Below are 72,089 nucleotides of genomic sequence, written 5' to 3'. Positions count from 1 at the left end.
TTCACCTTTCATCTGTTTAAGCCATAGGAGGGGCTTGTGGTCAGTCTGAACTATGAAGTGAGTGCCAAACAAGTATGGCCTCAGCTTCTTCAGGGCCCACACCACAGCAAAGGCCTCCCTCTCTATAGCTGACCAACGTTTCTCTCTAGGGGTCAGCCTTCTGCTTATAAAAGCTACTGGCTGGTCTTGACCTTCATCATTCAGTTGAGACAGTACAGCTCCCACACCCAGCTCAGAAGCATCTGTTTGGACAATGAACTTTTTTGTGTAGTCTGGAATCTGTAAGATGGGGCAGTGCACATGGCCTGCTTTAGGTCATCAAATGCCTTTTGACAGCTAGCTGTCCACTGAACCTTCTTTGGCATTTTCTTTGAGGTAAGATCATTTAAGGGGGTCACTATAGATCCATATCCCTTAACAAACCTCCTATAGTACCCAGTCAGGCCTAAAAAGGCTCTCACCTGTGTCTGGGTGGTTGGAGCTACCCATTCCATTATGGTCTGGATTTTGCTCTGCAATGGTTGAACCAGGCCTCCACCTACAAGGTGGCCCAGTTACACAACCTGACTCTGCCCTATCTGGCACTTAGTGGCCTTGAAAGTGAGGCCTGCTTTTTGCAGGGCCTCCAAAACATTTCTGAGGTGGACCAGGTGATCCTGCCAGGTGGAACTAAAGACAGCAATATCATCTAAATAAGCTGAGCAATAAGTCTCCATACCTGTCAGAACTTTGTTCACCAACCTCTGAAAAGTGGCAGGTGCATTTTTCAAACCAAAGGGCATCACCACAAAGTGGAAATGCCCACCAGGGGTTGAAAGTGCTGTTTTGGACTTGGCATCATCAGCTAACTTGATTTGCCAGTAGCCAGCTGTTAGGTCAAATGTACTCAGATATTTGGCTGAAGCCAAAGTGTCAATGAGCTCATCTGCTCTGGGAATTGGATAGGCATCAGTCCTGGTGACTGCATTGAGGCCTCTGTAGTCTACACAAAACCTAATTTCTTTCTTACCACCCTGGGTATGAGGTTTAGGGACAAGGACTACTGGACTAGCCCAAGGGATATCTGAAGGCTCAATTACACCTAGTTCCAACATTTTCTGAACTTCAGTCCTGATACAGTCCCTGGCATGGCCAGGTTGCCTGTACATTTTACTCTTGACAGGCAGACTGTCTCCAGTGTCCACCTCATGGGTGCACCAGGAAGTCTGACTAGGGGTCAGGCTAAATATATGTCTGAACTTCTGCAGAACTTGTCTGCATTCAGTTTGCTGATGGTCAGTGAGGCTGCTTGCCAAAGCAACACCAGCTACTGACCCATCATCAGGGTTCTGTGAGAGCAGGTCAGGGAGAGGGTCACTCTCCTCCTCCTGTTCCCCATCAGTTGCCATGAGCAAGCCCATGTCAGCCCTGTCAACATATGGTTTCAATCTGTTGACATGGAGCACCCTAAGTGGGCTCCTGGGAGTTCCAAGATTCACCAAGTAGGTGACTTCTCCCTTTTTCTCAACAATTGTATGGGGGCCACTCCACTTGTCTTGGAGATCTGCTGGGGCCACAGGCTCCAACACCCATACTTTCTGCCCTGGCTGGTATACAGTCAGCACAGCCTTTTGGTCATGCCAAGTTTTTTGTAGTTCTTGGCTTGCCTCCAGGTTTTTGGTTACCTTCTTCATGTATTCAGCCATCCGGGAGCGGAGACCAAGTACATAGTCTATCACATCCTGTTTGGGAGGTTTGAGAGGTAACTCCCAGCCCTCCTTCACCAAACATAATGGACCTCTTACAGGATACCCAAACAGAAGTTCAAAAGGGCTGTAACCAACCCCCTTCTGTGGAACCTCCCTGTATGCAAACAGAAGGCAGGGAAGTAAAAGGTCCCATTTTTGCCTAAGCTTTTCTGGGAGGCCTTTAATCACTCCCTTTAGGGTTTTGTTGAACCTTTCAACTAACCCATTGGAACTAACCCATTGCATTGTGGGTGATAGGGAGTAGTGAACTTGTACTTTACACCACACTCCTTCCACATTGCTTTTAGATACCCTGACTTGAAGTTGGTACCTCTGTCAGATACAATCTCCTTAGGGAAACCCACTCTGGAGAAAACTCCAATGAGGGCTCTTGCCACCACAGGGGCTGTGGTGGTCCTGAGGGAAATTGCTTCTGGGTACCTGGTGGCATGATCCACTACCACCAGGATAAACCTGTGCCCAGATGCTGTTGGAGGTTCAAGGGGACCAACAATGTCAATCCCTACCCTTTCAAAGGGTACCCCCACCACAGGTAGTGGTATCAGGGGGGCCTTTGTTGTGCCACTTGACTTGCCACTGGCTTGGCAAGTGACACAGGAGCGACAAAACTCCTTTGTGTCCTCTGACATGTGTGGCCAATGAAAATGTGGAACAAGCCTGTCCCAGGTCTTGTTTTGGCCCAAGTGTCCTGCTAAAGGGATGTCATGTGCTAGGGTCAAGAGGAACCCCCTAAACTTCTGAGGTATTACCAACCTCCTGGTGGCTCCAGGGGTAGGATGTGTAGCCTCAGAATATAGGAGTCCCTCATCCCAATAAACTTTATGAAACCCACTAGCACTCCCAGCAGCCTCAGCAGCAGCCTGCTGTCTGAGGGGTTCAAGAGAGGGGCAGCACTGTTGCTCCATACTCAGATCTTCCCTGGAAGGTCCCCTGCCCCCAATAACTCAACCTGATCAGGCTCAAGTCCCTCTGGGGCAGTTCCTTCTTCAGGTTCTGCTTCTCCTCCCTCAGGAGGGAAATCTGAGATCTGAGACAGAGGGGAAGGCACTGCCTTAACCCTACTGCTCCTCCTCTTGGGTAGCACCTGGACCATACTTTCAGGATCCAGAGCTGGTTCAGTTTGATGCATTTTGGCTTGTGACCTGGTCACAGCAAATACCTCTGTAGGTATTCCCAACATCTCAGCATGAGTCCATAACTCCACTTCAGACCAGGCTGAAGCCTCTAGCTCATTGCCCAATAGACATTCGACAGGGAGGTCTGCACTGACTACTACCTTCTTGAGGCCAGTTACCCCGCCCCAGGAGAAATTCACAACTGCCAGGCTATGGTTGGTCCTGACATTGCTTGCATTGGTAACCTGGTACATTTCACCCAGGATGATCTGCCCAGGATCCACAAGATCCTCTGCCACCATGGTGACACTAGCACCTGTGTCTCTGAATGCCAAAGCCTGTTTGCCATTTATTACAGGCTGCTGTTTTATTTGCCCAGATTACTGGGGCTCACTAGGAAAGACATATCAATGTCTCCATCACAAACCAGCAATACCTGAGTGGGTACTCTGACTAGGCCAGAGTCCACTTCAGAACCCAGGGTCAACCCTACTACACCCTTATTCTGAGTACCACCTCCACCAGTAGCTGAACTAGGGAGAACAGATGCCTTAGGGGCAGGAGTGGTGGTGGTTTGGTCTTTGGACTTGTTACAATGAGAAGTCCAGTGCCCTTTCTGTTTACAGAATTTGCACCAGGGCTTCTTTTGGCCTTTTCCCTTTGTAGACTGTGAATCCCCACCAGATGCAGATTTTTGGGGCCCTTGTGAAGACTTCTGGTCTTTAGATTTATCCGCACCTTTCTCAGAGCCTTTAGGATCCTGCTTCTTAGTGTCACCCCTTGGTTCTGGGTTTTCTCCCTCACCCTGGTTCTGACCCATTTGTCTGCCTTCTTTCCCAATTCTTGGGGAGAGGTCAGATCAGAGTCCACCAGGTACTGATGCAACAACTGGTTTTGGCAATTATTAAGGATCTGTTCTCTCATCATAAGATTATACAATCCATTAAAATCAGTTACTCTACTACCAACCAGCCAACCCTCCAGAGCCTTGGTTGCACAATCTACAAAGTCTGTCCAGTCCTGATTCTGTGCTTTCTGGGTGTCTCTAAACTTTAACCTGTACTGTTCAGTGGTTAAGCCAAACCCATCTATTAATGCACTTTTCAGGACTTCATAGTCATCAGCATCCTCTTCTCTAACAGTGAGGAGCTTGTCTCTACCTTTATCTGAAAAGGAGAGCCACAATATTGCTGCCCACTGTTTCTGGGGGATCTGTTGTACTCTACAGGCCCTCTCCATAGCAGTTATCCATTTGTGGATATCATCCCCACTCTGGTAGGGAGGAACAACCTTGGACAGGTTCCTATGGTCTGGAATGTAATCTCTGACTCTAGGGACACTGTTGCTGCCACCAGGGGGTTCTAACCCCTCTTTTCTAGAAGTTCTCTGGAGCTCAAAGGCTTCTTTATCTAATGCCAACTGCTTGGTCTTAAGGGCAAACCTTGCTTCCTCATACTGCAGCAGTTTGTACATTCTTTCAGTGGAGGTCTCTCTTCTATTAAAGTATGAGCTCCTCTGATGGACAGATTCTCTGCCAGAGTGATATGAGTGGTCAGAGTCCCTAGAAAGGGACCTAGGCCTCTCCTCCACTCTGTCAGTTCTCTTAGGGAGAATTCCTCTGTCCTTTTCAGACCCATGTGGGTCTAGCCCTTCAACCACAGAGTCCTGGTCATCTTGATTTTCATCATCTGACCCAGACACTGTAATTGACACACTCCCTGATTCAGATCTGTTAGCTCCTAGAGCCAACCTCAGATCATCTGCTGTCAGCAGATCTATCAGGCCTAGTGTGGAGGGACTCTGTCCTAGTTTCAAGTGTCTTGCAACACACATGGCCTTCAAGTCAAAGAAGGTCATGTCCTTATACAGAGGCTGGGTGGACCCACTGGCTCCATCCCTTGAGGACATTCTACTGTTGTGCAGTGTTGTACTACCTACACTAGTTTGTGGCCTACTGATCCTAGCTTGAGCTATTGCAAGGGTGTGCTATCCCTTCACTCACAGCTCTAAGTTCAGTAGAACTTATTGATACTAAGCTTGACTTTTATATGTACCTTGAGTACCTTTAGTGGTTTTCAGTTAGTAATTCAAATGGAGAAGTGTGGCTCACTGGTTAGAGCAGGCAGACCCTGAAGCAGAGGTCAGACCCGGGACCAGGGTTCAATTCCCGACGCGGCAGGGTCTTGAGCTCAAAATGTCCATGGACTCGATAATTCTCGCTTCGGTGCCTGACCTAATCATGGGTTCACACTCTGCAACTCTGGGCATTAAGCTTGCTTAATCTCCACAACGGCCCCCCGCGGCAGGATGCCTGGCTTTCACCTTGGGGATGCCCTGTAGGGGCTATCTCAAAGGGAAAAGCCAGGACGGGTTCCCAAGGCAAGCGCGGAGATACCCCTTCGGGGGTCGATTCAGGCGCTATATAAGAAACATAATAATAATAAATAGAGATTTTCTGGTAAAACAATGGCAAGCTGGAATCCCACACGCTGCCCACCATGTGAGAAGTTGGCCTGGCATATGCTGGTCACTAGTTAAAGTGGCCAGCTTGCACCAGTCCAATTCGGCTCTTATGGTAGATAGGTTTAAGACAACCTTTTAAAGAAAGCTATCCTAGTGGTAGCTGTGGAGAGCAGCCTTCAGGCTAAGTCTCAGAGGAATGTAAAGCAGCTTGTTTTACCTTATTATCTCTTGAATTACCAAATGAAAGGACACCACACAGGTATATATATCAAATATATATGTATTTATTACTAGACACACTCTACTAATCTCTTTATGAGATTAGAAGTCAGGAAGATATGCAAATATCAACGTTTCACAATAAGTTAAGCACAAATATGGCTGGGGCCCTAGGGGCGTACCAGACCATATACTAAAAAAGAGGTTTAGGAAAGTCGACTTGCAAGGGGACAAGGCCTAGGGCCTGTAGAATCGCTGGGGCTTCACTAATCCACCCAAGGCAGGTAAGTAAAGGACCCACGGGAGACGCGTGCAGTGTGAGAACACAGGCGCGGGTTCCCTATTGATTTCAATGGAGCAAGTCGCGGTTGGATTTTTAATGTTTAAGGGTACTTCTAGAGGGTCTACAAGCAAGCCACTTACAAGGTAAGTAGTTTGAGGGCCAACGCCCACAGGAGCACCGGAGTGCATGAGTTACCTCACCCAGGGAAGCCGGGTGCATAGGTGTCTTTTGGCGTCGGGTCGCGTCGTTGTTTTCAATGGAAGCCGTAGAAGTTTTCCTGCTTGTGAAGACTGGAGAAGTGTTCGGTGGAATCGATGGCTGGATTCAAGATGAAGAAGACCTGAAAGCAGAAGGGACAGTGTTCACAGTCACTTGCCAGTGACCCGGGGCCAGGAAGATGGATGCCCACGGAAGTCGGGTGATTTCAGGTGATCAAGGGTGTTTTGACTCTTCAGCCACGAAGTCCAGGAGGCGTCGACGACGACCAGGAGCTGGATTCGGAGTATCCCACAAAGTCGGCAACCGGATTGGAGCCAACAAGCCTTGGCAACAGCAAGTCTCGTGGAAATTGAAGAAAGTCAGCGGTGCAGACCAGCAAGGTCTGAGGGACTCACCCAGCGAGGGTAAGTCAGGGCAGGCCTGGAGCAACCAGGGGAGCCCTTTGGTTCGATGAGTAAGTCTTCAGGGGACCCACAAACCAGCCGGCAAGGGATCGCGAAGACGCCTCGTGAGGATTCGCTTCACAGGAGCCCACGGTCACTCGGGATGAGCTAGGCCTCTGATTTGAGGGAAATCCTACTGGAGGCGGTCCAATGCACAAGTTCGTAGAACGTCGTGAAGGGGTTGCACTCGACAATAGTGCACGGTACCCGGGTATTGCTGTTCCTCGTCACTCGTGGGGTCCACTCGCCTGAGCTCTGCTGGGGACTCACAATGGCCGTCGAGAAGTCAGGAAATCCACTTCCGGGGCTGCAGGGACTTCGGACTCCGGCGGGAGCGGGAAAGTGTGCGACCGTTGATTCAAGTTTTTGGTGCCTGCCAAGCAGGGGAGTCACTCTTTGACTCCAAGGGAGATTCTTCAGTCTTCCAAAGGTAGTGGAACGTCGAAGGTCCAGGATTCTTCTTGTAGAGCGTCATCCAGGGATAGCTAATTTGCAATGGCAAGGTTTCCCTATCTTATACTAAAGGAAAGGGAGGGACTAGCTCTATGACCACTCATCTAGGAGGGTCAAGGGGGTGGGTGGTTACACCCACTTCCCTTTGTCCAGTTTTGCACCAGAGCAGGGGCAGGTAGCCCCTGAACCGGTTTGAGCTGGCATATGCACAGAGGATCCTACTGCTTCCCCAGTGCAGGACTTCAAAGCACTCTAAGAGTGCACCCACCCAGTCCCAATACACTAAATCCTGTCTGAAAGGTGGTGACACCTCCCTGTGACAGGATGCCTATTGTTGGGCCTCCTCCACTGCGAGATTTAGTCAGCAGCATGAGGGCAGCCCAGTGTCTGTGCTGGTGGCATCCATTTTGTGATGCCAGGGCTCTTTCAGATTTCTACCGTGTTTCCACAGTAGGTACATGTCGTCCCCTCTAGAAGGGTGGGATCATACTCCCACACCAGTAACTGGTGTGGGGGTATGATTCCAAGTTGTTTGACACCAAACACAACATGTTTTGATGCAGTAATTTCAAAGTTAGCATTTACCGGTAGGTTATAATGCACTTAAGAGTATATGGTTTAACCGCATCCACAAACAGCCACAGAGAATAGATTCTACCAGCAGCAGACGGGCCCTGCTCATGCAGAGGCACCCCCTCACATTGTAAACCAAGCACCCTGCCCTCTGGATTGATAGGGCCTGCCTTAGGGGTGACTCATAGGTTTATATGTGTGTGTATGGTGAGATATAGGGAACCTATACCTCTGTGGGGAGTGCTAACACTACCTCACCCAAGTTGCAGTAGCAGGCCTGTGGTGTCAGATTTAGTCTGCTTCCCAGGGGTGGCATAATACATGTTTCAGCCCCTGGTAGGCCTGGGAAGTACCTATGCCCTTGGTACCTAAGGTACCATATACTAGGGGCTCATAAGGTACCACAGTATCCAATCACTAGTGCATCTAATATGCACTCTGTGAGAAGTTGGCCTGGTATATGATGCTCACTAGTTAAAGTGATCACCTTGTACCATGCCAAGCAACCCTTATGGTGTGGTTGTAAGTCAACCTTTTCGGACTAGCTGCCCTAGTGGTAGCGTAGGCTAAGCAGTCTTTGAGGCTAAACTCGTGAAGCGTGTTAAGCCAGCTGTTTTACCAAATGCAACCCCTTTTTATACCAATGAAAGGACACCACACAGATATATATTCAAAATATATATGTATTTATTTCTCAAAGTAACCCCTAGTCTCTTTATGAGCACAGGAGCACAAATCGTCAAACAAGATTACAGTAGAATACACAGAAGTTTCACTTTATATGGATAGGCCCTGGTGGCCGCTCAAACCATATACTAAAATAGTGGTATAAGTACCACGAACAGAAAAGGGAAAAGGCCTAGGGCCTCTAGAATCGCTGGGCCTACAAGGAGCTAACTTCAGTTAGTGACCAGGAGGTCCACGGGTGGCGTGTGCAGAGCAAATAGTCACACGCGTGCTCCCATAGGTTTCAATGGGTGCGTAAAAAGTACAAAGTTACTGCAAAGAGGATCTTCCGGATGGACTAGGAACTCAAGATTTGGAACACAGGCACTAGAGATGTAATACTACACTTGGGCACAGGTGTGCCAGCTTTACCTCACCCACAGGAAGCGGGTGCATAGGCCTCGAAGTGCGTCAGGTTTCTTCTATCTGTTCCGTGGAGCTTGAAGACAAACATGCTGCAGGCGGTCGGTCCGGGAGAGATGCAGTGGATCCAAGAGTGGATCGGAGATGTTGAAGACCTGTAAGCAGAGGGGACAGTGTTCACAGTCACTAGCCAGTGACCGGCGTGGCACCAGGTGGGTACCAGGCAATGTCGGGTGCAAACAGGAAGAAAGGTGTAGCTTGTCTCTGCAGCCACGTGGTCCCTGGAGGTCGACGACGTCCAGGAGTCGGTTCACGAGCTGTCCCACGCAGGCTCTCGCTGTCGGCGGTGTCGGCAACTTGATCGAAGCAAACAAGCCTTGGCAAAAGCAATTGTTGTAGGAGATGAAATAAGCTGATGGTTCTGACCAGCAAGGTCAGAGGGACTGCTCCTTTGGAGGGGAGCAAGGGCCAGTCTGGAGCAACCAGACCAGTGGTGTATTTCGTAAAGTTCGTCGCCAAGATGGCTACTAGCCAGCAGGCCAGCAACCGGGTAGGCGCGTCGAGTGGCAAAATGCAGAAGGGCCCCACGCAGATCGTGGAGATGCTGGAGGGCTCACCTTTGGTGCAGATGCTGCTCGAGAGTTGGGCTTCTCAGATCCCAAAGCACAACTTGGAGGGAGCCTCGGTTGTTGCACTTGTCAGCTTGTCGTGGTCGTTTCAAGATGGCTGGCTCCACGTGTCTCGGTGCCTCCACGGGTCTCCTCTTTTCAGGGACTGTGGATCGGGCGGTGAGAGGTCTGGAGGTCCAGGTCTTGTCAGTTTCTGGGCTCGGGCTCCGGCGGGAGGCGGCGGCAAAGCAGACGTTGATTTGCTGGATGGTGCTTGCGTTAGCAAGGTGGTCACTCCCTGACCACAGGGGAGATTGGCTTCAGTCCTCTGTGCAGCAGAGCATCGAAGTTCCCGTCTTCTTCTTAGTTTTAAGTTGATTCCAGGATGTCTGAAGTCTTAGGACACAGCTCCTACCTTTAAGCGGATTCTAGGGGCCGGACTACCTGCTAGGTCCCTCCCTATGGGTGGGACCAGGAAGGGGGGTGGTTACACCCCCAATCCTTTGTCCAGCTCGCCCCAGGCCCGGGACTGGTGTGCCCCAGGACCGGTTTGAACTGGCATATGCACCGAGGCTCCTTGTGAGCCACAGGCATGTCTGGTTTCTTTCAAGCCCTACCTGACCAATACACAAAATCCTGTCTGGGGTGGTGCATGCACCTCCCCTGGCAGGAAACCCTTTGTCCACACCTCCCAAGCTGGAAGGACTCCCAGCAGCAGGAGGGCAGACTTGTGTCTGTGGTGGCAGCATCCATTTTGTGGAGCTGAGGCTATGTCTGATTTTACCCGGGTTTCAGGTACTGTACATGTCGTGTCCCTCTAGAAGGGTGGAATGCTACCCCGTCGCCAGAATTGGCGAGGGGTTAGTATTCCAATTCGTATGACACCTTACTCAACATGTTTTGATAAAGCCAAACCAAAGATAGCATTTAACCGCGAGGTTCATAATGCACTTAAGAGTATATGGTATGACGATATCTGGAAACAGTAGAAGGAAGTTGTTCCGACCACTGCAGACAGGCTCAGCTCATGCCAGAGCACCATCTCACATGGAACCAAGCACTCTGCCTTCAGGATTGTTAAGGCCTGCCATAGGAGTGACTTATAGGTTACCAGGTGTCCCATTTAAGGTTAGGTATAGGTATACTACACCTAAGTAAGAGGTGATTACACCAACTTACCCCAGCTGAGTGATCAGCCAGTTGTGTCAAATTGTTAGGCCAAGCCTGGGGTGGCATAATACATGCTTCAGCCCCTGGCAGGCCTTGGGTACACCAATGCCCTGGGTACCTAGTGTACACTGGTACAGGGGCTGACAGGGTGATCCACTTCCAATTGGTTATGCACCTAGGGTGCATAGTTTTAATTTAGTAGAGAGAACAGCAGGCTGGGGGTCTGATTGGCAGGCCCACAGCCTCAATATGTCAAAAACCAGTGAAGCAAAAAGCAAAAATTTGGGGTGACCATAGGATAGCAGACCCTACTCTCCTACACACTCCAAGTTGTTTAGAGAGAACAGAGAGACTGGGGCCCTGATTCGCAGGAACCCAGCCAGTCTATAGCCAGAAACCAGTGTTAACATCAGAAAAAAAGTGGGGGCAACATAAGTTCAGATCCTACTCTCCTACATAGGCAATCCAGAAAGCCATCTCATCATGCTGTGTTGGCGCCTTCCTCATGATAGCCTTAATAGTCTGTGGACTAATAGTTTCAAATTCGCACTGGAGCAGCAGCTCTGCAGCTCAATGTACATTGTACAAACTGTACCAGTCTCCTGTATAAGGTTACTTTGTGATTTAAAACACCTCCCACTTCAGCATGTGTTAACTTTTTGAGGGCGAGGAACGGGAGTGTAGCCAGTTAGACTGGCCATGTTGACCCTTCATTACTCAGAGACCCCAAACAGTCATTTCTTTGCGTGTGTGGCAACTGACCACCAAACCAATTCTGGTGTTCTTTGTAAGTTAAAGGGATTTCCAGATCTTGGTAAGCCCACTAGTGTGCTGGTGGATCTACAGCTGTATATTCTTGAAGCTGCCCGGAATCAGCCTCAATAGGCTCGAACTCCATCCATGAGTGGAGTTCATCTCTCAAAGGCATATGCTGGATATGCAGCTATTACAAATGTAACTGTGCCTCCCTCATCGGGGATACCTTGAGCTTGAAATGCTAAATGACTGCTTCCCGGTAATTGACCCCTGTAACAATAGATGCTGCTATAATGAATGGATTCAATTGATAATTGGAATCAAAGAATTGGTAAACCCACAGAATGGGGGATAGAGTTTTATGAGTCAAGCATGACAAACCTACAGAAATAGGTGCTCCCTTATCCCCAGTAGGAGGTAACCACAATCACTACGGATGTCTCCATTATGAAGTAATAATGGTTCACATATGCGTGAATAGTAAAAAAGTAAAGGTAAGATACAAGCCCCACATTGGGTGCCAACTGTTGCGTAAGGTACGACTTTGGTATAACTCTATGTTAGATTTGGGGGTCTCTAGTTGGCATAGGTAGGTACCTGTGATAAATAGGGACCCTTGCCTCTAGTCAGGGTAAGGGGCTACACTCCCAAAATAACCCCTGCTCGCCCCCTTGGTAGCTTGGCACGAGCAGGCAGGCTTTTCTCAAAGGCAGTGTGTAAAGCATTTGTGAACACATACAGTAATACAGTGACAACACTACAAATGGACACCACACAGGTTGTATTATAAAAATAGGTATTTTTATATAGACTTAACACAAGATCAAACGACAAAAATCCACAATACTGTACTCAAAAATAGATTTTAGAATGTTATAAAATAGCTCAGTTCTCTCAAGTTGTAAATGCGACACTTTACTCTCAATGTACCTTAAATGTGTAACGCAAGGAAAACAAAAGGGTCGCAGGGAAGTTGATGCATCAGTTCCTTACACGCAGGGCAGTGGATGTGTCGGTTCCTTACTGCTGCGCAGGGGAGTTGATGCTCGCTTCCTTACTGTGTGGGGAGTTGATGCGTTGGTTTCTTACTGCTCTCCGGTGCAATGCGACACGCTGGCACCTCGATGCGATACTCTTCTCTGGTGCGATGCGACAAAATGGCGTCTTGGTTGCAATGCGACAGCGTTGGTGTGATGCGTGCATGCCTGATGGCCGTGTGGCACTTGATGATCTTTGGAGCCGCGACAGGCCCTGCGACGTGCTTTTCCGGTGATGTGACGATGACCTCTGTGGCAGCGTCCCGCTTCTCCGGCGATGCGCTGCGCTTCGGCAATGCGATGATGACAGCGGCAGCAGCGGGTCGCTTCCACGGCGATGCGATGACAGCGGCTGCGGCTGTGACACGCTTCTCGTTGTTGCATCGCGCTTCCAGCTCCCATTGACACACGCAGTCTCTCAGAAGGCCCAGCAGAACAGCAGGCACTTCAATTCCCAGCAAGGGAATTCAGGGGGGAGCTGGTTGGTGAAGTCTTGTATCCCTGAGACTTCAGGCAGGAGGCATGCTCTAGTTCAAGCCCTTGGAGATTCTTCTTCAAGTTGATAGAAAGCACACTGAGTCCTTTTCTCCTCTCTTTGATAATGAAGCAGCCACTGCAGGCCAACCCCCAAACACACAGCACAGGGGTAGTCTCCTCCTTCAGCTTCCCGGTTCTTCTCCTCAGCAAAGGTTCGTCTTGATTCCCAGAAGCGATCTAAAGTTCTTGGGTCTGGGTCCCAATATTTATACTACTTTTCTCTTTGTTCTCTGAAGGCAGAGAGGCCTTTGCCTAGTCCAAACCAGTTCTGGTCAGTCCTGGAGCACTTTGTTGACATGTCTCCTACTTTCCTTTCACAGTGCAGGGCAGGGACATCAGACACACCACATAAGGTGGAGCCAACATTGTGGAGGGAAGGCCCAGCCCTATTCAGGTCCCAGGTGCAACCCCTCCCACCTATCTAGATGCAGATCTCTCTATTCAGCCTTGTACTGACTCACCCTGTCTCCTGGAATCTCCCAGCCCCTGTCACTCAAACTCCAGACAAGGAATACACAGCCTAGCAGAGGCAGGTTTGGATGGTTTGACAAGAAAATACCTTCTTTCTAAAAGTGGTATTTTCAAACAGAGAATGTTAAAACCAACTTCACTAAAAGATGTATTTTATCATTCTGAGTTCAGGCATACTAAACTCGAATTTCTACCATGTTCCCTGAGTCAGTTAGGATCATAAAATGTAATAATCAAACTTCCCATTCTGGCCTATGGAGAACAGGTAGCCTTGCAATAGTGAAAAACGAAAATGGCTGTAATTCACTATCAGGACATGCCATACACATAAGGGCATGTCCTACCTCTTACCTACAAATCACCCTGCCCTTGGGCTTACCATAGGGGTGACTAATATGTATAAAAGGGAAGGTTTAGGGACTGGCTAGTGGGTGCACTTGCCCAGTCAGCATGGCAGTACCAGACTGCACACAGGCTCTGCAGTGGCAGACCTGAGACACACTTTACACCCACCAGCAGCATTGGTTACAAGCCCTGGGCACACACAGTGCACTGTACTAGGGTCTGACAAGTAAACCAATCAAGCCAATCATGGAGTCACTAATCCATACATCACTTTACCATGGGGAGCACTTGCACTGTGGCACTGATCAGCTGTGGCACAGTGCCCAAAGCATCTATAACCAACAAAAACACATGAGGCAACAGCAAAAAAAATGGAATGGAGACCCACGACAATGGTGCCAGGTCTAACACTCTACAAGGTGTGCTTTCCCACCTATGGATGACACAGGTAAAGTTGACTCAATGCATCAGCCATAAATGTCAAAGACAGGTTATTGTAGCTCTGTAAGATGCTATTCAATGTGTGATTGACACAGAAGTATTACTTTTGGGTTGCTAACAATCCCATAAAGAGATCAGGGGCACCATGGTAACAGTCAAAACCCTTATCACGCACACTGTACCAAGAAGAATCTACAACATTAAGTAAAAAGTATTTATTACTACAGGAGTCATTTCTAGCATGTTTTAAAATGTAATTTAATGCCTAGTACCCTAATATCCCCGTGCTATACTAAGATAGCATGGAAGGCAACACAACTTACAGTCTAGAGTTTCTTAGGGAGAAGAGACACACTGCATACCTTGTTGATAGCAAAGGCTGTCTTTATCAGCGGAGTCGTGAAGACTGGGTTTTCTGTGAAGGGCAAACACGCTGCGGTAGCAGTCCGCCAGTCTCCCTCTGGAATCAGTTTTATCAGCTTCAGTTGAGATGTAGCATCTGCAAAGTGTGCTGGCAATAAGTGGAACCGTCCCTGGCAGAATCTAGGCAAAGGACCTCTCTTGACATGTTGTCAAGTAACAATCCTTATATACTAAGTCTTATCAGAAATTTAGGAATCTCTGACTTAGATTATGTGCATGAAGGTGTGCTTTCAAACCTGTTCCTTATGAACATATAAGGTAAAAGAATGTACGTTCCCACCACTAGCCTTATTTAGTTCTTGGCAGATGGACTACTTTGTCACAAACATGACGGATATCTCGTCCGCTGTATCACATCTCCATGGGATATAATGTGATCGTAATATGGCGGACTGGATCTCCATCACATGTGTGACAGATTATTTTCCTCTGCCAAGATCTAAATTATGCCCTACATTATTTTTGTTAAATGTCTGTTTGTGTTGTTATTTAAACTTGACATGATGAGGAGTAGACATTTGACCCAGACGAATGTCGCACTCAGTGTGGTATATATGGCATCAATCGAATAACTTGATGCTTTCACAGTTCTTAGAAAGATAAGGTAAGACAACATCTGCATTTAATGGCAGATATGACAATGCTTTTGCATAAATCAGGAAAGATGGCGACTTCCATTCTTTGAGAGTGAGAAGATTGCGACCTCCATTAGCCAAGAGGGAGTTGGGCCTACATAAAATGGAATCATACCTTAGGGACTTTAAGTAAAGGGAAGGATTCTCGAAAGGATGGCAGCTTTTGAGTACACTATAAATTGCTTGGAAACCACTACAAGAGACATGAAAAAGAGGCTAGATCATGCTGATTGAAGCATGGTAAAGGAGGCACAGTTGAAGAACCTACAGGATGAAGGAGCCCAGAAGGCTGAATTCCAGCAATTCCAGCAATGCCATGCCGACTATGGTGCACCTGCAGAACTGTGTGGGATGCCTCACAAATATGAGATGCTCATGAAATCTGAGATTTCAGGGGTGGTCTAAGATGGAAGAGCCTCAAGATCTCAGAGAGAAGATATGGTCACAGGATCCTGATCTTTCTAGACCTCAGACCAGAATCATTCATCCGGAGGAAGCAATTGCAGGTAGTGTACAAATATTTATTGCAGCTAGGTGTCTGGTCTTATGTTCACTCGCTGGCATGCCTTTGAGTGACGCATGGTGCCAAACATCTGTTCACTCTGATGCAGCAGATACGTACCTGCAGGCTTGACAAACTTTCAGTCTTTGAAAAGATAGCATCTCGTGATGGAGACACTGAAACATTGGTTATTGATATCCAAACTGCCTCTTGTGTATTGTCCCCAGATGCATGACGCAGACAAACCTACAGTCCTATAGCGGGTTGTTTTGTTTGTTTTGCTTATTTTGGATAACTGTTGTTGTACTAACACATTTCTAACAATCCTCATGACCTACACTGCTAGTCTCTTCATGAAAGAAGAATGCCATCTGTTGTGACAAGAGAGTCCCTTGCCAACCCGTTTGGATTGTAGGCGGTCCTACTAATATGAGAAAATGCTAAATTTGTGTCAACAGATCTGCATAAAAATCTTCACAAAAGGGAGGAGCCTAGCGCGCATCCAAGATGGTCGCGTGAGCACAGGGCTCCCCGGACCCTTGCTGCTCCTCGGAATTTATCCTGAGAATATCCTGATGTGGTTTATGGAATCTGGCAGATGAAGACCGGCTGAGCACGTATCTCTTTTCAGAACCCGAATCGGACCTGGGAATCCTGAGTTGTCGTTGTTCGAACTTTTGGGACCCACCCGACGGAGGTGCCCGGGGCGAGGGTGAACCGTGGAGCCGTGTCGTAATTGAACAACAGCGGCTGCAGTGCGGTGCCAGTGGCCGCTCTACTACTTTCGGTTTCACTTTCGGACTTCAGGGGGCTGGCCTGCGCACGCATTTGATGTGGCGGGGTGTTTCCTTGGCCTCTGCGCGAGGCCTTGTCTCCACCTGCCACTAGTGTACCCATCGCCTTGGGTCCCCCCGCGCTGCTATATTGTGGTCCTTGGTGAGGCGCTGGTCTGCGGTGCCGGTGCCCCTACGACTCTTGATCGGCGGTCCCCTTCGGTGTCCGTGGCCACATGGGGGGCAAGGGGGGCCCCGAGGGGCGTAAGACTAAGGCCTCCCTCCGCGGGGGACCGGTCCAGGCCAACAACATGGACCGCTACACTCAGGGCAGAGGGTCCCCTGGAGCGACCGCCCCCCCCCCCGGATGCCGCCAGTGGTGGCACGACCGTCTCTCCGGAGCTTTCCCTGCAGGACATCATGGGCGCCATCGATGGCATCAGGGAAACCATCGCCACGCAATACGAGGCCCTGGCCCGTAAAATCGACACGGTGGCAATCGATGTCACCTTAATTCGGGCAGATCTCTCCAAAACTAACGAGAGGGTTCAGGCTCTCGATGTGCGGACCTCCACCCTTGGTGCGGATGTGTCGGACCTGCAGGCCGCGCTTGGTGACATTAAGGCGGTCAACGATCAGATGGCCCGGCGGCTGGAGGACTTCGAGGGACGGGCCCGACGCAACAACATCCGTGTCATAGGCGTACCGGAGTCCTCCGACAACCGCCCGGTTGACCTCCTGGTCGAGGAACTCATCCTCCAACAGTTGGCCCCTGCAGGCCTAAGTAAGTTCTTTGCTGTGGAGCGGGCCCATCGAGTTCCGGGCGGTCGGCCACGGCCGGGGGCCCCCCCGAGGCCTATCGTGGCCAAACTGTTCTACTATAGAGACCGAGATGCGATTCTGCAGGCCTCACGGGTCCACGGCCCGGTTCGTCATGAGAACTCATCCATTAACTTTTATCCGGACTTTACCCAACTTGTCCAGAAACAGCGGATGGGATTCCAGGGGGTGAAGCGTCGTCTTCGTGAACTGGGCCTAAAGTACTCTATGCTCTACCCTGCAAAACTCCGAGTGGAACATGAGGATCGGACTGCCTTTTTTGACTCTCCTGTGGCCGTGAGTGACTGGCTGGACTCGCTGCCGGACAGAGGGGGCCGTCCCGGGCCCTCTGCAGGCGCCGAAGGTGACGGGTCCCCTTTGGAGTGACTTTTGGTCCTTGATTTTGCCAGTTTGCATTGTTCAGCTGGGTTTTACTTCTTTTGTTCATTTAGTCTCACTAGGACCTGTGTGGGGGGCGGGCGGGGACGGGTCCCTTTCCTCCTCCGGGGTCTTTTCGTAGAATGGGGTTAGTAGGGCGACAGGCACACTGCAAGTTGGGGGGGGTTTCTGGCCCGCAGGGGTGCAGGGTGGGGGGAGTTGGATTTGGGGGGGGTTGGGGGGAGGGAGGGGTTGTTTTGCTGTGTGTTTTTTGTTCGCAGGGCGAGGTATTGATTTTTGTCCAGATTCGGGAACTGTGCTACTGACTGGGGGGCCTTTGATCTATTGGAGGGGATGGGGGGGGACGGGTTGAGACTGATGTCATGGAACGTCAATGGGTTGGGGGATCGTATCAAACGGGGTGTAGTACTGCAGTATTTGCGTCGTCTGACTCCTGATGTGGTGTTTATCCAGGAGACGCATCTGGTTGGCAATGTTTGTCATGCAATGAACAGGGGGGGATACCGCCTCGTGGCCCATTCTGGTTTCACAACTGGTTCCAGGGGGGCGGGCATTCTCCTGCGATCCTCACTTCCGTTGGATATCACTAGGGTAATCTCGGATGACAGAGGGCGCTATGTGTGTCTGACTGGGAGGTGGGAGGGGCAGCCCCTTTCCCTGGTCTCAGTTTACGTCCCCCCGGGCCTCCAGAACTCCACCTTCGCGGACTTGGGTCGAATGCTGCTGGACCTTCCGGATGGTCTTTTGCTTATGGGCGGGGACTTTAATTCGGTGGTTTCGGGTGACCTGGATCGTCACCCACCCAGGGCCCTCCCCGCTGCCCAGGCATGGCTTGGTGGACTGCTGGAGACCTTCGGCCTGGTGGATAGTTGGAGATTAATGCATCCGACCCAATGTCAGTACACCTTTCACTCTGGGGCGCACGGGAGTCTTTCTAGGTTAGACTACTTCCTTATGCCCGCGGCACAGACTGGTCGGATTCGAGAGGTTAGGCACCTGGCGCGGGGTATTTCCGATCATTCCCCGCTGTGGCTGCTCTTTGACACTGAGTCGCGGTCTGCAGGGCGGATCGCTCCCATTAACCCGTGGTACCTGCGAGACCCTACGACTCGCGACAGCCTGGTTAAGGCTATGGACCAATACTTCCTTGAAAATGAGGGGTCGGTGTCGTCCGCAATGTCCCTGTGGGAAGCCTTTAAAACCGTAATCCGCGGACACGCCCTCTCCCAGATAGTGGTGGCTAAGAAGCTCAAGAGTGAGGCAGTGGTGAAGCTGGAGACTGACATCTTGGGGCTGGAGTCGGCCTTGGAGACGGGTGTCACTCCGGACGGGCTCCATGCCCTCAGCCTGAAACAGTTTGAATACAGGTCTCTTGTCACTGACGCTGCCAAAACGATGTATAGGGAGCAGCAGGGTCGATTGGATGATGCCGGGGACAAGGCGGGAAAGTTGATTGCGTGGCTGGATAGGAAGGAGAGAGTGAATCGTGTGGTCCCGGAGCTGCGTGTCTCGGATGGAGTGTGTGTGACTGAGCCTGGTGAGATTGTGGAATGTTTCGCTGACCACCTCCGGGCCGTGTACTCCCCGGTGACTGATAGGGATGAAGAAGACTCTTGCCTTCTGCTGAGGGATATTGCTTTGCCCGGCCTGTCCGTCGAAGACCGTGAGCAGCTGGACGCCCCCTTGTCTGTAGATGAAATTGCAACTGCGATTCGGTCCCTTCGTTCGGGCAAGGCGATGGGTCCTAACGGGCTGCCTATTGAATTATATAAGTTGCGCCCGGATAAACTCGCGCCCTTCCTCCGTTGTATGTTTCAGGAATCCCTTGAGGCAGGCTCCCTTCCTGACGACCAGCGTCTGGCTACGATAGTCGTGATCCCCAAGGACGGTAAGCCACGAGACCGCTGTGCCTCCTACAGGCCTATTTCACTGCTAAATGCAGAGCCTAAAATCCTGGCTAAAGTCCTTGCCAATCGTTTGTTGAGCGTCATCTGCGATTTGATTCATCCTGATCAATGCGGCTTCATCCCTCACCGTAACACCGCTCTTAACTTGCGGCGTCTTCACGGCGCCCTCGCCAGGGCAGAGTACCTCTCCGAACCAGCCGTGCTGGTTTCTTTAGACGCCACGATGGCCTTTGACACCATCGAGTGGCCATTCCTCTGGGCTGTCTTGACCAAATTCGGCTTTGGGGAGGGATTTCTTGGCTGGGTGAAGCTTCTTTACACGGGACCCATGGCTCAGGTGGTGGTTAATGGGCGGGTCTCTCGGCCCTTCGCTCTCGGTAGGGGTACGAGGCAGGGGTGCCCGTTGTCCCCTCTGCTCTTTGCTCTTGCCTTGGAGCCGCTCGCTGCCTGGCTCCGCTGGGAGCCCTCGATCAGAGGGATCCGGTGGGCCCCGGGCTTCGAGGATCGGGTCTCGTTGTATGCGGACGATATTCTCCTGTATCTCACCTCGCCGCGGCAGTCGCTTGATGTTCTCTTTGATGTTCTGACTTCCTTTGGGAGAAATTCGGGTCTGACGATCAACTGGTCTAAATCCTGTGTCTATCCTATCTCCGGTGACCCTCCTCTCTTGCCGCCTCGGCTTTCGATCCAATTATCTCTGTCCGGCTTTAAATACTTGGGAATATACGTCTCGATGGACCCGGTGGCTCGCTATGAGCAGAATCTCCTGCTTCCACTTCGGCGTTTGAGGGAGGACACGGCTCGGTGGTGTAGGCTGCCCTTGTCCCCGCTGGGTCGGGCAGCACTGTTTAAAATGATGTCCCTTCCCAGATTCCTCTATGCACTTCAGAACTCCTTCGATGTCATTCCTGTGTCCTACTTTCGGGAGGTGGAGAGTCTGCAGAGGAGACTGGTGTGGGACGGGCGGGCGCGTATCGCTCTGGCAAAGCTTACTCTCCCCTGGTACGACGGGGGCATCGCGCTTCCCGACATTCGCAGGTATTATTGGGCCTCACAGCTCTCGGCCATTAACCATGCCACGTATGCGCCTGGCTTGAATCCGGCGTATGAGATGGATAAATTCCTGCTTCCCGGCGGAAACTATAACAGGGCACTTTACTCCAGCTCGGCTGGACGGACCCTCACGGGCCCTACTAAGATTGCGGTACGGATCTGGAAGGCGGCCAATGTAGCCATGGGCTGGAGTGAGCGATTAACATGTGCTACTCCTCTGTTTGCCTCCGACCGCCTGGGAAGCCTCTGGACAACGAAGGGGTTTGAACGTTGGGACACGATTGGTATTAGTAGAGTGGGAGACTTATGGATTAAGGGTGCGGTTAAAACATTCGCGGCGCTCCAGAGCGAATACGAACTTACGGAAAGGGAGTTCTTCCGCTACGCCCAGATTCGGCATGCCCTGCTCTCTGTATTTGGGGAGGGGACCAAGATCCCGGCTTCTTCGCCCCTCGAGGACCGCATACTCGATGGTCATGTCCCCGACAGTACTATCTCTTTAATTTATAAAAAACTTATCAATAGTCCGGCTGACCTCTTGGTGCGCCTCCGGGAGGCGTGGACGGGGGATGGGGTGGAACTGGACGACGAGGACTGGCAGTCCGCACTGTCGTCCCCCAAGGAAGTGGCCATTCCAGCCCGTCTACGCCTGGTCCAGCTTAAGATTCTCCACCGGGTGTATGTGACGGGTCCCCGTTTGGTCTCGATGGGATTTTCTGAAGAAGGGCTCTGTAAGCGGGGATGTGGACTCAGTGCCACCTTTCTCCATATCCTTTGGGAGTGTCGCGAGGTGGCGGAATACTGGCGCCGGGTTCATGTGGTCATGGGACAAGTCACCGGGGTTGCGCTGCTGCCGGAGGTGCGTCGCTGTGTCCTGAATGTGTGGGAGCCCAATGATTATAACGCGGCTCAGACTCGGTGGGCGGCCCTGGGGAACATGATTGCCAAGAGAGACATAGCGCAGCTTTGGGGTTCCCAGCGGCCTCCCACCGTGTCCGTATGGAAGGAGAACATGGACTGGTGCATGTTCAGGGAGAAGACTGTGTATGTGGCTCGTGGTAAACCGGGGGCATGGAGTAGAATCTGGGGGCAATGGAACGCGTATCGTGGGGGTATCTGTATTCCCCCCCTAGTGGACACCGATATTGCTTTGTCCCCCTGACCCTTGATGGTTCCTTGCGACTTTGGAATAACCGAATATAGACGTTCCTCTCCCGTGACCCCCCCCGACCTATCGGTACTCCTTCCTCTTGATAGCTATTTGAAGGTCTGAAGTAGAATCCCCCGGATGTAGCCTGACCCACATTTTTTGCCCTTATGCCTCGCCTTTTGTTTTTATTTGTTATTTATGTTAAACCTATGTATCCTGCTTCCCTAGGACTATCCGGAGCCATGTACGGGGCTGGACCCCGGGAGTCGGCTACTGCTTTAACATCTGTATGATCCTTTCTGAATCTAGCGGCCGGCCCTGGTGGTTGTAGGCCCATGTTTGTAATTGATTTATTGTTCAATAAAATTTTCAAAAAAAAAAAAATCTTCACAAAAATCCGTAAAATATGCTGAGTCAGAAAGGCATGGTTACATGAGCTGCAGTAAGGATAATCCTTCATGCCATGATTTAATCAGTCATAAATGTGACTTGCTCTGAGCTGCTGTTCCAGGACCTGCATGTACCATTGTTTACCTAAATCCACAGTGCTTCCTCTGTATCTGTATCTTTAAAAAAAAATTTTTTTTGCATATTTATATAGCGCGAACTCGACCCGAAGGTATTGGAGCGCTTTACACGAGCACCGTATTTACATTACACATTCGGGCACGGGGAGATTAAGTGATTTGCCCAGAATCACAGGATGTGGACGCGACCTCGAGGCTCAAACCCTGGTTTCCTGCACCAGAGGCGGCAGTTTAGCAGACGGACCACATCCCCTCCTGTATCTGTATGAAAGTGCGTTAGGCTTGAAGAATTCAAGAATATTTGTAAAGAGTACTTCCCACTCCCTTCTGATGGCAGCTGACTGTGCTGTCTTATAATAAGGTCTACTCTTCAGAAGAGAGAAACTGACGGATAAAAATGGAGGCAATCTGAGGCTAAATCATGGTGTTATCCATGGTGGATCAGGCGGTCGCAGCTGAACTAGGCTCATTCAGCCATGTCAAATGCACAATCTAACAGGAAATGTTCATAAGTGCCACCTGAAGCTATGAGAGGACAAGGGCCCGTATACTGGAAGGTAGACAAAAGGAAACTAAGCCAGTGTTTGGTTTGGGCACAGGGAACAGACAGACCACATAACTACCCCCAATCCTGTTGGATTTACGGTCTTGGGAAGCAGACTGGATGGTATGCAAATGACAGCTGCTGCTGAGGAAGTGATGGTCCAGAGCCTGGAACGGACGACAAGGGCAACCAACTGACAAATGGCTGACAGTAAAACAATTGATAAGGCAGTGCACTTTTAGGAGTGTATCCTCCATCTCCTCATGGAAGGACAGACTTAAGCTGTTTGAAAATTGGAAAAGGGCAGCCAACCTTCACTTGGTAGGCTAGTGTGAGGCCATTGAAGATGGAGCTTTGAGATACTCAATCATGCATGAAATGAACCCTGCATGTGACCACTATCCTACTGAGGTGCAGGGACAGTCTCGGAGTAGCTATGCATTGAACACGTTTTATCACTCATTTATTTATTCAGTTAAAAAGAGCTATTAGACTATCAACATGGAGGAAACCAGGGACTGGCAAGGAGACTGGTGCTGTGATGTTGATGAGTCTCACCGTGAAGTGATACTATGGAAGGCATTAAAGACAAAAGAGGGCCCTATGTCTGGGGCATAGAGTCCTTCCTTCCTAGATATTTCCCTGGTGACAATGTCTAAAATAAAGTTCCTATTAGACCTCCCAGGGCACTTTGTTACCTATGGGGATTGAGCTTGGATTCTACGCCAGATTATGGGGAGTTGTAGAGGAGGTGGTTCAATGGTTAGGCTGGTGGAGGCTTCCTTGTGAGCAGGGATTTTGTATGAAATGGCATATTTCAAATTTTAAATCTTAGTGTTCTGTGTTTCTCTGTTTGTTTTTCCACTTTCAGTTTTGTGTCTTATTCTGGGCTATTGCTGTGTGTTGTACTGGCTACCTGATTTATTCTAAAGGGGTAAGCGAATTATTTTTTACTAATGTTGCCTTGTAAATCTGCAGTTGCATATTCCCGGTGTTGTGTAATATCTGGCATTGTACATCCCCTGCTCTTTGACTGTCTTCGGAGAAACAACTCAGCCCGGGCGGGATCAGACAGAAGCAGTCGATCTCTGCTCGGATTGAGTGCAGGGATACAAGATATCATGGGACATCAGACTGAGCACACGCTATAAATTACTTGACGTTTACTTGAGCCACAGCTGCACAAGAGACAGGAAGCAAATCTAAAGTAGTTCAAAGAACGAACACTTAAATAAATTAAAAATAAATGCAGAGACGGAGTGAAAGAATGGAATGGTTATTTTCCAACCAAATTGCAACTAATACAAAGAAGGAAAGGTGAAATAAATGCACACACGGAGTCGGAGTGAAAGAATGTTCTTTTTTATTTTTTAAGCAAATCACAACTAGTACCAAGAAGGAAAGGTGAAATTAATGAAAATTAAATAAATGCACGCACGGAGTGGGAATGAAAGAATGGAATTTTTTTATTTTTTAAGCAAATCGCAAGTAGTACAACGAAGGAAACGTGAAATAAATGAAAATTAAACATATTCACGAAGTCGGAGTGAAAGAATGGAATTTTTATTTTCAAAGAGAAGGAATGACGTAAATTAAAACATGGGGAGAGAGAATGACAGAGAAGGGAAGATAGCTTGCGAGGTTTTAGATTGCTATTTATGACATTCATATAATTTCAGTGTAATTATGCGTGATATTTCAACAACTATGAGTTACACTTTCTGGCAAGCAAAGTCAAGTAATAAAGATGATGGAAGCATATAAATATCAGAAATTTCACCCATTTCACCAAAGAGAAACTCTAAGAAGATCTTAAAATTACTGCAAAGCACCAGTTATGGAAAGGCACTAACCTAGAACTCGTGAACCACCCCAGAAAGACAAGAGCATTGGCAAGGATCAGGAGAGTGAGGCGCACCCTTTACAGCCAGCCAGGAAGCTGTTTATTTCAAAGACAGTACGGTTTAATCAACCTGAATAATAATGATAACTGAGGAGTTCAGCTGAGTGGTGTCAGCCCCGGTTGGCACGCCACTACCTGCCCCACCCCGCAGCACCAGATCACACCAGCAGGCTGCAGCTGTCACAGAGCTACTAAAAACACCAGGCTCGTAAGTGACAAAGCTGCTGGCCATGCTGAAAGTTGGACCAGCATCATTACCGCTGGCCCTGATTACAATAACCAGGTAGCAAGTTGTCGATGCTAGGGGCCAGACTCACATCGCCAGGCAGGTGCCAACAGGCTGAGGCCCTGGAGAGGCCGCATCCATCCTGGTGACTGCTTCCTAGGGCTCACCTTCCAACTTGTTTATGTGTAGGCCGCACTCACCTGCGGCAGCCTAGTGTGCAGGGGGTGTACCCGGGCAGTCCTTTGTGGAAGGGAAGGATGGAATCAGGGACGCTGGGTGGAGGGGGGGTGAGTGTATGGGTTTCTCTGGTGTTTTTGGAGGGTGTGGGGAAAAGATTCCAGTTGCAGGCAGGTGTCTCACGCAGGGTCCCTTACTTCCTGTGGTGCTGCAGATCACTGCCGTTTATCTGCTGTGAAGCGCCGGCAGGGCATCATGCCATTTGCGGGGTTAGGTGCCAAGTGCAGACCCTTTCATCACCGTGGCTCCCATTACCTGCTGAGTGCGTGAGCACTTTTTCTCCTGGCCTGCTCTGTGAGAATTCAAGACCAAACTGACCGGGGAAGCTAGGACTGGCCCACGTGGAGCGAGATTAAGTTTCAAGGTGGGGGCACGGGTTCCCCTACCTGCTGCTGGTGTAGGCTCAGCCTCTCCCTCCTGGGTGCTGCTGTCTTCAGAGTCGGCTGCAGCCGTGCTCCTCCAGGAGTAGAGTTGACGACTCCTTGAGGCTGCCTGGCTGCAGCTAAGTGCTGCCTGTAAGAGACCACCAATCCCGTGGCTGTCTAGACTGGGACGGGACCGGCCTTGGGTCACAAACCTGTCACATTAGTCATTGTCTGCCGCATAGCCCCCTCGCACCAAGCCAGTCTGCCAATGTATAAAGAGAGCACGTCTCTTGATAGAAGCTGTTGGCTATAATTTTAACACTGACTGTGAGGTGCCATCACGTGACGAGTCTCACAGTGAGTCACACGGTTAACCTGAATGGATTGTGGAGTCGAGGGGAAGTGTATAAACTTTGTTACATTGTAGTCTCTGCTCTCGCCTGCCTAAGCCAGCCTAGTCACGAGCTGAGCCAGCCGCCCAAAGCCGGCACAAGCAGCAAGGACAGCGCGCTGCAACCTGGATTTCAGTTTCTAATAGAGAACTAATAGCACTCTGGCTTGATACTGAGGCGCTACAAATGCATGACTTTCCATTTCAGTGCAGTGATGTGGACCACCACACTGAAATTAGGGGTGGGCGGAATTTGCGCAGTCGCGCTACGCAAAGCTCTGCGAAACGGTAAAAAATCTCCGCGAGCATGCAGAGTTCTGCGAACACGCAGAATTGCTTGTTCCGCCTGTTCACAATGCTTTTTTCCTGTTCGCGAATGCTGTTTGCGTGCTCGGGGGGAAATATCTTGCGAACACGCATTTTGAAAGCGCGAACAAGCAAAAAATTCCGCGAAGCCGCGGAACGCGAAATTACCCAAATTCCGCAATACCACCCAGGCCTAACTGAAATGTGTTAGTCTAACATCTGATGCGTGGTACTTGGCAGAGCTGAGGGAAACAATGGCAGAGATTAAAAAACCTAAAAGGGTAAAACACATCAATATGGGAGGTATATTAAAGTGTGAGTAATAGAAAAAAGGTAATGGGAAAAAGCAGGAGAGGAAAATGGAGAAATAAAACATTTCAGATTATATACAATGAACAATTTACAGAACTGTTTTCAAAACATATAACTGACACTGTAAGTACAACAACAGTGACAGTCCGTCCCTTGCCATGTCCTGGCATTCGAACAGGCAGTACTGAAGGAAATTCAAACAATCGACTCCCAGAACATTAAAGGCTATTAGAACTTGAAGAAAGGTGAGAGGAAGGCACTCATGGACCTGAAAGAACACTACACTTGTCATTAAACCAGCTGACAAAGGCAGCACAATCATTATCATGGATAAAAACATGGATCACGAAGAATGCATCAGATTGCTATCAGATGAAAACAGCTATGAAATCCACCGGATTGACCCTACTCCAAGACTTGTGAACAGAATCAGAACCTTGGTGGATGAGGGCCTGATGAATGATTGGATAACCAAACATGAGGCTGGGTTTCTGGTGGGTGATGATCCCTGCACCCTCAGATTCTATACTCTCCCCAAAATCCACAAAAAACAGGAAGCCCCCACCAGGAAGACCTATAGTGTTGGGAATAGGTTCAGTTCTTGAACCTCTTTCACAATTCTGCGATTGGTTTTTGAGACCTATCATACAGTCGTCTACATCTTGCCTAAGACAGCAAAGATGTCCTGTACCAACTTAGAGACCTCGAGATCAACCCAGCTCAGGGCCGGACTGGCCGTAGCGGGCACCGAGCAATCCCCCGGTGGGTCACATGGGTGGGGGCCGGTTTTGGGCCCCTAGGGACCATTTTTGTTACAGGTCCGTTTATGCAGCATAGCTGCAAAATCGGCCCTGTAACAAAATCAGCCAAAAAACGGTCCTGGCAAAGAGCTCGGCAGCACCCCCAATTCCCCCGCGGGGACGGCCGAGCACTTTGCCAGGGCCGGTTTTGGTTCCCAGTCCAGCCCTAACTTAGCTGAAGATCTTTTCATTACCATGGACATCGAGGCATTATACACCAGCATCAAATTCTGTATAAGATAGCGCACACCAAATTTCAAAAATTGGTTATTAAGTTTGTTGCAAATAAACTTTTAGAGCGTGCAACTCAGACGCGAGGTAGCCCACCTCGTAACTCAACATGCAAACTGCTGGTGTGCAGACACCAGTGTACTGAGTGCACTGCTAGATGTGTATAGAACACAATTACAACATGTTTGCTGTTGTGAATTCAAAAACTTAACGGAGCAGTAATCAACCTGGATAATGCAACAATTTGGTAATCCATTAAATCATGGAAACTTGTTATAAAAAACTGTGTTTATAAATCAATCACACGAGGAGCATAAAGTTATACAAGACATGAATTAAAGAATGACTCAAAAAGAAAACCACATTAATACAATCAAAACAACTGCGCTAAGGCAGTGAACTTAGTCGTCAGTTCTTGCAAGGTAGCCCAATGCATTTCGGGATGTATTTCTTCCCTTCTTCAGGGGCAACTGTTGAAAAAAAGAGAAAGATTCAAACCTATGTCTCAAGGAGGATCATAATATAAAAGGAATAAATGACAAATGCGATACAAGATGCAACATGTCTGTGGCCAAAGCAAAAAAAAGGCTGATCTATTTCAAGCTTGCGCAATACTGAGAGTGAACCAAATGCCATACTGTTTGTGCTTAAGGACCAAACCGAGGAAGTGAAAAGAAAATGAAAATGAATGTTACGAACGTGCACCCAGTAATTCAAGTGAAATACACATGACATAAATTGCATGAAGTGAGGCAGAGTGCCGTGTCAGTGATTAAACTAGTACTATGCTAGAGACCTGAAGAGTTCTTACTGGATAAATAGGACGACTGTGACGGGGACGGAATTCACAGGAATAGCTGGAGGGGCTGTACTCAAACTGTATGACTGATGGAAAGAAAGAGGGAGCTGTGAATTGAAGTGAAGGAAAATGGCGGTGAAACGGAAGATGAACAATAAAAACGTGACTTACTGAAAATGCTCTCACTGTAAGTGAACCACTGAGGTAGAGAAGTGCTGCTGCTCAAGAAATCGAGGATATTCAGGGGTGTTCAAGTGAGAGTGGATGAAACCATCATGTAGTTCAAAGCTCCAAAAGCTCTGCAACCAGAGAGAGGGACCAATAAAGAAAATATATAGACAACCAACAAGACGCTGTGTGGAATGCTTACCGTTCGTGCTTGGCGTGCGGAAGGAAAAAAGGTGACGGCTGCTGTGAACATCCGGAATAGGAAGCGTCCGGGGCGTGCTATGCCAAGAATTTAAATGCACGCTTGCGTAATCACGTGATTAGTGTGAATGGTAATCATGAAAATAGGACTGAATGTACCTTGAAAATGAATACGCAAGACTGGTACCACGAGATTGTGCTGTGGACTGTGTGAAAATGTAAAACCAAACGAAACTGAAGAATGTTGAATCAAATGAATCGTCGTGAACGTGATGGAGAGAATAGAAAAAGAAAAAATGTTGGAGTGATCTATGTGGGTCATGTATATGTGTGAAACTAAAAGTATAATGAAGTGTGTGACTGACAGGTCGGTCTGACAAGCGAATGTGCATAAATAAGGAACTCGAACCTCTGAAACCTGCAGGATAAGTTATCAATTTAGCGGGAGAAAGCTGAAGTGTGCTGGTAGATGGAAAAAGAGAACAACGGAAAATGATAAGAGTAAAAATACGGAAAAAATAATAAAGAGTAGTTTTGCTCAGGCTGAAATAAACGTACATTCTAGAATGGAGGAAAATGGAAGAAAAATACTAGTTATGTAAAGACATAACTGTGGTATAATATGCATTTTGGAAGAAAAAGTAGCAGAAGCTGAAAAGAACAAGCAGTCTGAAATCGGGGTAACATATTGAACAACAAATGTGTTTTTATGAAAAACATTGCATTTCAAGTTTGTCATTGAGCCCAAATGGTAACAGGGTCTGTAAAAACTTGGTCCACCAGACTTCTCTCTGAGATAAAAGCCTCTCTGTATTAATCTGTGTGTTCCGAGGCATCATCTCAAGGATGGGGAATCTTAACTGTGCGATGGTGTGGTGGTGTTCTAACCAATGTGATGTGAGAGGAGATTTGAGACTTCTGGTTCGGATGGAACTTTTGTGTTCTGAGATCCTCACTTTCACTTTCCGGGAAGTTTTCCCCACATACATTAGTCCGCAAGGGCATTTAATAGTGTAGATGACATTAGTAGTGTCACATGTACCGGTGTATGGATTATTTTCTTCTGATCCCATCTTACACTCGTAGCAAAAATATCAAAGACATATTGTCAGCTACATCTACGATTGAATCCGCTGAGCACAAAGGCATGCAGAAATGTCAGAACTGTGTTAATTGCCACAATGCTATCACTGGTAATGTCATCCACCACCCACGGTCAGGCAAAATCATCCAACTCAGATACACCGGTACATGTGACACTACTAATGTCATCTACACTATTAAATGCCCTTGCGGACTAATGTATGTGGGGAAAACTTCCCGGAAAGTGAAAGTGAGGATCTCAGAACACAAAAGTTCCATCCGAACCAGAAGTCTCAAATCTCCTCTCACATCACATTAGTTAGAACACCACCACACCATCGCACAGTTAAGATTCACCATCCTTGAGATGATGCCTCGGAACACACAGATTAATACAGAGAGGCTTTTATCTCAGAGAGAAGTCTGGTGGACCAAGTTTTTACAGACCCTGTTACCATTTGGGCTCAATGACAAACTTGAAATGCAATGTTTTTTTATAAAAACACATTTGTTGTTCAATATGTTACCCCGATTTCAGACTGCTTGTTCTTTTCAGCTTCTGCTACTTTTTCTTCCAAAATGTATATTATACCACAGTTATGTCTTTACATAACTAGTATTTTTCTTCCATTTTTCCTCCATTCTAGAATGTATGTTTATTTCAGCCTGAGCAAAACTACTCTTTATTATTTTTTCCGTATTTTTACTCTTATCATTTTCCGTTGTTCTCTTTTTCCATCTACCAGCACACTTCAGCTTTCTCCCGCTAAATTGATAACTTATCCTGCAGGTTTCAGAGGTTCGAGTTCCTTATTTATGCGCATTCGCTTGTCAGACCGACCTGTCAGTCACACACTTCATTATACTTTTAGTTTCACACATATACACGACCCACATAGATCACTCCAACATTTTTTCTTTTTCTATTCTCTCCATCACGTTCACGACGATTCATTTGATTCAACATTCTTCAGTTTCGTTTGGTTTTACATTTTCACACAGTCCACAGCACAATCTTCATTTTCAAGGTACATTCAGTCCTATTTTCATGATTACCATTCACACTAATCACGTGATTACGCAAGCGTGCATTTAAATTCTTGGCATAGCACGCCCCGGACGCTTCCTATTCCGGATGTTCACAGCAGCCGTCACCTTTTTTCCTTCCGCACGTCAAGCACGAACGGTAAGCATTCCACACAGCGTCTTGTTGGTTGTCTATATATTTTCTTTATTGGTCCCTCTCTCTGGTTGCAGAGCTTTTGGAGCTTTGAACTACATGATGGTTTCATCCACTCTCACTTGAACACCCCTGAATATCCTCGATTTCTTGAGCAGCATAGGTTTGAATCTTACTCTTTTTTTCAACAGTTGCCCCTGAAGAAGGGATGAAATACATCCCGAAATGCATTGGGCTACCTTGCAAGAACTGACGACTAAGTTCACTGCCTTAGCGCAGTTGTTTTGATTGTATTAATGTGGTTTTCTTTTTGAGTCATTCTTTAATTCATGTCTTGTATAACTTTATGCTCCTCGTGTGATTGATTTATAAACACAGTTTTTTATAACAAGTTTCCATGATTTAATGGATTACCAAATTGTTGCATTATCCAGGTTGATTACTGCTCCGTTAAGTTTTTGAATTCACAACAGCAAACATGTTGTAATTGTGTTCTATACACATCTAGCAGTGCACTCAGTACACTGGTGTCTGCACACCAGCAGTTTGCATTATACACCAGCATACCTCAGAGACGCACATTGAGCGTGGTAGAACACATTCTTCTGGAAAAAGATGGAGTTCATGACACCCAGACATTTCATCATGGAGTGAGCAGAATTGGCTCTCACTGAAAACTTCTTCGACTATGAAGACACAATATACCGGAAGATCAGACGCACTTCCATGAGAAGCTCTCTTGCTCTGAGCATGCGTGCCTCTATGTACACCAATTTGAAGTGGACCACATCTTCCATCAAGACAACCCATTTGGAGCACAATTGAAAGTATGGAGACGATATATTGTAATTTGGCACGGCAACCAAGATGAAGCAGAGGACTTTGTGAGATGGATCAATACTAGAGATGAACATCTGAAATTCACACATGCAGTCAGCAAGGAGGGAGTAATTTTTCTGGACCTAGCTATAAGCATGATAGCATGACAGAGGAATGGATCCAGACTAAAGTTCACAACAACAGCACAGACAAAAACAGCTTAGTGCTTTTTGAGAGCTTCCACCCCAGATCACTGCGGCAAAATTTGCCAGTAGGTCAATTACTCAGGATCCGGAGGAATTGCTCTAGTATGGAAACCTATGAGGAACAGGCCGAGACACTGGAGAAGAAGTTGATTGAACTACACTACCCTAGAAAGATGATCCGAAGAGCAAGGAAAAGAGCTAAAAACAATAACCGAGATGCTCTACTTGAACAACAAGAAAAGAAGATGAATGAAAGAGTAGTATGCGTCACCACATACGCCCCAATATCGAATAAAGTGCAAAACATTGTACATAAACATTGGTACATCCTTAATGGGGCAAAAAAACAGTGCCCCCCAACTATTTGCTTTCAGACGTAACAGGAGAATCCGTGATGAACTTGTTCACACTAAGGCACCACCTCCAAAGGACCTGAACCAAACCACACTATGGGGCAACCAAAGACCAGTTGGACACTACCCAACCAAAATGGTGGATATAAAAACGAACAATCCATGGATATTAAAAAGCTTTACCAATTGTAACAGCGAGAATGTTATTTATTTGCTCACATGCTCACATGCCCCTGCAATCTTATGTATGTGGGAATGACAACCAGAAAAATCAAGGTCCTCATCAACAAACACATGAGCACCATTAGATACAAAAAAACGGATACAAAGTTGACAAGGCATTGCTTGGAACACAATCACAAGGGCACAGATCTGAAATGGGTGGTACTTGAGATCATAAAAAGAACAGGCCCTGATATCCAGAGGATCCTCCATACGAGAGAACAACGGTGGGTCTATCGCCTACGTACATGGACACAGGACTGAATGATGAGATACCATGGCTCCAGATTGGAAATTAATACAACCTCAATGAGAATAATTTTGCTGTAGACCATGGCGCACACACAATAGCCTACCTGTCTGCGTACAGTGTGGGCATCACTATATTAAAGAAATAGCCACGCCCTTTCCATCCTTTACCCAAACCATTATTAGCATCTTTAAAAATAGTTAATAATCGTGAAGCATGAACGCTACAGGTCCTTTGACCTTTCCACCTCATTCTGCCCGTACTCCTCCACACCCGCACTAAGCAATTACTAAGAATCTGTTATTACATCACAGATTACCATGAAAGTTCACAACGCCTTGCACATAAAATCCAACCCTCAGGCTTTCATAATTATTTGCTTACATGTGTGATTCAATGGCACCCACGTACAGTCTATTTGGGGAGCACCTGTGAGTTTGAGCACAGATTGCACACCATCGCTTGACCCATACAAAGTATTTCTGTTCTTTAGAATTTTTAAACCACCCTGCATTTGCGGTCTTGACTGCAAAAGAGGGGCGGTATCATAAAGGCAAACGGGGGCTGAACAGCCTGGCGCAGCACGTAGACGTGCCGCCCAGGCAGAGTCAGGTGGCTTCCCCGTGACACCGGGAACCATCGATGTCGAGCTCAGTGGCAATGGTGTAGTGAGTGTCATATATACATGGGTGAATCAAACTTATGTACAAATTTTCATGAAAGAGTAGGTTAAAAATGGTCAGAACAACGAAGAAACCAATATCTCTGGTAGTTTACAGAGTTGCTTGTTAATTTAGAACTTGTCACTGAGCACGTTTCTTTCACTATACTATATGGCACCTGTTGGACCTGGCCCTTTTGGCAGGTTCACCCCTAAACTTTTTGCATTTATCCTAGCCTTTTTCCCTATGTAGTGTTAGTGGTTTTAGGCCTCTAGGCACTTTAGCACTGTGTCCCAGTGTAAAGTGCGTGTGCTCTGTGTTACCTTTAGTGAGACTGGCCTGCCCTCCCATAGGAATGCATGGGGGATATGTGTGTCTATGGTAATTCCTGGTATGAGAGGAGTGCAGGGTCGAGTTTGGTATGTGCGAGCTCATGTGAATAAATGCTGCGCAATGGTGTGCGCAGATTTATTGTGGCTGGTGGAGAAGTGCCACTTTTAGAAGTTGGCATTTCTGTGTACAGTGTGATGAGAATTGCCTGTCTGGCTTGTGAGTGACAGGGGCTGGATGGTGTGGTGAATTCCAGGAGCCAGGATGGGTCTGCCCGTGGTGAATGAAGAGGGAAACAACCTTTACAACGCAACTATTACATCGCACTACACTTACAACGCAGGCATTACAACGTAATATCCTTTACAACGCATGACACTACAACGCATACCATTACAACGCATACCATTACAACGCATGACACTACATCGCATGTCACTACAACGCAGGCATTACAACGCATACCATTACAATGCATACCATTAGAGTTAGAATAGTAATTTTTAACCCCTACACTATCCAACACTTACCCTACTGTTGCACCCCCTGGAGTTAGAATAGTAATTTTTACCCCTATACTATCCAATACTTACCTTAAATGCAATGTAACAGTATGCGTTGTAATGGTATGCGTTGTAAAGGTAGTATGTGATGTAATGGAATGCGTTGTAAAGGTAGTTTTTTAAAATGCGTTGTAGTGTCATGCGATGTAATGGAATGCGTTGTAGTGGATGTTGCGATGTAAAAAATGCGTTGTAAGTGCATGCGTTGTAAAAGTATGCGTTGTAACATCATACATCCGAATGAAGAGATCTGCATGTAGATGGGAGGGAGGAGTTGCACCTGGGACCTGAATAGGGCTGTGCCATCCCTACACAATGCTGGCTCCACCTCCTGTGGTGCGTCTGATGTCCCTAGCCTGTCCTGTGAATAAGGAGAGGGGTTGAGCACAACAAAGTGCTCCAGAACCAGTTGTAACTGGTTCTCCCCTTGCCCTACACTTTGTGACAAAGGAAATGTGTGTATAAGAAGGGGCTGTGACCCCATGTATGAGGTTCTCTCTGCTGCTGCTCTGATCCTGACGCTGGGCTGCTGCTGCTGGGCTCCAGGAGGAACCGCCACAAGGGACTGCCTCCCTGCTGGAGGGCCCTGTGTGCTGGCCTGCCTGAGCCCAGCCTTGTGCCCCCCTGAAATTTGCCTCTACTTTGAAAGGGCGCTTTGCTCTTTATTGCTGGGAAGAGCACGCCATTTTTGACCCTGGACCTGTGACTTTTACACCTGGGAGCCCTTTTTAAGTAGAGGGCTGGTGACTTTACCCTGGCGCTGAGAGAGCGCTTCTATTTTGCGCCTGCAGCGCTGAGCTGCTCATCAGGAACAGGGAATCCCTGGCGTAGGGATTCCCCCGCATTTTGACCTATTGCGGGTGCCTACCCCGCTTATTTAATTATTTCCAATGCGGGTGCCCACCCCGCGTGACTGCCGCTTCATGTATTATTGACTTAAGCAGGTGCCCACCCTGCGTATGCATTGCCGTTTTTATTCCTATGCGCGGGTGCCCACCCCGCGACTTTGACCTTATTAAAGCGGGTGCCCACCCCGCTGTATATTTTTACTTTCGAGGGAGCCTACCCCTCATATTGCCGACAACGAGAGATCACCGCCGCAGCCCTCGCGCAAAACCGGAAGTCAGGCGGCCAGATGCCTGGAGAGGGGGCGGGACTTCCGCTTGAAGGAAGGAAGTCCCGCTCGCCGCCCGAGATCCACCCTACAAGTACCGGTCCCGAGGAGAGGGGACCGGGTGAAGTGGAAGGCGGAGGGGGCTCGAGGCACATTGCCGGTGCCTGCCCCCACCGCGTCTGACGAGGAGACCGCCGCAGACAGAGCAGAGTCCCAAGAAGCAAGCCCGGTGAGTCTAGAAGGGCTGAGGGGCTCCGTGGGGACTAATGTTGGTGCCTGATAAAGGCACGGTGCCAGTTCTGCCTTTAGAGCGGCCCCGGAGGGCAGCGGGCCGCTCCAACCTCGGGGGCATGTTTCATAAAAAGCGCCAGTGTGCTCCAACCTCGGGGGGCATGCTTCATTAAAAGCGCCAGTGCGCTCCAACCTCGGGGGCATGTTTCATTAAAAGCGCCAGTGCGCTCCAAACTCGGGGACATGTTTCATTAAAAGCACCTGTGCTTTCCAACATTGGGGGGCCAGCCCTTTTCCTTCAGGGCCACCATTTGCTTTAGACTCCCACAGGGGGCATATTGTTCCCAGAGCCTCCGTGGCTCCAACATTTGCATATTTGGTTTCAGGAGCCTAGAGGGCTCCAATGTGCGCATTATTGGTTTCTAGAGCCTAGGTGGCTCCAACACTCCCCATTTTTCAGAGCCTAGGTGGCTCCAACGTTTGGCGCATTTGTTCAAAGGGCCACTGAGAGCCCAGGCCGCATTTTCCCTACTTCCAGCTGCCCGGCAAGTAATGGGAAGCTGCACCGTTTAGGTCTTTCATTTTAGGGGACAGGTTGAATCCAGGAGTGAGACGCACTCCTTCGCCCCCATCTTTTCCTACACAGCTATGCAGCACTTAGTGCCCGCTGCCACCTTTAGGCCAGTTTCACGCACTCTTCTTTTGCTGCATGCGCAGCCAGCCCTGACACTGTTGGACAAAGGGCATTTGAGCCCCTGTGAGAGGACAGTCGGCCTGGGGTCAGTTTATGGTGATAGGGCACCAGGCCCTAGTGTGATGCCCAATGTTTTTATGTGGTGGTGCTCATGCTTACAGTTATTGCTTAATGTATTTATGCTTGTGATGCCTATTGCGTAATGTGTGATTCTAACGTAGTTTTATGCCTAAGGTGATTTATGCATTCTCTGTTTTACATTGCAGGATCTCATGCTAAGTTCCTAACTTTACCAGTAGTTACTGGTTGTGCGCTACATTTACTATTTGTTCTACATTTACAATTGGTGATTTGTGATGGTTGTGACAGTGGCCCCATTGGCCCTGTAGTGTGTAAATAGTCCCCTGTAGATACTGCCCAGTGCCAGTTGGCACAGTGTATATTATGTGATTGTTAGAAATGGGATCTCTGGTTGGCTAAGGCTTGCGCCAAAGCCAGGCAGAGACCACCACTCTAAGTCAGGGTTGGGTAGTTACACGCCAAAGATAACCCCTGCTCACCCCCTTGGTAGCTTGGCATGAGCAGTCAGGCTTATCCCGGAGGCAATGTGTAAAGCGTTTGCGCACGCACACAGCAACAACACCCTAGGCCCACCACAAAAGAAACTCCACACAAGGTTATATATAAAAAAATAGCCTTTGTATTATAATAAACACATTAGATGATGATCACATAATTTACACGGTGCCAACTGGCACTGGGCAGAATTTTACAGGGGACTATTACACAAGACCGGGCCACATGGACCACTGTCAGAATTATCGTTTGTTTAAATCAAGAGCGGGGTAGGCACCCGCATTAATTACTGGCGAAGTCGCGGGGTGGGCACCCGCGCACAAACAAAATAATTAAATAAGCAGGGTGGGCACCCGCGATTAAAATACAACAATAGGCTGCCATGCGGGGTGGGCACCCGCAAAAGGACACGATGCAGGGGAATCCCTACGCTGGGGATTCCCTCCAAGGAGATCGCAGCTCAGCGCTGCCAGGAGGAAACACAGACTGAGCCAAAAGCCACATCACTTCTACTGCAGTCAGATCCCAGCCGTAGTGGAGGGCATGCTCTGGAGTTGGGAGTCAGCGGGAAAAAGGTCTCATCTTCCAGAGTCAGTTTCAAGAACAAGGCAAGAGCAGGCGGCTGACTTAAGTCTAGAGGAGCAGAAGACCATCAGCATTATTGTAAAACTAGCAAAGAGTACAGGGGGTGAAGTGGTGCAAAATGTCACTTTGCCAAGGGTAGCAAAAATCCATGCACCAGCCCAGGTTAGCTTTCTTTGGTACCCACTGTTTCCGTTGGAGAATGTTTAAAGGGGAGAGAGGACTGCAAAGCACTTTAAGGTGAACTACACAATGCTTCTTACATGGTGGGGTGTGGTTTCATAACAGAACACACATTTTCCAACAACTCTGCACTATAGCTTGGAGAAACAAGGCATAATGTGCGTTAATAGTTACAGCTCTGAAATGCCGTACAGGATCACTTCTCTACAAGCAGTCTATTCTCACAAGCAAACGAGGCACAGAGCGCACTCAGTCTAAATCTCTCAAGTAACATTTCTATTTGTCTTTCGTGCTTCCAGTCACTGGTCTTCCAGGTGTAAACATAAGACCACATTGGCAGATTCCCCCCACGTGACTTACAATCACAGTCTGTGAATAAGAAAGCACACCTAAACTGCAATAATGCTCGTGCAGCGGTCAAGATATGTCTGTTTGAAGCATGCAGGTTAAAGTTCGAATGCATCCAAGCTTAAAGTTGAAGCTCGATGTACCGCACAGATGAATACATAAAACACTGCATGCCGCGCTGATCAAGGGGGAAAGAGCAAATGAGCTTCTTGTTGCGTTGGACAACCAGGAGGACCGTGATAGCCAATCCGAAGGAACAATTAGTGAAATCGCCTGGGCGTGAACCAAGTACCCAAAGGAGGGACAATTACAAGCAGTGCACCAATAAAAAGGCAGCATTTCTGATAGGCACAAAAAAGAACGAATGGCAATCGATGGCCTTGGTTAAAGCCGATATTGTAGATACATCATGCTTCGCAGGGCAACACATGCACGCTGACTCTAGGCTTGACCTAAAAAGGAGATATGATATGGTCGTAACCCTTTTTTTTTTTAAATTGCTGGCGGGGCAAGAGGGAAAGCAGGGGATACAAGGAGGGAGGGAAGAAATGGGTGTCAGGGGCAACATGGACAGTAGAGGGGGTGGGAATTAAAGCACATTTTTATTTTTTCAGGCTGGAGGTACAGCTCTGCCAAGTATCATGCATCAGTGGTAAGACCAATGCAGTTTAGCGTGGAAGTACTCATCACCACACTAAAATGCTTAATCATGCATTTATAACACCTCCTAACACAGCGGCACTGCTAGGCATAAGAAACTGCAAATAGGAGCAGACCATTGCAAAAGCGCAAGCAGCCGGCTGGCAGTGCCGTGGAAACTGTGCTGCCAGTGAGCCTGCATTATACAGTGCCGCCTTCAAGGTTGAGTTTCTTCACTAACAATAGTGAACACAAATTGTCATCACACAGAATAATGCAGTCTCAGGCTCAAACTGCATTGCACAATAAATCCGAGCCTCCGGTACTCAGCCACGTGACATGCCATGGCTAAGTCTGTTAAACAGACTCTGACAATTACCAGTGGCGGCTCCTCGTGACAGTGCGTCGGTAGGTGGGGAGGGGCAGGGTGGGGAGTAGTAAACTCCGGCTTAAGGCCGAACGGAGTTCAGTTAATAAATAACTAAAAAGAATTTCATTGCGCATGCTGCATTGCTGCAATGCAGCGCGCGCAATGAAAATTGTTTGGTTTATTTATTAACTGAACTCCGTTCAGCCTTAAGCCGGAGTTTACTACCCACCATCCTGCTCCTGCCCCTGCCCTGCCCTGCCCCACCACCCCACAGTACTCCCACGAGGAGCCGCCACTGACAATTACATCCTCCCTGGAGAGTAGTAATCACACTGAGACTACTCAGCTGTGCACTGCCGTTGCTCAGACTGAAGCTGAGAGTGATGATTCATCCAGAGGGTGGCAACTTGCCCTGTTGTATTTCGGAAACTGATGCTTCATGCACGCCACCGTCAGTGACAGTTAATTCAATTCCACAAAGTGAGTGAGTGGATTATGATTGGCCAGTGACCCGGCAACTGATGGGCAAAATTATGTTTTTGCGTTGCTACACATTGTGTGCTCCCCCGCAGGCATAGAGTGAGTGGGGTTGTCGGCACCTCTCAGACCACACATCGCTACAGACCCCAGGCTCATTAACAGTGCTTTGTTTGTACTACCTTGTGTGCTAGTGTGTCAAAATCCTCCTGCCGGTCCCCAGGAAGGCATTGCTGCGAGTGGATGGGTCCATGGGGCCCACCTGGTGACACGATAAAAACAACAAATCGCTCATGTCTCACATGCTGCTCTCGATAGGCATCCACATGTGGGAAGGTACAGGATGGCAATCTGCTTGTGTCCAGTCATGGCAATGACATGTGCCACGCTGTAATGATTCAAAAAGCTGGGGCGGCTGTCAAGTGTGGCAGACTGTCAATGCGCAGCGGGTTTTCCCCGTCTACACCCATGAGAGAGAGCACAAGGTCTCCACTTACTCTTATTCCACACCGTCACCAGCAGCACTGAGCAGCAGAACACGACAGCACACTAGGTAGCAGCATCTCTGCACTAGTTGAGTGTCAAAAGGCAGCCAGTGTGAGTCCACACACATGAGCAGCTATAACGTGAGGGTCAGCACGCAGACAGCCAGCAGAGGGAGTTGGTAAGTTGCAGGCAGGGCAACCATTAAGAGAAAGACAAAGTGATCTGTCTGTCACTGTGCCGTATTGTGGTTCTCTAAAACAATAAGAAAAGGAGATAGAAAATCTAGTTTCTAAGCTGTGATAAAAGATTTGTTTATATATCTAAGTTACATTATGGGCCGGCAATTCTGCACTTTTCAGACACAGTAATGACATAATTTGTCCAGAGTGCAGCAAGGGTCAGAGCAGCCCTGGTAAGTAGTGGCCTGTCCAGGAGTTTCTCACATTTTTATAGTGGAGGACAGTTGTGATAGTAACCTTCCATTTGAGGTACTTAGCAGCTGTTCCAAGATTTATTAGAGCTTTTCATTGCTCAAAAGACTGTCATTTCGCTTTCCTTGCACTTCAGTGCTTGGTTTTACTCAAGAGAAAATGTCACTCTAAGTGTCACATATTTGGTCATTGATGTCACTCATAACTACGTTTTAAACCATTGAAATGTCACACATAAGCAGCACATAAGCAGCTATGGAGGCAACATGGGCGTGTGGGTGAGTCAGGGGGGCAACACGGACAATGGATGGTAGAAGGGAGGGGCTCAGAACAGGCAAATTGACAACGCATGGTGGGAGAGTGGGTAGAAGCAAACACTGACAGCAACATGGACAACAAGAGAGAGGGTGGGTGGATGGGTAAGGTACAGAACAATATGTGCAACAACAAAGGAGGGTGAGTGGGGAAAACAACAACACAAGAAAAACGGAAGGAGTGAGGGTGGGTGGGATTGCAAGCAACAACACAAGGGACAATAGAAGAAGGTAGTGTAGGTGGAGGCAAGCGACAACATAGGCAACAACTGAAGGAGGGTAGGTGTTGAAAGCAACTACACAGGCAACAATGGACGTGCTCCAGTGGAAAAGGGCAAATTTACATATCCTCCCTGCGTTACAGACCTTTCGTCACACTAACTCATTCACACGCCCATTCATTGGTGGGGCCCATAACACCAACACTCATACGTCTCACTTCGAATCTGCACACAGGAGGAAAGGAGCGCTGGACATGTGGGGGTACCTTGTTACCTATTGGAGAATTTTTTTTTTACCTTGTATACATTAGTACCTAGAGAATCCTAACTTTAACATCAAGGCACTCCACCACTTGGTCGACGGACCAATTAGTTGGACTGGTTGATAGTGATTTAGAATCAGCTAAAACACATTTAAAGCTTTGGAACCTTTCGATTTATCAATACCTTATTGAAAGAATCACGGACTCATTTAGTCAATCAATGCTCGGTTTATCTAATTGATTCACGTTCGTTGGCATAGTCAGAATTTTAATCAAATCAGAAATTTCAGTGAATATCTTTGGCATAAATTTACATACACTTATATTTACCTAAAATTTTGACATCGGCGACCATTTCCAGAAACCCGTCAAACCTGCATAAATCAAAATCCCTTCAGGTAAAATCGTTCAGTCATTTGCAAGATAAAACCCAAATGAGTCCGGGAAAAGTTTGTTCTTTCAGCATGACACAGTCCCACAGGTAGTCAAGGGACCGGGCAATCACGCTATCCACTCGAGCTCCGCACCAACAGTCAGCAATGAAAAATACGGTACCGAACCTTTTCTCTACTAAATACCTCTTCTTTGATACTTTTCCCCCTATTTCTAGACCAAATATGCAACAATTTTTAAAGACAGAACTGTCCTGATTGTCTAAATCCCCCTGAATTTGCAAGAAGTAGTGACTTTTTCAAGAGCTTTTTTGTTTCCCATGGAACAGAATACGACATCCCCCAAATTTGTAAGTTTTCCTCGGGTTCTCAAGTGAAAGTTCCAAAGTAAAAACACATAGACCTCTGGGTACAGGTCGCTATTGTATTTTCAGTCATTCACACTGGCTGGATCTTAGCAATGCTCCACGTTCCTATCCTTGACAAGGAACACATCGTCTTATGGTTAGAGGTCGCCTGGAGATCTTCAGAGCCATCCGACTCTGTGCAGTCGACATCGCGCTCAAATGACGGTGGCCACTTCCAAACTCCATTTTGAATACTGCGGCCTAGTAGGCCCGAATGCCAACTTAAGCAAAAACAAACATAAAAGTAATTAATATACGGAAATGAAGATTCTAATGTATAAACCCACACTAATCCCAATATATATTAGTATTGGTCTAGCTTTTAGCAATAATACTCACCATTCCGCAATACCAGGAGCACAAACCATCATAAAAGCAACATAAATCATGCAATTTTCTATTTCCTACAATTATTTTGCGTATCAGTTAATCATTAGACTTAGAGTAGCCATGCAATTTGCATTTTAGTCCCACATGTATATTGTGTTTATTAAGGTGCACGGGTTGGTTAATAATAACAATCCAAACTGTTAATACATGTTAATAGTTAGAATGATTACGTAATTAGTATTTTCATGCAAAATAGAGAAGGTATACAAATTTTAGCTTTACCTGCTCGACCAATTCCCCCTTTGGTGATTGTTTTTTGTGGAAATGATTTCTCAGTTCTCTTACTCAGTTTTGATACATCATAGTTTCCCCCATTTCATCCTCTCTTGTTTTTCTTATACATACTTTCTTTCCATTATTCAAATTCTATATCTCCTAATTCTCTTTCTTTCGTCTCCTCTTTTTCTTTTCGCAACTTCCCTTTTTATTTTATTTTGTAATTTTCTTCTTTTTATGCAAACACATCCTAATCTCAAAATCAGTATTAGTATTACCACACAAGTTACCAGTATTAGAATCTTACCTACAAATGAACTCCCTAATCTGGTTAATATAGTAGAAAACCCTTTACCAAGCCTTTCCCAAACTCTTTCAACCTCCAATGGAACAATTTCCTCATGCAAATTAGTTATATTTTTAATATATTTCTTTAAATTTTGGCTCTCGTCAGGAATGTAAGTACAACAGTGTTGCACCTTCAGCATTCCGCAGACACCTCCCTCTTTTGCTAAAATATCAAGGGCAAGTCGATTTTGCATGATCATGACCCTCATATCAACCATTTCGGTATTTACTAGTAAGAACCCTTCAGCAGTGCTTGTCGATAAGCGATCCACTACGGTCGACAATTTTCTAATTTTATGTGCATTCAGAGATATTCCAACGGCTGGTATCAGTGCTCCAAAAATATCTCCTACAATTTCAGATCAACTTTCCCTCCTTCTACGTGTTAGTTGTCTACCTATTCCATGCAAACCGTCTTCTCCCCTTCCCACATGAAATATTTTTGGGAAGACCAGGCCTAGGTAGCATGTCCCATACCAATGGTCTGGTAACCGATAATAAGCCCTGTTCCCACAGATGAAGTATAGTCCAGGGAATACCGGACCATTTCCTCCTTTAAATCCCCATCCTCCCATGATTCTATATACATCATGGCATTCACTTACACCTACAAAATAATTATCATAAACAGTTTTATTTCTTCTGATGCACAATTTCCCTCTCTGAGGCCAGTCTAAAGCCATTGCGGGATTCTTTTCTCCCTTTAAATGGTTTTCTTTCTCAACATCCCAAACTGTTTCCCTTTTCTCCCCAGATACCTTTCTTTGCATCTTAATTCTCCTCTCTTCTACCATGTCCAAGAAGGTCTTTTCTTCTTTTCTCGGACTACAAGTAAGATTATTCCTAAACACTTCTTCTAAAGTTAATTCCCTAGTTTCTAAGAAATATTCACCTAAAGTTTTACCAGGTTTTATCTTGTTTAGTTCAGGAACTACAGGGACCTGTGCAAAAACATTATCTACATCAGAATGATAGTATTCTAATTTCCCTGTTTTATAGAACAAACTTGCTAATACACTACATGTTATCCCATATGTCACAGGAAGGTGGTGATAGGTAACACCCTCTAACACCGACGCAGGTAACTGCATACAGACATAACAACCTCTAACAACCATAGTCTTTACATATTCATACAATAACTTTGAAAAAACATTATTTGAAAAATCGGTTATAGACCTATCCTTATGTAAGTCAGTTCTAGCTACTAGTTTAGTCGCATGAATATCATAATCCATTTCTCTATTAGTTTTATTCTCAGAATGATTCTCTACATTTTAGAATGTCACTCTAAATGAAACTATTATAGCTAATGTGATCCATAGAAGCATTAGTAATCCTGTACAACAACAACACACCTTGCACCATCTTCGGATAAACCCACAAGTGGGTTTTCTACCTTCTGTGTTTGCCATTTCAGAAATGATCAGTGTCTTTTGACTTAGCCTCTTTTATTCACAACTAAAATTTGTCTAAACCCAAGACTCTAGGCACCTACTTGGTTCTTTCGGTTATATGTCTCATCCGGTATTTCAATCTCTCTGCATTTTCCTTTTGCCACCTCAGACTGGCATTTGATCGTTTTTGTCCTTGTTTTTCCAGTCTTGGTTCAGAACTTCCTGATCATCCGTCTCTTCTCTGATATCAGACAAGATAACTCTCAGGAGTTCCTAATCTTTTTCTTCCTCAACCAGTTCCGGTACAGTCACTTCTAGACTTTCTTGGCTGTCTGCTTCCACTTGTATATCAGGATGGGCCACATATGTCCATTCCGGTGACTTATACTTCTGGTTGGGTTTCTTGATTCTCTTCTCTTTCGTCACGTGTATATGATCAGTGTTTTCTGATTTTTCTTGACTGGACACTTCATTCACTTGTTCAGCTTTCGATGAGTTTACTCTTGTCAGTCGGTATCTCAATCGTTTTATTTTATTTGGCCAGATTTCCTCTTACCACGGTCGTTTCAATCTATTTCCCTTCTCACTTCGCTCAGTTCTCCCAGCTCTCTTTCTCAAGACTCGCCCTTCCTGGACCTCTCCTTCACTTTCTTCGGCTTCTGTATCAATGTGACTTTTTTGTTTTCTTTTGATTTCTCCTGCAGGACTTCAGGCCTGTATCTAATTCCTCACCTTCTAGTTCTATGACCTCAGGTGGAATTTCTCTTGTGCTTGCATGTGGTGCTTCTTTATCAAGAATCTCTTGGTCAGTTTCCTCAAGGCTTTCCTTTATCTTTCCGTGTAGCCCTACTTGTTCAGGCTCTGAATCGGAGCTCATATCAGAAATTTCCAGTCGCCTCCTAATGGTAAATTTTCTGACTCCACAACCTGACTTGGCTCCAATTCTCCCCTTCTTGGAGTTTGTCTTGTTCTTGTTTCTGATTCCGAACTGGTATCAGACTCTCCCAAATACTCTTCCTCAGGTCTATTTACAGGACTAGGGATTCAAAGAGTATGGCTAGCATGAATCCAATTCTTTACTCTAGCACACTTTACAGCAGTCGTCGTGGTCAGAATCACTTGACGTGGGTTTCCCCACCGTGGGACCAGGCAATTTCTCCTTCTATGCACTTTGATCCTCACCCAGTCTCCTGGACTTAAATCATGAGCTGGCTTCTTTTCAAGGGTGGTTGCATCCGATCCAACCTGATGAAACACAGAATGAACGGAATCAGCCAATCAGTTGACAGGAATGAAAACATGTCTCATCGCTCTACCCATAACAATTTCATGGGGACTCAGACCAGTATTCCTATCAGGAATCGATCTAATAGTCATGAGCACTAGAGGCAAGACATCAGGCCATTTTAAACCTGGGGCCATACACTTTTTTCCCAATCTGTTTTCAATGGTGCCATTCACTTGTTCCACCACTCCAGAAGCTTCTGGACGATAGGCACAATGCAGTTTCTGTTGTACATCCAATGCTTCACAAATCAATTTTATGATTTCATTCTGAAAATGCTTTCCTCTATCTGATTCAATCGTTACTGGAAAACCAAACCTAGGAATGAATTCTCTCAATAGGAGTTTCGCTACTGTGACCCCGTCACTCCTTCTGGTCGAGTACGCTTCCACCCAGCGTGAAAACAGACAAACCACTACTAGAACATATCTCAACTGATTACATGGGGGCATTTCAATGGAATCAATCTGCATTCTGGTGAAAGGACCTTATTTAGTACTCACCACCCTGTTTATCCTGCCGGTGACCTGCCTCAGAAATCGGGAGTCCGTGATGGTATGGGGCTCGATGTCCTTTTTTAAATTGTAAAGCCCCAGAGCCCACTTGCTGCAGGCGCTGTTCTGGGGCTCGGGAGGCTGTTCTGGGCCGAGGGGCATGAGGACTCCGTTTTCTTTTAAAAATAACCCCCCAAGCCCGCTTGCGGATGGCGCTGCTCGGGTGTCTGGGGCTGGTTCCCTGGTGTCCATGGGGCTCTGTGGCCCGATTGCAGCATTGTTTTTATTTAAAAAAATGCCCCCGAGCCCGCTTGCTGGTGGTGCTGCTCGGGGGTCTTGGTGCTGTCTCTATGGGTCCAGTCCATGTGGCCATGCGGCCGGCTGCCACGCTGTTTTTTAAAAATAAAGCAGCCCTCGAGCCCACTTGCTGGTGGCGCTGCTCGGGGGCCTTGTGGCTGGGCTCCACGGTCCGTGGGGTCCTGCGGCCGGCTGCCGCGCTTTTTTAAAATGTAAAAATACCCCCGAGCCCGCTTGCTGGTGGCGCTGCTTGGGGGCCTTGTGGCTGGGCTCCAGGGTCCGTGTGGCCTTGCGGCCGATTGCCGCGCTTTTTTTCCCCAAAAAAATGCCCCCGAGTCCGCTTGCTGGTGGCGCTGCTCGGGCGTCTTGGTGCTGTCTCCATGGGTCCGTGTGGCCATGCTGCCGCGCTTTTTTTTTTCTTCCAAAAATGCCCCCGAGCCCGCTTGATGCTGGCGCTGCTCGGGGGTCTTGGTGATGGCTCCAGGGGTCCGCGGGCCTCAGGGACCCGGCTGCAGCGTTTTTTGTTGAAAAAAATACCCCCGAGCCCGCTTGCTGATGGCGTTGCTCGGGGGTTCAGGGGCTGGGTCCGGATCGTAGGCAGGGCTGCTTCTGGCTTCCTGCTTCTCCTCCGGGTCTGATGTGCAAGGCCCGCCCCTTCAGTGATGTCACTGAAGGGGCGGGCCTTGCACATCAGAGGTGTATGTGTGCGTGCGTGTGTCTGTGTGTGTGTTACCCCAAGGTGTCAGAGCGCTTCACAATAGGAGCAGTAATGATACATGAGGAGAAAATTTACAAGTGAGCATGTTACAAAAGCAAACGTTACGTTACATGCGGCAATTGTGCAAGTATCAAGAGCAAACAAAATACAAGAGGTAGCAAACGATACGTTACAAAAGGATAAAGTGACGTGTGCAGGTTACAAAAGCGTACAAAGTACACGTAGAGGTAAAAAATTGCAATAAATGGCACACTCAAAACACTAAAACAAACGTTACATTACATGCGGCAGTGGTGGCCATTGTATGTTAAGGTTAGCCCCAATGCCGGCGCTATTAAAGTACAGGCTTCTGCGCTGCACAGGCAGCCATTTTTTTAATATGTGTTTTAGAGCACCACATGTAGTGCTTTTTTATAGTTTTTATAAATGTGGGTTGTGGCATCCTCCTAACAGCTTTTTTAAATGCCTACATGAATTGTTTGAAATTGTAATACATTGTTTAAGAAAAGGCGTGTTTTAAAACAGTTGTTTTTTATTTAATCCAGATGCAAGACCCTGCAAAAACAGACGTTATCTATGTACCCCAGGCGCTGGACACCCCTGAAATAACTATCAACGCCGGAGAATTGACAGACCCGCAGACAGGCATATATATTTAGAGTTGTGTAGTTCTACATAGTTTTGTACACATCTCTCAGAAGTTCTGTTTTTTCTAATAGGGTTCTCATGTATGTATGATTTTACAGCTTATGATCCAGACCTACAACAAGTTCTTGAAGATCTTATGGTGTACTTCGATGCTCAAGGAGCTATGAGCAATGTGCAAAACACTACCATTCCTACATGTAAATAAAAAAAAAGCTCGCCATTATCTAAACTAAGACGCTGGGAGCTGGGGTAGGCAAAAGGCCTGACCAAGGGGTGTATAGGGTACCTCCGCAGAAAGATGTCTAAGGCCGGGTATTATTTTTTCTTTACAGGGGCCCCAGTGTTGTGCACGGACGGCGTCGAGGTACAAGAGACTGCGCAACGTTCAAAAGAAAGACCTTTGAAGAGGAAAGCTTTAACGTGTAAAGGGTGACCTGCACCAAAGAAAGGAGCTGCAAAAAGACCTCTAGCAGGTGTGTTTTTTACAAAAGGGTGTGAGAAGTACTAGCGGTGTTACAGACTCTCAGCCAGAGGGTCCAGCGGCTTGTAGCAACGCCTGTATAAAAAGATGGCTGTGTAGAAAATTAGGATGGTGGTGATTGTACATGGTGCTATATGTTTTCTCTAATATATATATATATATATATATATATATATATATATATATATATATATATATATATATATATATATATATTTTTGTATTCTAGAAGCATCTCAGCAACATGCTGAAGAGAGGTCGGCCCAACCATTAAGGGACATAACAGCAACCGGCCAGAACAACAGATCCGCAGCAAAAGGCGTGAGTAGGCGTGTACGCCAGGAGAAACTCTCTACATACTACACCCCTTCCAACACGATGAACAATCCTATAGAAAAAATCTCTTATGCCCAGGGGCGGGGTCAGCACTGTAGGCGTATTTACAAATCCAGATAACATAGGGCAGGGTTTGTGTAAAAACGGTACAGATGGTCTGAGCCCTCTCAGGGTATCAAAAGGGAAAGCTGTCTCAAGCATGGCACCCCTTAAGAAGAAACATCGGGACTCAGAGAACCGCCCCTACCCTTTAAAACGTGAGAAGGCCACCCTTGTATTCACAGAGCCCCAAACCGGACCCTTAAACCTCAAGAAGAAGGAGCAGGGGCCCCCAGAAGTCCAGGCAAGGCCCTCAAGCCCTGAGAAGAACCCGAGGAGTCCTGAGCAACAATCAAAACCCTTAGACCTATCCGTAAAAAGGGTTGCTAATCCCCTGAATGATGTCTATACCCCCCTGATCTCCAAGGAGGTGGTAGTTGTACCGCCGGTTGTAGAAGAGCTGGCGCCACCACAGACCCCTAAAACAGCGCGCCTCTCAAGAAAATATCTTAAGCCGAAGCCTGGGGTCCCGAAGCTACAGATAGCGCCGCCCCTGAACAACTCTATTACACCTCAGGATCCAGTCTGTGTCCTGAAACCCCAGACAGTTTCAAATAAACTAACGGTTCGTGTAGAGGTGCACACCAAAGCAGACTATAAGCGTTCAGGACCAGCCTAGGGTCTCCAAATGTGATAATACGCAATTAGGAGGGCTTTATAACGGGAGCACCAACGTTCTCAAGGCTTTGGGTGGCCTGGTAGACAGCGTAGGTAGAACCACAGAAGTGGGGCACAAGGAGGCTTCGAACAACGGGGGTTTACAGAGCCCTGGGAACCATGCACCACACCATAACACAGACATTTCTGCTAGCCCCCTTGATTACTACGATGACACCCCCACACAATCCTCATACCCTGTGTCCCCTATTACCCCACCGGGAGGATACGACCCTACAAGCCCCGCGTCTAGCGTAAGCCCCACACTGCCCATAGCAATATGTGGGGATAACAATACCGCCTTGGACAAGTGGTCATTGCCGCTTATTGCACACCCCTAGGGTACTTATCCGCTCATGGACACACCAGGGCGTTCGCAATGGGTGCCTATTTCTAAAACACTACCGGCACAGGCTTTACAGAAAGGGGCTAAGGCGGTTAGCCGTAAAGAGGGGCACGCGGTGTTACAGCCATTTATAAGACCGCGCAAGGTGGCCCCAACTAATCAGACGCAAGACGGTTCTATAAACACACATGCGGTCTTGGGGGCGCATGTAAAAGGGATGCAGATGGCGGTTAGAAAACTAAAACGCCAGGCGAACGCCGCTAAATTAAAATTGGGGCTGGGGATTACCAGTAACATATTCAAGAGGGCGGCCCAACAGAAGGTCGTGCAAAGGGTTGATATGTGTAAAAAAGTGATCATCCAGACGTGTCAGGTGGCTGTGGCAGACATATGTGTTATAAGGGCGTGACTATGGCAGCGCCAACCCCTAAAGAGTCCCGTGGTCTGTGGTGCTCATAAGAGGCCCCCGAAATCAAAGCATAACCGTAAGGTGCAGAGGTTACTGACAAAGTCCTTACTCTTCATACAACTCTTGAAGCCGCGGCCACCTGTTTCCCTAGACCCCCTCAAACAAGACACCCCTGTTTCCCTAGAACCCTTCAAACAAGGTACCATAGTTTCAAGACCAACGCCTGAAACACAGCCTGAAATACTTAACTCAGAACCACACAACCTCCAATACATAGGGGCAGGAACTAACATCCCGAGGAACGGCCATTTGAAGGGGGTAGGGGGTGGAGCGTTAAAACTCCAAACCTCTGAACATTCAGAAGAACCTCTGGGTGGATCTTTAGCGGAGGCCTCCCTGAACAAGACGTACACCGCCACAAACCAACCTGTTCAGATAGGCTGGGGCCTGGATCCTAGAAAAGCCCGTAAAAAAACCCGAAAAGTGGGTTAATAGTGCAAAGCAGCGTAGGCTTTTAATACATAAGCTGAAGAAGGCTAGAATATGCGCTACCCGGAGGTTTACAAGGACCCCTGAGACAGGTCACGACCTGACCCCCCAAAATGACACACCAGAGAACAACGGCGTAAGTCACACTCCTGATGATGAGGGTTCAGAGCCCTTGTTTTTATAGAGTGTTAGAAGTTACAGGCGCCCTGTAGAGAGGTTTAACGCCTTAGAACACTATGAGGAGTTTAGATTTGTTAACCTACACCAAATAACATCATCCGATCATGGGGTTCTAGCTATACATCAGGCTGTGCAGGAGCTCATAGAAAGGTTGTTACGCGATGTGGGTCCTAATGACTTTTTCCAACTCCGCTTCCAGGGGCAGGGTTTTGACAGGCATTTGTTCACCAGGAGGAAAGCCCGAGATGTGTTTGACGCTGTGCAATTTTTAGAAAACCTCTCCAGGCTTTTACAGAGTAAGGCTGAACTAGTCACCTATGGCACTTTTAGAGTCATAGCCCTCATTGTACGGGGGCGTGAGGGGGGTGTTTCCAGACCTTTAAAGAGCATACTATACAGTCAGATAATTGGTAAGAAACAACGGTGGCTGCTCAACTTTAACAGCGACGCAACCAATACCTGTCTGGCGGCCAGCATCGTGGGGCTGTTGATGGATCGCAAGACCCCTGACGCTGTCATCATGTCTAGAGCGGCTGAAGCCCATGAGGTTCTTGAAATACCTCCTGACCGCATGGTCGGCTTTGGTGACATAGGTCTTTTTGAGAACTATTTCGCAGTGACGGTGAAAGTTCTTTATCACAACGGCTCCTGGCAGTACTTTACAACCGGGGAACGTGTGAGAAACAAGACCGTATATGTCCTACACAATGAAAATCATTTTTACGGAATCTTGAACCTTAAAGGTTTTCTGGGGGTTAGTATGTGTGCGCCCATTGTGACCATATATACAACAATAGAACATATCACCAGTGTGAAATGCATTGTAAGATGTGTCAGAGGGAAGGGTGCATAGAAGACACCACCCTGAAGGTAAGGTGTGGCACGTGTAGGATGTTTTGTCGCTCGCAAGATTGCTTAAGCATACACAAGAAATCTTTTAACTGCATCCCTAAAACGGATTGCCGCGAGTGTGGGCGGTATGTGGCCACGGATCACAAGTGCAAAGGCATGATATGCCCCCGGTGCCATGTGTCTTTCACGGCCGACACCAACCATCAGTGTTATATGGTTAAAGGGCTCCCCCAAGACCGAAGACTATATAGTATTTGATATAGAGTGCACACAAGAGACAGGGGTACACCAGCCTAACTATATTTACGCACACCACCTAACTTCCGACGCTAGCTGGGAGTTTGAAGGGCGAACGTACGTTGGTGATTTCCTCAGCACTTTCATTCAAACCAAATTCCAAGGGTATACCATGCTAGCCCACAAAAGCCTACGACTCCTTCTTTATTCTGCAAAACATGATTCGTGAAAAGATCCAAGTTGAACTCCTAACCCAGGGTTCTAAACTGATGCTGATGACGGTATGCCCTTTACAAATACGGTTCATAGACACCCTGAATTTCCTACCCATGAAATTGAGCAAGCTGCCAAATGCCTTTGGGTTCCCAGGATGTAAAGGTTATTTTGCACACTTTTTTAACACCTGGGCTAACCAGAATTATGTGGGGCCCATGCCACCTCCTGCCAGCTACCGGGTTGAATACATGATGCCTGATGAGAAAGAGAGCTTTCTACAATGGTACTCTGAAAACGGTGAAAAGAAGTTTCAGTTTCAAACAGAGTTGAAAGCTTATTGTCAGGCTGATGTAATGATCCTGCGGCAAGCTTGTAACCTCTTCAGAGATGCGGTGGTGTCTATTACTAAAGGCAAGGTCTTGAAACCTAAGACAACGACTAAGAAAGTCTAGGGCCTTGAAATCCAAGGACCTAACTAAAAGGGTCTGGCTGTGAAATCCAAAACCCCTAAAATGCTAGAAGCGGCCGAATACATAGACCCGTTTCAAAACGTCACTCTGGCCTCCATGTGTATGTTCATCTACAAGCACATGTTTTTGAGGCCCGAAACTATCGCTCTAGTACCGCCAGACCTCTATAACGGTAAACAGAAACGTTATTCAACCCCCTCTATCCAATGGCTCATGCACGTCTCTGAGAAGGAAGACATACAAATTCAGCATGCCTTACAGGGTGGTGAATACTGCCTGGGTCCCTATCACCTGGACGGGCACTCTGTAATTAAGGGCGTGCCGACGGCCTTTGAATTCAACGGCTGTTTTTACCACGGCTGCCCCAAGTGGTACAAACCCCACGAGTATAACAAAATGCTGGGTGCTACATTTGAACACTTATACAGACATACTCTGACAAAGGCCCGGTATGTTGAAGAGCGGGGCTTTGCTATGAGAGTTCTTTGGGAGCACGAGTGGCTAGACATGTTAAAAACAGACACTGACCTCTGCTCTTTTCTTAAGACTCGTGATTTACCCAAACCTCTGGAGCTCTGCGAGGCCTTACAAATGCCGTACAAATGCCATACAGCTGTACAAGGCCGCTGGTGAGGGTGAGAAAATACACTACTATGATTTCACCAATCTGTACCCTTTTGTGAACAAAATGAAGTTGTACCCTGTGGGGCACCCCACAATCATCTATAGAGATTTTAAGCCCCTAACCGAAAACTTTTGGCTGGTCAAATGCGAAATCTATCCTCCTAAGCAGCTTTACTTTCCAGTGATACCATGCAGAGTCGATGGTAAGCTGCTGTTCCCCCTCTGTCAAACATGTGCGATGTTTAAAGAGGTTGACGTTTGCAGCCACACCGAAGAACAAAGGATGCTCACAGGGACTTGGTGTAGCATCGAGGTACAGGCTGCCTTAACGAAAGGGTACAGGCTTGGCAGAGTACACGAAGTGTGGCATTTTAAGAACACTACAACACAACTCTTTGCACCCTACATTAATTTGTTTCTCAGAGACAAACAGGAGGCCTCAGGGTATCCAGAATGGTGTACTAGTCAGGATGCAGAACAGAAATACATCGCTGACAACTACGCTCACAAGGGTATCAGTTTACGCCCCCATCTGATAGAGGTCAACCCTGCACGCCGTCAGTTAGCCAAACTCTGTCTCAACTCCTTGTGGGGAAAATTTGCACAGTGCACGAACCTGTCAAATACTACCTTAATAACAGATCCTGATGAACTGTTCAAGTACCTGTTTTGCTACATGCTACAAAGTGTCCAGCTGTGAGTTTATCGACGATACCGCTGCTTTGTGTTGGAAATATACCCAAGAGTACCCCACAACGAGTAACAACATAAACATTTTCATAGCCTGTTTCACGACAGCCCACGCACGTCTAGAGCTTTACGGGGTTATGGATAAGCTCCAGGATCGCTGCTTGTATCGTGATACAGACTCTGTGATTTTTCTGAGCAAACCGGGGGATGAAGACCCTCCTCTAGGGGATTATCTGGGTAATCTGACCAGCGAGCTAGATATGGATGAGTATATATTAGAATATACGTCCTCAGGACCTAAGACATACAGTTACCGTACAAACAAGAACAAAGTGTGTATGAAGGTCAAAGGGATAACATTAAATGTCAGCAACACCCTAAAAATCAATTTTGATAGTTTGAAGAATCTGGTGCATGAATACGCTACCGCAGCCAATTCTGAGAATGCTAAAACCATAGTCGTGAACCAGCCCTGCATAGTCAGACCCAAAAAGAAGTGGGAAATTACAACCCAGCCCCTACATAAAACATTGCGAGTTGTTTTTGATAAAAGGGTCCTGACTACTGACTATAAAAGACTGCCTTATGGTTATTAGGCCCATTAGAGAGCCAGCCTCCATGTCATGGACACCAGGTTGCAACATCCGTTCTCCAGCGTGCTAGCAGGGCCCTCAAACTGCGGTAAAAGCTACTTTATTAAAAAGCTCCTAGAAAATGCCGGCTCTGTTTTATCCCAAACCCCTAACAACATTGTGTGGCTTTATTCATGCTGGCAGCCTCTTTATACAGACTTGGCTCGGAGGTTCCCCCATATCAAATTTATAGAGGGTATACCGGATAACCTCAACGATGATGAGCTACTGCCCCCGACCCTTGTAAATATGATAATTGTCGATGACCTTATGCGTGAAGGTGGTGATCATCCGGAGTTAGAGAGAGCTTTTACTCAATATTCACATCATTGCAATCTAAGCATCTGCTACATTGTGCAGAACTTGTTTTACAAGGGTAAGAACAGTCGGTCAATAGCTCTCAACGCTTCATACCTTGTTTTATTTAAAAACCCCCGTGACAAACAACAAATATCCGTCATAGCTATACAGATGTACCCCGGCAACACACACTTCTTCATGGAGGCCTTTAACGACGCTACATCAAAACCCCACGGGTACCTGTTGGTAGACTTAAAAAATGAAACTCTAGAAGACTATAGACTGAGGGCTGATATTTTCCCCCCCGACCTACCGGTAGTTTACACCCCAATGCCCAAGACCCGGACCTATAAAAAGCAGCGCTGATGCCTTTTAGAGCCATTTACAGACCCACCCTTATAACACAGTGTTGACCATGTCTGCCCGCCTACGCCGCAATTTAGCTCTCCTGAAAATGCTTGCGACAGCCAGCCCCCAACACCGAAAGGCCATCCTGGGCGCCGCTTCTGACGATTTAGTGTCTGCCATTTCAGAAATAGCCCTAAACACCCTAAAAGACAACATCCCTATATCAAAGCGTCAGTTACAGGTGTTGTAGAAGAAGAGGGGGCTTATCAGGAAGCTCAGTAATAAAAGGGCCTCGCTCATCACCAAGAAGAAACTGGTGAAACAGTCTGGGGGTTTTATAGGTAACTTGCTGGGAATAGCTATAATTACAAGCCTCCTCTCAGGCCTGTGATGGAGCATGCCACAAAAATGTATCTGGTGCCTAGGCAGCAAATGGAGCATATGGGGTCTTCCTCGGACAACGCCTGGGATATCCGTAGAAATGAGACTCTACGCCTGGATACTGAAATTCAAGAAATTTTGAGCAGGACCGATCTAAATCCCTACGACAAGGCTAACCTTTACACCGCCACTCTCAAAAAATTCTTAAATTACTACACCCAGTGGAATACCGAGGAAAAACAAGCTGACTCTATATACCCCAGACTCTGAACAACCAACAGCTCCAGCCAACGCCCCGCAGCCCCTGCAGCCGCCTCCCGATCTTGCAACAGCCTCAGATACCTTTGTCGATCTCTTAAAAAATATAAGCCAGAGGCACAGAGGGGCAGCGCAGATGATAATGAGTAAACTCGCAGCTTCTAAAGACCTAACCTCTTGGAATGAGCGAGGTGAATTTCTCTACAAGGGACAACCGGTTGCAGGGTCGCACATGTACGATCTAGTCAAAGGTCTCACGCACCCCAAAATCCTAACGCCTCAAAATGCGCCTCATGGTTGGGATCAGTTTCTGCAAGCCGCTGCTGAACTCAATATACCCTCCACGCTCGTTGGGAATAATGAACACCGTCGCCTGCTAGAAAATTTGAAGGACCCCTACTACCATCGCCTATAGGTTCTGATGTTCGAAGGCTATCCCCTACATGGTCAACCCCTGCACCTGCGGTGCCACCTCGCAACAATACAGTGCCCAAGACCCTCACGTGGATTACGCCTTGATGGTTCTACAGACTTTTTTAATAATTGTGTGTATTATGTGTATAAACTTGTCTGGGTTTTTTTCTCCATAGGTTTCTTCAATAAAGTTTGTGAAACTAATGACCCACCTACCAACCTGTTTGTAATAAACACATGTTATAACTTTTCAATCCGTCTCAGTCGTCTTTTAAAACATTTAAGGTGCATGTATATTGAAATACGGAGTCTGAATACATGTTTTTTTTTAAAAATATAATGTCTTATTTTACACGTTCAACATTAAGCACACACGTGTTATAAACCCTTACAGTTTTGACAAGCTGCATATTCGGTTTTCACAGGTCTGACCGACGCCCTTGTGTTTTCTTTTACATATTTCACAACTATACTGTCATTGTTAACAAGATCCCTTGAATATAGATTTAAGAAATTTCTAAACGAAACACCCTCTGACATTTTACTGATAAAATAAATACAGCGTTCCCCGCATGTGATGGCCATGGAATCCTGCACCCTCAGCTTGTTATACTCCACCACAGCTGCAGCTTTTTTTTACAAACTTGAATATTGGCTGTGTATAGATACTGTGTTCAGGGAACTCTGCTGTACTGTCAAACACTGTAACCTTGTCCCTAGCTATAAACAAGGCGACCCAATGTGTCCCACCCTTGTCATGAGGGTATGTGTTAAAGACTAGGGTGCTCGGTCTTTCTGACCCTATTTCGGTTGGTAACCCATCGCTAGGGAAAACCCCTAAAAAGTATTCCCTAGCGTATTTATGCCTGTTTAAGAAGTCACGTATCTGCACAGTGTCCATTTCACAAATGTTTTAAAGATAGTCGAACAAAATCTGTCTGGCGTGGTTGATCTGAATGATGCTGTCGATTACCGAGAATACGACCATGTTCACATTTATCCTCAGCGGCTCGGCGAAACGTATATCAGCTTTTAGATTCCCGTTTTTTACCAGGTTGTAGTGATCGCCATCTTCCATGTCGGGTGTTAGGTCGAATGCGAACAGCGTGTATCCGCTCCCATAGCCTTCTCGTGACACGGCCACACCACAGTCCCTTTGATGCTTCCCGGTTATCGAAACCAACCCTTGATATTCCCTGACATAGTTGGCGGCTGTAAAACTGGGTGTGTAGGGTTTTGCAGGAATCACATTGCCCTCGTGGACCAACGCCGCGTAGTTGATACTGTAGTGTTTAAAATTGAAGGGGTTTGAGGCATAGGTGCCGCTAAAAGCTGTATTGTCCACAAAGCCTATGATGATGAGTTTGGGTAGCTGCCCCAGAAATAAATTCTGCTGCTGTGTTAAGCGGGTTCCTGCCGGTATACTGAATACCTTCAGAGATACTCTTTCCACAGCGTACTTGGCATTGGATATTTGTAAAGCTTCGGCGTGCGCTAACCTGACGCTCGGGGACACTTTCACTCGCTTTACAAACAGACTCGCGGCCAGGATGCTCAGCTTGTAGTGTTCCGCATCCCCACTGATAAGGCAGAATGAGTCCTTGTTGCGATTGAGCTTGAGCTTAAGATCAATTCCGTTGGTGAACAGTTTATCTTGGAAGAAGAGGTCTGAATGTATGCGACCCAGGAGGTCAAAGGTACGACTACCTGATGCCTGCCCCGCTCTTTTTATAAAACTCTTATTGGCTCCATCCAGAGCTGTGATTTCAAACTGACCTATGTATCCCTGTGAAACAGACCAGCTGAAAGTTGCGTGTCAAGGGCGTGGCTACTGTAATTTAGAATGCTCTCGATGTAGACTCTGTAGGCGTACATGTTATCGTTCTGGGTGATGAGTCGATCACCCAAGGTGATGTCCACTTGATTAAACAGCGGGTAAGCGATCGTTGCCACTTTAGCGTCGTCGTCAATGTCGGTCCCATCGGCTTTTACGATTTTACACATAAGATGTAGCAGCGTGTTGAGATCCAAATACATATCCGTGGACTCTGACACAAAAAACTCAATGAGGGCCAATGGCGTCAATGCTGCTAAAGGTGATACCTCCATGCAGAAGCTGTTTCGATGCTTGTCTGCGTGGGTTTTAGAGTAAACAAGTCTAACTCTGATTTGGCGCACTCTCCTGATCCACAATGTACGAAGGCCATAGTGCTGTTTACGAGGCTTTAAAAAATATTTACTTTAGAGCCGTTTCGCTTCTTGGCAGCTCTCTTCCTTCTTGGCGCTCTTCTTTTCTGAGTGCGTTTTGAAGAGCTTCTCCTTTTTTTTTTTATAGGGGACCGGAGGGCCCCTGCGTCTGGAAACCCCACGTTTCCTTTTGACACTCGCGCGTGGCTTATACATCAGCCCCGCTCCTTCTTGCGGCTGTTTGTTCATGCGCTCTACAACCGCCGATGTATCAGACCCCACCATAACCTGTGCTCGTGGCGGCCGTCTTCACATGAGGTTTTGCAATTTCATAGCCTCTTCTCAGGAAAGGCATAGCTCTTCTAAATAGACTCCTAAAGAATCCTCCTAAGCCAGCCCCGTACATAACAGGTGAACCTTGAAAGTACGGGGGTCCTCCATAACCGGCTTGACTTCTGTAATAGTCTCTGTACATGGACGGGTCCCCGTATGGTTTCAAAACCACCATTCCTGCTGCTTAATATCCCCTGTCATGTCTAGGCCTTAAATGAAGCTTAACAATAACTTTCCCGTATTTAAAGGCCACCGGCTCAGACTGATCATCGTAGATCATAATTGAAATAGTGTCAAAATGGTTTTTAGAAACAGAGACGTAGTCAAGTTTGTTAAATTGTATGTTGACCATCGTATTATCACCCTGTACATGAACCCATCTTAACTGCGGCGAGTAACTATCCCCGATCCTCTGAGCCTCTACAATATCACCATACACATAGAGCATGTAGAACCCCCCATTAATATTGGGGCACGTGTGATCTTGTTCCACCGGACTTTTCACATGTTGTACTGTACCTAAAAACCTTCTTAATTTACCGGAGCAGTTAAACAGGGTGTTGCGATTTATGGATTTAAGAAACACCTTCCTTCTAACGTTATCTAGCACCAGATGAATATTCGGATGTGGTTCTATGGCAGCTATGGATTTGTTGATGGCTTCGACAACGCTTGAAACGCTTGGGTAGTAGCCGTGAGGGAAGGATACGTGTATGCCCTTGGGGTCCTGTTCACGCTTGATGTGAAACTTGGTTTCGGCCACTGTAAATGTATTCCATGTTCTAGGGTACTGGATTTCTGTTAGGGCAACCTCCCAGTCCCCTTTCAAGTCCACAGGCTTAACCAATTTGACGGTGTAATTAGAAATCTGATTGTTGTGGAACATGCCCTTGGATGGTAAGGTTATATAAAAGGGCTTTGTCTCCATCGTATCAGCTGCTTTGAGCTCACACACCCTTCAGGGATCTGGCCAACACCCAACTGTTAAATTTCTCAGGCCATCCCCGCCATTTGACATATGCCTGGCTCTTAGCACCGCTACCTTTCCTTTTCAGAACCTTTTCAACCCTGTATACACGGTTCGGATCATCTGGCACCTTTTGTAACTCTTCCTTGTAAAAACCCCCAGACACTGTTTCCCCATCATAGTCCTTTAACCTGTAAATATACTGCCCTTCCTTAAGCTCCACACTTTCCACTATAAATATTTAATCGCTAAAAGTCTGTTGGTAACCCTTCGTGAAGACCCCTTTCAATTTTGAAATCCTTACGTGATCACTTTTTTAAAAAAGAGGCTTCTTCACCTTTGTATCGAAATTACGAGCATACACATTTCTTCAAACAGTTAACGAATCACTAGGTGTTACATCTTTGGGGGCCCTTTTGATGGTCCTATGATAACTGGCATTATATACAGCTAAAGCCTGCAGAACATCCACTATCTGTAGGTGTTGTGGGCCGTAAAATACCTCCACATCTTAGACTTTAAAGTTCTGTTAAACCGTTCTACAACAGCTGCTTTTACCTCCGTGTGTGTTACAAAATGTTGAATACTGTGCTGTTTTAATAATTTCTGAAATGCCTTGTTTAAGAATTCTTTTCCGGCGTCTGTTTGCAGTTTTTGAGGAATACGCCCCTTATCGAAGATGGCTTTAAAAGCGGTTGTGACGCTAGCCCCACTTTCATCACGCAGCGCCTCTGCGTAGGCGTACTTGGACAACACATCTATGACGGTTAATATATAACAAGAGCCGTTGTTATGTTTTGCTATATCTTGAAGACTTATTATGTCCGCTTGCCATTGCTAATCTATTTGCGCATTAACGATTGTCGGGCGTCTCTTAAAATGTCTTCTGGCCGGTTTATGGAGTGGAAACACCTCCTCGCCTAATAACCATGTCTTCACAACTTCTCTGCTTACCGACTCCTTTTCAGCCACAGCCCTTCTATAAAGAGCTTCGGCGCTCGCCAAGCTGCCAACTCCCCTAGTATCATGATAAAGTTTTCTTAACAGGCACCCTTAACAGGCACCCCTGCATGTTATCAGCCGTTACACACCATGCAATGAATGACGCTTGTGTTGTGTAAGAACATTTTATTTAAAAAAATAAAGAATATTAGCAAAATCATAGACAATGGTTTCATATCTTTTCACATTCTGCATAGTAAGTACGGCTTAACACATAGTCACCCTTTTGGTTTAACACTCTACTAGTTTGTTCTAAATACACGCTATCATGTAACGTTACATAAGACCTTCTTTAAAACAGTCTTCGGGGGGCCAAAGACCCTGCTTGTCTATTTTTTTTATACAGATTACACATACGCCTTGCTATGAGTCTTTATATCATCCTCCTATTGAAAGCAGTGTCCATTCCCTGCATAACGGTTAGTTTTAAGCTCTGGTCAAAGGCGTATCGGATCTCATTGAGTGCCACTGTCGAGATGCTCAACATATCGGGGTGGACATATTTCTTTTCATTGTACAACCCATACACAACCCTTAGCAGTTTATACACCTTGTAAGGGTCTAACAAAGTACAAATATATCGTATTGTTCTTGTTCTGTATGATTCACACAAGCATTCGATCGCCGCCTGCTGAGGAACTCTGATTTGATGACCTTGACAAAGGCTGTAATAGTCACGTTTGACACAGTTTAGTACCACTGACGCGACGAAAGCCTTAACTGCCTGCCTGTCGTCGTAGGTCAATCCAGGCTCTTCCTTTTCACACGCGTCAGAGCCGCATACACACTTATCGCAGCCATCCCGGTTTTGACATGTGGAACTTTCAGCTTGTTTTGAACACCACAGACAATTGATAATTACATTGCTCGCTTTTGCAGGCCGCCACTCTGACGCTGGCCGCCACTCTGACGCAGGCCTTTTTTGGTGTTTCTCTCTAGGTTCAAAAGACGAAAGAAAGACAATACGTTAGTTGAAGAGAAAAGTACCTCATTTTTTGTAACTAGCTGCTCATAACATTTTCCTACTAACCTCTGCATTTTCACCGGCCTCTGCGGCGGCTCTGAAATCTTGCGAGTTGCTAATGTCCTGCGAGGACCCATCATCTTCGGCGCTTGTCCCAGGATGTTGCAGACCATCCTTCTCAGCAGTCGTATTCTCCTGAAGGTCCATGTCTTCATAGACGGGTGTGTTAGGAGGTGCTACAGCCTCTTTACCATAGTGCATTATGAAGTAGGTGCATCCAGCGGGTGTTGCTCTCTAGGGGTCAAAAGAAGAAAGAATGACAATACGTTAGTTGAAGAAATAAAATACATCATTTTTGTAACTACCTGTTCATAACATTTTCCTACTAACCTCTGCATTTTCACAGCCCTCTGCGGCGGCTCTGAAATCTTGCGAGTCGTTAATGTCCTGTGAGGCCCCAACATCTTCGACGCTTGTCCCAGGCTGTTGCAGACCGTCCTTCTCAGCAGCCGTATTCTCACGAAGGTCCATGTCTTCATAGACTGGTGTGTTAGTAGGTGCTACAACTTCTTCATCTTCCTCCATGTCTACTGAACTGAGGCCAGCAAGCACACTGCCACTACACGAGCTCTCACTTTCACTGCTGTCGCACTTAACCGGGACCAACCGGCATCCGAAAGCAGTAACGTCGCAGCCCATATCCCTAGGTGTTTCATGTTGAGCATTCTCGTCCATTACCAGGGGTGTTAAGCTGCGGTAATATCTATTCATAACGGCCTGGGAACCATCCACCACTGGGCTTTTCACGAACGGGTTGTATCTCTTCATTTTGGCTGTGGGCACCTTTTCGTATTCAAACGTCTGCTTGCTGTACACGGCTCTTGCCACAGGCTTATATGTATTCTAAGAAACCACAACCACTAAAAGAGGCGTACACATCTACAACACAACACGGCCACGTAGCCTCAGAACTGCTCCACAGCTGTTCAACCACCAGCTGTCTGCAACCCCCCAGTTTTAAACATCCCCAGACATTTCCCTCCTACATGCACGCACTTTTCTGCGCACTTTTAAACATATACACTCAGACCTCTGGTTTTTGCAACCAGACCTGTCACTTTTGGGACTAGACCTACATGTCACCCCCCTTTTAAAACCATAGTTATTGCGGCCAGCAGTTTGCGGCCAGACCTGTCACTTTTGGGACCAGGATTTTGCGCTTGATGAGTGGTATCCCTACCTACTACTTTCCAGATTAGCCATTGTCATTCCATACAGTACATCCTCATCAGGAGTTTCAAATGCTATGCCGTCAGGGGTACAGAAAATCGTACAGTTCATCTTACACAACAAATCTCTCCCTAGCAAATTCACAGGGCTAGTGTCGCATACAACAAAACGATGCATATCGGTAAATTTCCCTATTTTGACTTTTACAGGATCAGTAAGATAAGTTTTTATCTGTCTATTAGAGACTCCAACTACTTGGATTGTGTCACCCGAGAGAGGAAGATTTTTAATACCAGCTGATCTAACAGTTGAACGAGTAGCACGGTATCTACCAGGAAAGTAATATTTTCATCATTTACCTTTCCATCCACAAAGGGTCCTGTCTGGTCTACTTCTAGAGTTGCGCCAAGTACGAACTCCCCTTCCTCTCCTGGGCACCGTCAATAACTCTCTTCTGACTCACTCATCGCGCTGCAGCCAATACTGCGAAACAGCACTAGCGCGCGGTAGCTTTGTTACCTGTTCCTCAGTGTAAAATCCGGTCTCATTACTGTATCTCTGAGGATTTACGCTCTGTGGGAAAGGTGGCTTTGGCACCTGACACTGTTGGGCAACAACCTGCTGCTGTCGTGGTGGTTGACAACTCACCTCATTCTGCACCTGTGGACTCAATGATGCATTATCGCAGTTAGCACTCGGGGGCAATTTACACTCTGCTTTCCAATGCCCTAACTTTCCGCTATTACGACACGGCCATTTCTTTTTTGCTTCCTCTAAGCTAATTTGTCCCTTTCCTTTTCCAATATTAGGTTTTTGTCTCACTTGGCCCATGCCATTTGCCTGTTCAATCAGCTGAGCTTCTTGTCTCTCCGCTACTTTAACTTGTGCCCACATGGCCTTTTCTTTCAGCTTACATTGTTTTGCCTTGATTTCATCACTAAAATATTTTGCATATCTCAATACTTCATCTATCTTTTTATTTTGCCAATCCACTGTATGCTGTTTAATCATTTCGCTTACTTCAGGTCTTAAGCCATAAACATATTGATATACAAAGTTACTTAAATCCTTTTTGCTCAATTTCTCATCACCACTGTATTGTTTAAAAGCTAACAACAACCTTTCATAATAGGCATGGACAGATTCCTTAACTTCTTGGTGAGTTCTGTCAATTTTTACCCAATCAGTTTCTTTTGGCGGTACTTTGTTTTTCAGAAAAGTAATTACCTGTTCATACTTTCTCATTACCTCTGGATCAAGTGCTCCCGTTTTAGGATCCCTAGGGTATTCTTGAGTGGGCCAACCTACTGTAATTTTACATTCTGCCCATAGATCTGCTGGTACAATTATATCAAAATGACCATTCAAATCAATCCACAATACTTTGGATAATTTAACAAACCTTTCTACCTGGCGATACCACTCCACAGGCTTTTCCCTGAGCCTGGGGAAATCGTTTGTAAATGACAATGTCCTGCCTAGTCCAAGGAACATGTTCATAACCTCCTCCTGGAATCTCCCTCATAGGGCATTCCGTGACTACTGTATCCTTTTCTCTTACTGGAAATGCCAAAAAGGTCTTATCTGTCGTGTCCTCTCTCTTTCGAAACCACCTGCTTTTCCACCTGCCTACGTCACCCCATTTTCTTAACAAGGCAATCAATTCTTTAATTTGAGTCAATCTACCTGCAGTATTCTGATTCTCAATATCTTTTTCAGAAAAATCTACTCTATATGGTTTCTGCAATTATCTTATTTTCTCAAAGTCTATGCCCATTTCACTTGCTGGTTCCTCAGGTTTCTCATGCAAACTCCTCGCTCTCCAAGTTATACTTTTGCAAAGAAACATCAGCTCTTCATCCTGATATGCCTTTAATTTTTCGGTTGGAATAGTCCCTACTAATAATTCCTCCAATGTTATCTTTAATTTTGCCACATCTAAAGGTTGAGGTTCTGTATCTTTTTGTTGTAAACTCCTTAACCAATCGCTCAATTCCTTAGAAGTGGGATTTACAGGGATTGTTTCATTTCTCATTCGCTCCATATTTCTTTCTGGGGTCTCTGGTGCTGATTCTGGAGTCATCAGTGTCTTACTTGCAGGACTCTGGTTCATCGTCAAATTTTTAGGTGTACTTAAACCTGATGTTCCTACCAATTTTCCCCATGCATTTTCTCCGGATCTGCTTCTTTCTGTCTCAATTTGTTTATTATTATGGTAGGGGACTGTTAAACAATGCTCACTATCCTTCTGTTTGTCAAAGACCGGCATTACTGGACCTATGGTTACAGGTACAGTTACGGCTTCCCTATTTTTAGTTAACTCTCTAGTTTTCTCAGTGAGTTCCAGAGTAGTTCTAGCTAGTTCAGCCGAATTTTCATTTTCAATCCTGACAGGCTGTGCTATTGCAGAGTCTCTAAATGGAAAATATTTCCCTAAATCTGATGGCGTTTGCTCAAAACTTTTATTCCGCAGTGTTTCTTTTACTGGCGCACTCGGCGCCAGCAACGTAGAATTTGGTTGATACGTGGGAGGATTTTTATAAAACATGTCCTCTAGCACATCATCCTCCGACTCATTCACACCATAGTTATGACTTTCTGACCCTGTATTGTTTCTCTTCTCTGTACACTTTTTACCACTTGTCTCGTCAGTATTTCTCAATGGAAACATTCCATCAGTCATGTTTGCACTCCGCCATCTCCTCATTCTGTCATCATGACTTTCTTGCCCGCACGGTCTACCAAACATGTAATTATACCTTCTTCCACTCCGATGCCGTTCCCTTTCATACATCTCTTCTTCCCACTCTGTCAAGGCATCAAATTGGGTAGGTCTAGGTCTTGATTCTAACCTCATCATTCTTTCTCTTAAGTTCCTTAATACAGCTAAGCTAAAGGAACCACTTTCTGGAAATGCTAAGACTACATCTTCTTTGGTATACTTCGCCCAATTATCTAACCAGATACATGTATGGTACCCATATTGCGCTACCATAAAGGATGCAGGCGTTTTCGGTGGAGGAAGTATCTGTCCTTTTCTAGTCACAATTGGATTATCCTTTTTAAATAAGCTTTTAATTTTCCCAAACCATGACTTTTTCTCCTTCTCTGGTGGATCGTAGTACATCATTTTTGCTTATTCTTAAATCCTGAATCACTAGACTTCTCAAATCACTTTTCTACGACTGTTCTGTCTGTTGTCCAATCCCAGCGCATCTCACACTAACGCACCAATCCTGTGTGTCTACATCACACTGGCAAATCTCCACTCCTAGCGCGACTCACACTAATGCACCAATCCTGTGCGTCCACGTCTTTCTGATGTCAGCGTTTCTCACTACTCCTGCTTCTGCTGACCCCTCCTTTACAAAATTTATCGGCAAACTTTTCTTACGTTTTCTTTAATCAAAATCTGTTAGTAACGATATAAAAACACCACCATTGCCTGTTTCACTAAACCAAAGAGATAGTTTTGTTCATTTACACAAGAATTATGTATTTCCAGTAGGCAGCGCTTACCTCTGCCCTACCACAGAATTATTCAGTTTCGCCGATAAAGTAGCACTTCCCTCTACCTTACCCTTCTAACAAGCAAAAAGGCTAACCGGTTCTCTGGGGATAAAACATGTGGAGACCACAATGTTCCTGAGAATTAAAGCCAGAGTTTCATGAGAGAACCTGTTGCTATTGCACTCACACACTTTCACACAGAAATGTCCCTAATGAAAACACACGACGATGTTACCAACTCGAAACCAGACAATGCGTTGTGCGACTTCACTTGTCACACATTTTCCCCATGTACCTACAGGGCATCCAACTTCCTACGTCACGGAAGTCTTCAAAAACAACATAAAACGCGACGCGACTCACATAGAATGTTAGTACATATCAATCATCATTAATCAATAATCACCAAACCAATGCAATAAAACCATCAATCTGCTAACAGAAAAACTGCTCCAGCAGAAAAAGACAAATTTACATATCCTCCCTGCGTCACAGACCCGTCGTCACACTAACTCATTCACACGCGCATTCATTGGTGGGGCCCATAACACCAACACTCATACGTCTCACTTCGAATCTGCACACAGGAGGAAAGGAGCGCTGGACATGTGGGGGTACCTTGTTACCTATTGGAGAAAAATTATTTACCTTATAGAGATTATATGCATTAGTACCTATAGAATCCTAACTTTAACATCAAGTCACTCCACCACTTGGTCGACGGACCAATTAGTTGGACTGGTTGAAGGTGATTTAGAACCAGCTAAAACACTTTAAAGCTTTGGAACCTTTCGATTTATCAATACCTTATTGAAAGAATCACGGACTCATTTAGTTAATCAATGCTGGGTTTATCTAATTGATTCACGTTCTTTGGCATAGTCAGAATTTTAATCCAATCAGAAATTTCAGTGAATATCTTTGGCATAAATTTACATACACTTATATTTACCTAAAATTTTGACATCGGCGACCATTTCCAGAAACCAGTCAACCCCGCATAAATCAAAATCCCTTCTGGTAAAATCGTTCAGTCATTCGCAGGCTAAAACCCAAATGAGTCCGGGAAAAGTTAGTTCTTTCAGCACGACACAGTCCCACAGGTAGTCAAGGGACCGGGCAATCGCGCTATCCACTCGAGCTCCGCACCAACAGTCACCAATGGAAAATACAGTACCGAACTTTTTCTCTACTAAATACCTCTTCTTTTATACTTTTTCCCCCCTACTTCTAGACCAAATATGCAACAATTTGTAAAGGCAGAACTGTCCTGATTGGCCAAATCCCCCTGAATTTGCAAGAAGTGGTGACTTTCCCAGGAGTTTTTGTTTCCCATGGAACAGAATACGACATCCCCCAAATTTGTAAGATTTCCTCGGGTTCTCAAGCGAAAGTTCCGAAGTAACAACATGTAGACCTCCGGGTACAGGTCTCTATTGTATTTTCAGTCATTTACACTGGCTGGATCATGGCAATCCTCCACGTTCCTATCCTTGACAATTAGTGCAGGATCTGATAACTATGAACAACGGACAGATACTGCATCCAAATTTGAAATCGCTCAGCTTGTCAGCATGGAACCTCACAAGCATGAATTCCACCTGTTAAAGATCCCTCGGGACTGCAGAGACATTCTATCACGATCCCGGGCAGTCTCCACAAACAAAACATATGCGGCGAAATGGAAAAGGTTCTGTCAGTGGTGTGCATCTAACGACTTGCATCCATTTCGGGTCTCTTCTGATCAGATTCTCCCATATCTACTGACATTGGCAAAATCTGGACTCTCTCATATGTCCATAAAAGTACACCCAGCCGCGATTTCAAGGTACACAAGAGTGCCTGACCGACCCTCTCTTTGGTCCCAAAGAGTTATTAAGGAATTCCTCAGAGGGCTCTTCAGAATGTTCCCTCCTGTTCAAAGACCAGTTGTTCCTTGGCAGCTGAATACAGTTCTTACACAGTTAATGAAACCGCCCTTTGAGCCAATCCATAAGGGGGAATTACAATTTGTCTCATGGAAGACAGCGTTATTGTTAGCGCTCACATCGGCAAGAAGGGTCAGCGAGATTCAAGCGTTCTCGATTGCAGAACCATTCCTACAATTCAGGCAAAACAGAGTGATTCTCAGGACGAATCCCAAGTTTATTCCTAAAGTCCCTTCCAGCTTTCATCTGAATGAACCAGTAGTTTTGCCTACATTTTTTAAAGACCCGTCAACAGCGGCAGAAAGAGCGTTGCACTCTTTAGACATTAAACGATGTCTCAAATTATATATCGACAAGACCCAATCATTCAGAAAGACAAATCAGCTTTTCGTAGCCTTTGCCGGTCCCAGGAAAGGGGTGGCACTTTCTAGGTCGAGTATCTCGAGGTGGATATCGTCAGCAATATCCTTGTGTTATAGCAAAGCTGGTAAACCTTTACCATCTAAAGTACGTGCACACTCCACAAGGAAGATGGCAACTTCTACGGCTCTATTTGCAGGGGTGCCACTGCCAGACATTTGTAGAGCTGCGACATGGAAGAATGTGCACACCTTTACTAGACATTATTGTCTGGACGCAGCGTGGAGAAAGGATGCAGCAGTGGGACAAGCAGTTCTACGGCACCTATTTCATTAAGGTATTTATCATGTATTATTATGATGATGATTGAATGAACAAATCTATGTCTATTGACACGAATGTTTCAAATACTGCAATGTATGTTAACAATCTATACAAATGAGCAGAGCCCACGGATATTGGGGTTCTAGCCTGGAAATGCAGTTTGGGATAAGTACTGCTTACTATTCTGATACAAGCATGTGAATCTATGAAAGATTCAATACTGGAGAAAAAACTAGTTTCTTACCTGTACACTATGGTTCTCCAGTATTATCTTTCAGAGATTCACATGCGGCCGGCCCACCTCCCCATTTCTCAGGCACAACCTCATTTTCTCTAGATGTATTTTAGTCTCGCACTCGGGCTGGAAATCTGAGACAGGAAGGCTCTGCTGGGGAGTGTGAGGGCAGGGCTAGCAGCCGATTGGCTGAGTCTTGGACCACATAATGATGAGATTTGGTTACCAAATAAGATGATTCCCTATGGGATTTTGCTATGCAGTTTTTCTTCTACTGCTGTGGTCATTCTGTTACCGTGAGACTCCCACCATGACGACGGGGAAGATACAAGCATGTAAATCTATGAAAGATTCAATACTGGAGAAGGTGGGTGTTGCAGGCAAAAACACAGGCAACAACAAAAAGAAGTTGGATGGGTAGGGCAAGCAACAACATGGACAACAATGGAAGGAGGGAGTGTGGGTATGCAACATGGATGAGTGAGGGACCCTAAGTGGGAGAAGTACAAGAGGGAGCCAGCTGAACAAGACACACTCTAGTATAGTGCTTAAACACAAAGAAAAAGTAAGGATCAAAAAACATGATCAGTGGAAGGATACAAGTAGTGTGTCCATGCCAGAGTGGAAGGACAAACACGCCAAGACAAAGGAAGCCTACTGCAGCTTACCAATAAAAAGCAAACAAAAGAGTGACAAAAAAGCCAACGAATGGTAAGCAATGAGCGGGCTCTAAGCCCACTCTTGGAAAAGAAAAGATCTAAAATTCACAGTGCTTGCGCTGCCTAGGCGAGAACTACAAAGCAAATGTATACAATTCTGTATGTTTCCTTTTGACATAAAAACCTAAAACAGCATGTATGTGAATAAATCATTTAAAAGTGTCTAATTTTTTAATGCTTAATAAAGGAAATGGAGGCATGATTTTTACTAATGAGGACTGACCATTTTACACATTTGTTTCCAACTACTAGCTCTTGGCTGTTCCAAAATATGTAAGCAAATTATATTTTTTCCTAGTGTAACCCAATTATCAAGTAGCTGCATGTCATGTAAGATTGCAGTCTTCACTTTTTAATTACACCATGTTGCATTCTGGGCCTGGAAAAGTTTCTCTTTTAAGTTTGACAGTATAGCTGAAAAATGATAGCAAGTAAAGTGGTACTGTGGCTAAATGAGAAGGACATTGAATATGCTTTGAGGGCATCAACAGTGCATTAGTCAACAACTTGAAGAGAATCAGTACTTCCCAGGCACCTACAGTGCAAACCTCAGTCAAACACAAAATAGCTACAGGTACACTAGTACACCTGTGCATTGTTACAAGCACAGGTGTACTAGATGACTTTCTAAGGAGCCAAGAGAAGTGCATACGAATTTGAGGGAAACATTTTCAAATAAAAAAAAAATCAATGAGAAAAAAATCCTTAGTCTAGATCTCTTGTTGGTTTTTGGTGTTGGATGCATCCTCTATTCGGTTTGCTTATGGTGCCGTTATTTAATGGCAGCAAGTCTGGTTGCCACTGGTTATAGCACACACTTGCCTTGCACTATAGCATAGAGTATTTGACATTTTGCAAAAATTCAAAATTAGTAGATAGCTTATATGGCCACGTTGTGTTAAGTTAGAAGTGTGCCAAAGAAAATGGCCCATACAGGCTGTATTTAGTAGCACCTACGTACCAAGTGTTAACACTTACTGTCATAGAATATGACAAGCTATTCACTTGGCTAATTTAGCAGAATATTTATCTGTCACATCACACTCTGCTTTATAGGAATACCAAATATTATGGATTACACATTGCTATAGTATTTTGTATCCCCTACTATTCAATGGTTGCCTTTTGGCCATTGACCATTTGAAATTAAATGTTCTTAATTTATTTGGCATGGTCTATCTACATTTGGTATTTTTAATGCACCCTCACATTCATTTCTTGTGGAGGATACCTGTATGCTGCTGTAATATTTTGTTTAAAGAGTAAATGCTTACCTTGATCAGATTTAAAACAGTTTTATGTTGGCCTGTTGACTACAGTATTTGTACCCCAAGGCACACCCTTTTTTGTGTTTACCAACATCATCTTCTACAGGGACACCAAATATTGTGGCTCATTTATTTCTTTTGCTTGTATCCCCTACATTTCAAGGCTTACCTTTTAGTTATTAACTAACTGAAATGGCTTTTTATTTGATGGGCGATTACAGTATATTTGAGCACTTTTGATACCATTCCACAAGTTTCACTTCTGGTTCCATTAGGGATTACCAAATATAATGGCTCATATGGCATATAATATTTGGTATCTCCTGTTTCTTGGGTTAAAACATACTTTGATTTGACATGGTCTTGAAGTGGTGTGGAAAACACAGTGCATTTCTGACACATCACACCCTTGTTCATAATTTGCACTGTCTCTTTCAAAAGGGATACTGAACATTATGGAACATGCAGTGATGAAATATCTACACTTTTAATTGCATAACAAAAGTTTCCACATTCGGTTCCTTTGGGCGATACCAAATATAATGGGCAATAAGGGCTGTAATCTTTGCTATTCCATATGGTATTAGAGTTAAAGCTTACTAGGACAAAATTTGGCATGTCCTTAAGTTGACAGGGTGAACAGAGTGTTTTCTGCCATATCGCAGATTTTTTTGTGTATTTCAGAGTCTCTTTCTCTGTGGACAGCAAATATTACAGCTTAGGTTTTGCTATAATATGTGGTATCTCCTACTTTTCAATGTTTACCTTTTAGCAATTGACACGTTGTAATTGCCTCTTATTTGAGAGCAGGTT

At 46.3% G+C, this 72,089-nt stretch overlaps 1 long non-coding RNA gene across 1 annotated transcript; it reads left to right on the top strand.

Annotated features, from left to right (window-relative positions):
* Positions 1-35,494: 35,494 nt before the first annotated feature.
* LOC146870288 (uncharacterized) lies at positions 35,495-56,503 on the top strand. The gene is made up of 4 exons (XR_014970690.1): positions 35,495-35,652; positions 47,728-47,842; positions 48,163-48,303; positions 48,541-56,503. It is a non-coding gene; the product is annotated as an uncharacterized LOC146870288 (long non-coding RNA).
* The last annotated feature ends 15,586 nt before the right edge of the window (positions 56,504-72,089 follow it).

The sequence above is a fragment of the Triturus cristatus genome, chromosome 1_1 (genome assembly GCF_964204655.1).
Source record: "Triturus cristatus chromosome 1_1, aTriCri1.1, whole genome shotgun sequence".
NCBI classification, from domain to species: domain Eukaryota; kingdom Metazoa; phylum Chordata; class Amphibia; order Caudata; family Salamandridae; genus Triturus; species Triturus cristatus.
This window is presented reverse-complemented; position numbering and strand designations above follow the sequence as displayed.